Source organism: Hevea brasiliensis, chromosome 9 (genome assembly GCF_030052815.1).
Source record: "Hevea brasiliensis isolate MT/VB/25A 57/8 chromosome 9, ASM3005281v1, whole genome shotgun sequence".
Classification (NCBI taxonomy): Eukaryota; Viridiplantae; Streptophyta; class Magnoliopsida; order Malpighiales; family Euphorbiaceae; genus Hevea; species Hevea brasiliensis.
In genome coordinates, this window is record NC_079501.1 from 17,718,994 (window position 1) to 17,780,210 (window position 61,217).

Below are 61,217 nucleotides of genomic sequence, written 5' to 3' on the forward strand. Positions count from 1 at the left end.
TAATTCTGAGAATGGAGGAAAACCTAACAATATCAAAATTTGAAGGTCATTTAGTGTTACTATTGTTGGAGGCAAACAATAAAAAGAATGTGGCCTATAAAAACACCGAAAAAAATATGTTAGGTGATTCAGAGGCTGGGATTTTCATAGTTTTCAAAGTTAATGCTGTTATATGTTTGTTGCAGTGTGCTTTGTGAAAATGAGAAACAAGCAGTGGCAGTAAAAAGTCAGTTGCAGCAACTTGCAAGACCCATGTACAGCAATCCACCTGTTCATGGTGCACTTATAGTTTCAACTATCCTTGGAGATCCAGACTTGAAGAAGTTATGGCTGAAGGAAGTTAAGGTAGTTAATCATTAGTGGAATTTCCCCCTTTCCCACCCGAAAAAACAAAAGCAAAAACAAAAACAAAAACAAAAACCTGCAAATATTTTAGAGCAGTAGTATAGCTGGAGCGTCAATATTTTAATGTATAAAAATTTCAGAATGTATATATATATATATATATATATATATGGAGAGAGAGAGAGAGAGAGATATCTTCCCTTTCAAAAGATCACTTTATCTTCTCTTTTTGATTTCATATATATATATATATATATATATATATATATATATGGAGAGAGAGAGAGAGAGAGATATCTTCCCTTTCAAAAGATCACTTTATCTTCTCTTTTTGATTTCAATGATAATTTTATTTAAAATTGGAAGTTGACCATATGAAATATTATTCTCATTAGGTAATGGCTGATCGCATCATTTCCATGCGTGCATCTTTGCGAGAAAACCTTGAAAAGTTGGGGTCACCATTGTCATGGAAGCACATTACTAAGCAGGTATGCTAGAATTCGGCAAATGTGCCATTTTTGATATTGCTTCTGCATTTTGATTGCCATTTTTTAAGTAAAAAAATAAATGACTTGAAGAGCTGTCACTAAGGTTCTATTGTTTAAAATGCTACAGGTTAAGGCTGGGTTATTTTTATCCATCATTCCTCAACTTTGATGTTTGTTTCATTTCTGTTCCTTAAATTTAGAAAGTTCCATAAAAATCCCTAAACTTGAACTTTTTTTTTTGTAGGAAAAGTCTCTCACTTGCAATAGCCAGTTTATAGGTTGAAAAAAGGATAATTTTTATCCACCATTTTAACCTGTAAACCAGTTATTGTAGGTGAGAGAGACTTATATTGCAACATAATTGAAGTATTGGATTTTTATGGAATTTTTAAAAGTTAAGAGATGGAAATGAAACAAACCTCTTAGTTGAGGGATGGTGGTTACAAATTACCCATTTAAGGATTGGATAATTTAAAATTTCAATTCAACTCCAATTAAGTTTTTACTCCTTAAATCTGATTAATTTCCCATCAAAGCTTGCAATATTAAGTGTGTAAATGAAACATTCCTCAAGTAAAATGAGATTAGAAGTTCAATTTCTATAGACAACAATTATTATTATTATTATTATTATTATTATTATTATTATTATTATTATTATTATTATTATTCAGTGTTAAAATTAATACTTTTCTCTAAATTCTTACATAGTACTTTAACTTTTCTGTGCAAGTCATGTCAAATTAAACACTTGGGAAAATGCTAGCATCACTTTCTTTTGAACATTCCTTAAACATTCTCCCAATAAGTGGTCCATTTTTTCTCAGATTTGAAATTATAAACTTGAAACTTGTTTAAATTTGTGTATGCTAATTGTAGAGAGAGTGTCTAAGAAAAGTGTCCAAAAGAAATTGTTGCTAGCATTATATAGCTACTGAAAGTTGAAGCCCATTTTTCCAAATACAAAAAATTTAAAATTTCAATTTGGAACTGATTATTAGCTAATTCACATGGTAATAATTATCATCTATAAAATTTTAAGTTTTAAACTTATTCTACTTGATGAATATTTCATTTGAACACTTAAGATAGCTTAGGGGAAAAGGTTTAGTAGGACTGGAGAATTGAAAGTTTTAAATTGTTCAAGCCTTAAATTGTATGGTTTTTAATGAGAAGAACTTAACTGAAACTGGATTGAAAATTTGAATCCATACTTTGGGCCTTAAATTGTATTTTAAATGATATGACCCTAGTTGAAACTGATTCGATACTTCAGACCTTAACACTCTGTTTACGAGAAGGTAGAGTAAAGTTAGGTTTTTTAAAGTGATTCGATGGGTTGGGAAAAACTGCACTTTAAAAACCACCGGATCTCCCGAACACAAATTCAAGGTTTACAAATCTTGAAAAATCTCTCACTACCTTATAAAACTTTCTTACTAAACAGAGGGTAAATTGTATTTAAAACTTACTGTGCGTTTGAGTACTTATGAACATCTCCTTCTGTATAATTTTTATTTATTTACTGTTGTGATTTACCTGACTTGGAGGAAAGTAGTACAACATGACCTAGAAGCATTACAAATTTCTGATGATTTAACCCAAAATCGTTTAGAGTGGAGAAAACGAATCCATATAACTGACCCTAAATTTTTGGGATAAAGGCTTAGTTGAGTTGAGTTGTACTGTTGTGATTTACCAATCTTGTTATTTATTATGAACAGATTGGAATGTTTTGCTATAGCGGGATGACACCAGAACAAGTTGATCGTTTGACAAAAGAATATCATATCTATATGACCCGTAATGGTCGAATCAGGTAATGTTCTAAGTAATTTATTACTCCATTTCTGTTGTGAGGGCATGTTTATGTTGTATTTGAACTTAGAATTTTTGGTAATAATGCTGACACCATTTGCAGTATGGCCGGCATTACTACAGGCAATGTGGGATATTTGGCAAATGCTATTCATGAGGTCACAAAATCAGCTTAGGCACATTTGCAGAAATTATCAGTCTATAGGAAGTCATAGCATAGGCGCTTATTTAGACATGCGAAATAAATTTATTTTTTTTCCTCCTCTTTTCCTCTTTAGTTACTATGGAAGGGGCAACAAAATGGTTTATGATGATTCTCAAAATTTATGCTTTTATGGTGTTCATGAAGGAGAGCATAATTTTAGACCATACTTGTGTAATTTGAGCAAAGCAATTGAGGGGCGATAGGAATCTTTTACCCCTTTTGAAGTGTGAATGAGTCATATTCAAGTTTGTCTAGGAATAAATTGGCAGAACAATTTTGTTCTTACCCCCTAAGGAATACAAATTATGAATGTTTAAACTGCTATTTTAGCCCTCTCTTTTCTTTTGTTATCTTTGGAATCAGTCTGCAATTGTAATAGAACTCTTGATAAAATCCCATATAGGAGCAAAGATCTCTTGGTACATAACTAATTGGAATTAAGAATAAAGAAAACTAGGCCCGCTGATAGAGGCTTCATATACTTTCTTTCATTTTTTTTTTGTTTTATTTGCATGAGTTATGATTAAAATCCATATATTACATATGTTTTATAATTTTCTATGGTCCAAACAAAGATACACTGGTTGATATTAAGATTAAAAAATTCATAGAAAAAACAGAAGTTATAATTTAATTTCCATATTAAAATCATAATCGATAAGATCAAGAACAAAAAAAAAATAAAATTGGTGGTTGTGTAGCCACTAGCATTAAAAGAGAGAGAGAGAGAGAGAGAGAGAGAGAGAGAGATGGATGAGGAACCTGATAGAGAGATGGACTTCTAGCAATGGTTTTCTATCCCTAGTTTTCCAAATCACTAGTGTAGTTGCTCCTTAAACTTTTTCTTTGTTGTATTTCTTCTTCTCTACCTTTATGTGGTTAATAATTTATTACTATGGGATATATGTCTCCCTCTTTAGCTCTTAACTATATCTGAATACCAAATCTGGTGGTGCACTGCCTGTTTCTCCATTCATCTTTCCCTGTAGATATTAGACATTGTTGAAAAATGAAATCTTGATCCATCTTTAAAATAAATAAAAATCTCAAAATGATCCAAAGTAATTGAATATCAAATTTACAATTGTTGATGTAACATTCTTGAAGTGACAAAAAAAAAAAATGAAATGAAATAAAATGAGATGAATACTTAATTAATTAAAAGAAAAAAAAAAAACGACTCAGAGAGAAACCATCGAAATGTGCACAATCCTTATATTACATATTATTAACCCAATTTGTCCAATGTTAGGAATAGAAATAAAATCACTTTGCTTTCTCAAATTCTCAACAAGACTGATCAGTCGTGGATTCCTTGTGCTTATCTTGTGTAAAGGTCACCTGATGAAAGAGCGTTACAGATTCATTGCCCAAAATATATCCCTTTTCGTTATAAACAATTTGAGCTCGTAAATATCAACTGTAAATCTGTCATGATCCATTGTATTTACTTGCATCTCAAGAAATTACGAGATTAATAGAAAATTGGGATATCATCATTATGAGATAAAAAGTGGGCATCTACCTCTAATAAACAAATTTCTAAGCTTTTAGTGATTTCCTTCTGGGATTTGAGAATTTTCAGAATATGAGAAACTAAAAGCTGGTATCTAATGATAATAATATGGAATGTTAGACAATGTCAAGAAGAGGAAGATGCCCGGAGGAGAATTCCATGGAGCGTAATTCCAAATGCCAATTTAGGACTCAGACTGTTTTATTAATCGTTACCAAATACCAGTCAGCTTCAATTGCATATCTCCAACAATTATAAAACTTACAGAAAGGAAATTTTGACAGATAGAGAACAGTAACTTGAATAACTTGTGAACAAAAAAATTCCACTGCTTCTGCTTATGTGACTGCGTGTGGTTTTAAGATGCTCTGGAGAGGAGGAGACAAGAAGAAGAAGGGTTGAATAGATGGTGAAAGAAAGCAGTTTCTGCAGAGGTTGCATTCTTTTGCAGAGGAACAGCTCAAGACTTTCTGCAAATGCCTTTTCTTTTCTTATGCTACATTGACGCTACTGCATTGCATTATTGAAGTGCTTCAAAATTTCCTGCTTCTCTCTCTCTCTCTCTCTCTCTCTCTCTCTCTCTCTATCTCTCTCTCTCTTTCTGAAAGATTATCACAAGTTGTTTCCTTGATCTCTACTTGTCTGCCAGATACAAAAACGCCAACCCTTCGACAATTTCTGTTCCAAGAAACAGGAAGGTTTTTAGAAGGAGTAATGTTCAAAAGCTGAAGTTAATTATTTTTTATTTTGAGAAACTAAAGTAAGATCTTTTTAAAAAAAAAAAAAACAAATTACAGTGGAAGTTGCATGGAGTTTGATTCCACACTACAATACCATAATCTCAATTAAAATAGTAATTTATTGCAATGATCTAAACTATCAAAATTCTCATCGAGCGTTAATCTCATTGTCTCTCTGAATTTTTAGACTATTTTAAAATGTTTAAGGGGTGATTTATCTGATAGATGATTGAGTTAAAAAATGAGTTTGATCGGTTGGATGATTATTTGATTATGTCACTTTCTGTTAAATTGAATCTAATCACGCTCGCATATGATTTACTAATTAAGAATTAACATAATTTTTTATAAAATTCAAGGCAAATTGCTTTTAATTTTAATTTTATTTATTTTTAATTTTATTTTAAGTAATGTCAAAAAAAAAAAAGAGAGAGAGAGAGAGGAAAGTATCAAACCGCGCCAAATACAAACTACTATTCCACTGTTTCAATTTAGAGTGAAGTAACTTTCCCAATTCTCAAAATCGTAGTTAGAGCATTTGATTCATCAAGTAAAGTTCCGTTTTATCTCTCTATGCAATGGCGAACTTCTCCGTCGCGGCGGAGTGGCAGCTGCTCGGCAATCGCTTCTACCGGAAACTGGAGATATACCAAATGTTATGGAAACACGTGGACTTGAGCCGCAACAAAGTGGCCTGCTCTCCATTCGGCGGCCCAATCGCCATTATCCGTGACGACTCCAAGATCGTCCAGCTCTATTCGGAATCTGCCCGCCGCAAGCTTCGCATCTTCAACTCCGCTGGCATCCTCATCGCCGAAACCGTCTGGAAGCACGCCGGCGGCCGCCTAATCGGTATGTCATGGACCGATGATCAAACCCTAATCTGCATAGTCCAAGATGGTACGATTTATCGGTACAATATCAATGCCGAGTGTCTCGAACCCAATTATTCTATGGGGAAAGAGTGCTTTGAGCAGACTGCGTGTTTTGAGGGAACGGTGTGGTGTGCTTGACGGAGGCCGGGAAGTTATTTTGTGTGGCGGATTTTAAGGATATAAAACCGTATAAGCTGGCGGATCCCGCAATTGGGATGGAGGATGAGTTACCGCATTGTATGGCGGTGATTGAACCGCAGTATACACTATCGGGGAATGTGTTGGTGCTGTTGGGAGTGGCAGATGGGATTGTGACTGTGGAGGATGATGATGTGAGGCAGGTGGAAAGTGACGATTTGCGGGGGCCAGTGCATAAACTTGCAGTTCACATAATGGGAGGATTTTGGCGCGATTTACGCATGATGGTTATCTTGTGATGTCAAATATACAATTTGATACCATCTTTGAGTATCAATGTGAGGTAAATGTCCATGTGATAGTCAAGTTCCCGTGTGTGTTTGTGATTAATTGTTGGGCTCAATAGTATTGTGCATTAATTAATGCGGTATTGGACAAGTGAATGCTCTTAACGTAGGTTTGCAGCAGGCTAACTGTATATCTGATTAAATTCAATTTTATCCAACGAAATATTGTATAGGGAAACCAACTTGGTGCATTCTTTTTGCTGTTGTGTCTGAAGCTACAAACTTAGAATTTAAGTTGATGCCAATATAATAATCGTTTACTTATTCAGAAATGATCATAAAGAGCTTGAAATAGTGTTAAATGCTATCAACAGTATATCAAGCTTATTTCATCATGCATACTTGTAAGTTCTATCAGACATTTGGACTTTTAAAATCATGGGACATTCTTGTGGCCTAAAATTTTAACTTAGAACGTTATCTGTCTGTATGCTTGTTGTCAATTTATTTTTTGTTGATGAGTGATTCCTTTAATATATGCAGTCAGCCCTTCCTCCGGAGCAGATGGCTTGGTGTGAATTGGATAGTGTTCTGCTTTATCGAGATGATATGCTTTTGGTGGTGGGTCCTTCTGAATTTTGCATATCCTATATAGATGAACCTGTGATTCTTATACCTGACTGTGATGGAGTGAGGATTTTATCTAACACCACTATGGATTTTCTACAACGGGTACCTGATTCCACTGAATCTATCTTTAAGATAGGCAGCACATCACCTGCATCATTACTAGTTGATGCGCTAGATCATTTTGACAGGCGTAGTGCTAAGGTATGCCACTTTTGTCTTGTAAACTGAGATAATTTATATCATCTTATTTTCTTTCTGCATATTTACCCACATAAAACTATAAGTTACATACTCCCTTAAAACGTTTGCTTATTTTAAGTTCTTAAATATTTATCAATATGTGATGTCAAGTTACTAACAACACTTTACTGGTCTCTTAATTAGTTTAACGTGTGTTCAGACTAGTCATGTGACTATGAGTTAGTGTAATTTCTCATGAGGAAATTCCCATTTTCCTTTGTCTCCAGGCACAGGAAAATTTGAGATTGATTCGCACATCCTTGCCTGAGGCTGTTGAAGCATGTGTTGATGCTGCAGGTCATGAATTTGATGTTTACCGTCAACGGACACTACTAAGAGGAGCAAGCTATGGCCTAGTCTTTTGTAGGTGACTTCAATTTGTTTCTGCAGTTGACACCTTCTGAAGTTCTCAGTTACCATAAATGGAATTATTTCAAGGTTATCACATTGTAAGATGCCTTTGTTTGATTTGAAATTACGTAGGTTCTAACTTCTCTACACTATCATTAAAATCAAATTTTAATTGAATGGAAGTTTGGACAGAGATTTTGATGCATTTCTGTTTCCTATAGTAAGTGTTTGATTATTTTAAATCAGTGCATGAAGCCATTAGTAGGGTGAAATCTTTGTCTTGTCTCTGTTATGTAATTGCTAGGTGACCTAAGTAAATTTGACTAGCAGTCTGGGTCTTGTAATTGGTATGCTTATTAGATGCTTGTTTATCACAATGATCTTATGGATTCAGTTTTTGTTGGACAATCCAAGTTCCAAGAAGTGTTGGGGGAGAATTTGATCTAGCTTTTGATGGGCAGTATTTACATACTTTATGCACTTCAATGCAGAAATGTTATTGAAATTGTTGCATTTATTGTTACTATGTAATTCATTTATCTTTTGTGTAATTTAAGGATGTCACACAATTAGTTTTGTCCTTCATTTATTCTTTCATGCTTGAAACTAGAAGTTCTTTGCGAGGTGGTAAGATAGATTTTCTGGCTGGCTCTTATTGATATAGAATTCAAAAGTGCGCAAAGCTCTTTGCTAAATTACTATTAAAGCTTGTGTATGCGTCTTCCTGTTATGATCTTGAGAACACTCTATTCACTACCAATATTGCTACTTTAGATTAATGTTCTGGAAATTTCCATTTGCTATTTTGCCTTCAACAACATTAGATGTACTTTATATGTGAGTTGATAATGTATGTTCCTAGTTTGTAAGATGTCCAAGTGGTTCCTCTGTGTTTCTTAGTGGATATCATCAATGACCTTAAAAAGCTGGCCTTTATCTTCTTTTCTGATTTATATCCAGTTGGCTTTGGCAGCAACTTTCAATGTGACTGTATTCAAGAGATGTGCAAAACTTTGTGGGTCTTAAATGCTGTGTGTGACTCAGGGATTGGTATCCCTCTAATCATTCAGCAGTATAAGGTTTCAAAACATCCTGACTCATGTTGCTAATTTTGATGCTCATCTTGTATGTATTTCTTGGAATTATGCTGAATAAACTTCTTGCCTTCAGTCACTTACAGCACCTGTTCTGATTGGTCGTTTGATTAATGCTCACAAACACCTTCTTGCACTACGGATGTCAGAGTAACTTGGGATGAATCAAGTAAGTTTTGATACACAATCACTATTCCTTTTATGTCTATTCTTCTCCTTGACCAATTATTATTTAATTTAAGAATTTCAGTAGGTTATTCTATGGCCTAACTTGACCCATGCGATGATCAGAGCCCAGACTTGACTTTACTCATGTCTTACCCAACTTTTTATTTTCTTAAAGCAGCCTTACACACACACACACACACACACACACACACACACACGCACGCACACACATATACTTTTTGAGTAGTTATTAATTTCTGGAAACTTGATCCTAACATGTGATATCAAAATATTAGCTGCAGAAGTCTTTAGTTTGGCCTTTTCTCTTAGTCATGTAAACCCATTTTCAGTGTTTATAGTAAATTATTCAGATGTAAAATTCAAAGAAGGGGATTAATAGTAAAGTAAAATGGCTTGCATTATTAAATCAGGAAGCCATTTGATGTGGAACAAGAAGAACAAAGGGATAAAGAGAAACAAATTCTCTAGAACAAAGAGAAACTAGTTCTCAAAATTTATTAATTCTCAATTTTCCATAATATCATAATAATAAAATTTTGAATAGGTGTTGAGATATTATAGGTATTTATAAATACTATTAACATGTTGATCTCTTATTTTTTTTGGGGCAAGTTTGTTATTTTCGATAGCTGATGTGTTTATGAGATTAAGAACTGAAAATAATTATTCATAAGTACCTTATCTTGTTTTCCATGGTGGTGCATTGAAAAGATAATTTACTTGTTTTGTATATGCAGATCATTTGATTTTAATTGTGTAATGATTGGCTGCTTGTTACTTTCTGTTGTTTGGAAATGTAACCCAAGTATCAATGCTTCAACTCGAGACATTGTTAGGAACCCACTTTGTTATCGTATTCCAAATTGGTTATATGACCCTTATATAGTTGCTGTTTTCTATTGGTATTATAAAATCATTAATATGTAAATTCACTTTTCTCTCATTACCTTTCTATAGGAAGTGGTAATAATGCATTGGCCAAGTTCAAAGATAACAGCTTCATTAGGCATTCCTGATGCAACTCTTCTTGAAATCTTGCTTGATAAGGTTTGTGCTTCCTTTTATAGTTGTTTTTTGATGTCAAAAACTTTGGCCTATTCAAGAATGTCAGTGGGTTTTAGTTTTTTATTTCATAAATTAAAAATTGAATTAACCTTGTCAACCAAATCACCAAACGCTACACCAGTAAAAGATTACCCACACCCATGTTCATTAAAGCCAAGTTGGTGGCACTAAGTTTTGGTAGAAGAATTTTGCTGATGGTTCTTCCTTTTGATGAATAGAGAGAATGAGAGATAAGCACAAAAAGTCAATAAGGTTCAGACATTATTAGATTAGAAATTGGGTAGTAGAGCCTCTAATAAACAAGAGATTAACAATGCGAAAAAAGGAGGGAAAAGGAGAAAGATTTGCATATCAGAATGAGAAAGAGAAAGTGGGAGGAAGAGAAGGGAAGGCGTGCAAGAGATATAGAGAGAGGTAGGAAGAAAGGGATGTGCAGATCAGTGATATCAAGGCAAAAGGCAACACTAAGGTGACAGGGTACTTTATGGCCTTAGGCAAGCACTAAGAGGTGAAACGAAGGCCTTTTTGAAGTAAGGCACCATAGTCTTATATATATATATATATATAACATAAAAATTCTTATTTTTAACTACTTTGATAATTAAAAAAGCATAGTAAAAAGAAAAAAAAAATTATTTGCACTATGTCTATATGCAAAATAAGAGAAATTGAAAATAGTGCATACTTGCATTTTCGGCCTAAGTATAAGATACAAGTAAGACTGTCAAATTGAAATTTATAGCACAAGCAACAACACAAATAATAAGAAGAGATGTTAGAAAAAGAAATTGTTCATACCTGCATTTTTAACTTATGTATAAGATAAAAGTGGTGCTATAAAATTATACATAATAAATAGAAAATTAGAAATAAGTCATAAGTCATAGAATAGAAAATGTAAATTATAGAAGTTCAAAATTTAATAAATAGAAATAATTTATAAGTTATAACAAACAAAATGCAAGAAGTACATTAAAAACTTGCAACTAAAACTACTCATATCAAGCTTTCCAAAATCATTTTCATTTTCATTTTCATTTTCAACAGCAGCCATCACAAATTCTTCTTTCTCTTCATCATCATTAACTTGTGAAGAGGATGCACCTTTCATTGGACAAGGCCTTCGAAATGATAGAGTTTCAACTGGTGTTGATTTACAGCCGATCTCGATTCATAACAAGATTCAGTAATTCTAACTGCCCTACCAACATCACTCCAGGTCAACACGTCATCAATGAAAACAAGATCATCATCATCATCCCCATTGGCTATTTCTAGTTCACCAAGTAAGCAGTCATTAGTTTCATAAATATTTGCCAAATCAATAGGCGTTGTGATATCCCCAAAAGTGTGTTGGCGTAGCAACGCTTTATTGTACTTCACATATACCAAATTGTCCAAGCGTTCTTGACATAGCCGATTTCTTTTCTTATTATGAAGCTGTCATTAATTTTACAGTAACAAATAAGTTAAATTTCAAACTCAAAAGGTTCAAAATAAAATAACAAAGTAAGAATATATATATATATATATATATATATATATATATATATATATTACTTGCTCAAATACACTCCAATTTCTCTCACAACTACTTGCATTACATGTGAGACTCAGAATCTTTACGATAAACTTTTATAGGTTTGGAGTTGAAAAACCATATGTTTTCCACCAAGAAGCTATTAAAATATAGAATCAATGATTGTTAAATTCATAATATAAGTTAATAAATGAGTAAGATGAAAAATTAATAAGAATTTAAATTAATAACCTAGAGATTTGGTTGTTCTTCCTCTAACCGCAAAAGGAAAACCAAAGGTCCCCTAGCTGCCTTGAATCTCTCAATTTCATCAAGAATTATGTCAACTTTTGCTGAATCTTCTTCCATTTTATGAATGCCAAAGTAATCTTGCATTCACCTCTCCATCACACTCAATTCTCATTTTGTTTGGATAAAAAAATTTAGGATTTAGAGAGTATCCGGCAACATGCAAAGGACGATGCAATTGAATTGACCATATCACATCAATGATCTGAAAAATATTCTTGTATTTCTCTTCATTGCCATTGAGTGAATTGGCTATGGCTTCTTGAGCCCTATCTATGGCTTCATAAATATATTCCGTGGCTGGTTTTTTTTCATTATCAACCATTCGAAGCACAGAAACAAGAGGACTAGAAACTTTAAGAGTATAAACAACATGATTTCAGAAGGTAGGACTCAAAACCGTTCTTTTATACTTTTTGCCTTTCACCTCTTTAGCCCATTTACTAGTTGTCCAGCTTTTCGAAATAAACACTTTTCTAATGTTGGCCTTTTGAGGATGAATCCTTCCCAGTGTAATAAAAGCAGTAGCAAATCTAGTTTGCTCGACCTTAGCAATTCTACTCCATTAGTAAACTTTTGCAACATATTTAGAACTCCTGAAGAGCCGTATATGAAACCAGTAAGCTCAACAGCTTTGCGGAATGTTTCTTTAAAAACATTGATCTTATAAATATCCTTCAATATCAAATTTATACATTGGGCTGCGCATGGAGTCCAGCATAGATGAGGAAAATTTGCTTCCAACATTCTCTTTGTCATAAACAAGTAGATAATTAATTTCATTGATAATAAAAATAAAATGATATTTTTTTCCATTAATAGAAAGTATTAAACAAAAATTTTACTTGTTGCAATATTATTTGATGCATTATCTGCAACTATTTAAATCACTTTTTCAAGATCAATTTTCATCTATTCTTACTCAATCAAACTAGCGAACAACGCCACTGTCTTTGATTCATCACTTGCATCAACTGATTTAATAAATACGCTTTCCTTTGGACTTTTAACTAAGAAATTAATCAAGGTTCTTCCTTTTTTATCCGTCTATCTATCACACATCAATGAACATTCATAATTCTCCCATTCTTTTTTATGAGACTCAAGAAGATCATTTATAGTCTGTACTTCCTTGTTAAGTAACTGAACTCTAAGCTCATGAAAACTTGGAGGTTTCATTTCCCTCTTATAATTTTCAATTGCTCGAATTATTTCTCTGAAGCTATCATAATTCACAGCATCAAAAGCTATTCCCATATCATACATCCATTATGCTATGGCAACACAAGCATGCTCTCTTAACTCCTTCTTAGCAAGCCTATTTTCACCAATAGTAGTTAGTATCATATTTTTTCCCATAACAACCGGTTTAGGGGAAAAATAACTGTCAATAGGCCCTCTATTGCTTTGTGGTGTTAGAACTTTTCGTTTTCTTGAAGCACCAGTGCCATTGCCACTAACATTAATTGTTTGTCTTCGTTTTCCGCTGCCAATTTCTTGCATAAACTCTTCATCTTCCTCATTTTCATCAAATCCCAATACTTCAATATCATCAAATTCAGGTGGTATTTCCATATTTATAACTAATTTTTGCTGTCTTTTTTTAGTAATGAATTTCTGCTTTCTTTCCATATTTACATCTTTTGGACATTTTAGACACTAAACTATATTTTCGTAATCTTCAGCAAAGTGTTGCTTGATTTTATTAACTCTCCCATTATAAACTTTCATACAGTACATGCATTGACGATCATTGGTATTATTTTCACTAACTTGAATTACATGTGTCCATTCTAGGTTCGTTCTTCTACTACCAGTAGAAGATCCAATTGTATTACCCTTATCACCTATCTATAATCTAACAAAAAAATTAACAAGAATAAAAAGTAAATAAATTAACAACAAATTAACAATACCCAATATAAATTAAACAACTAATTAACAAGAATGACTAGTAAAAAGTAAACTAATTAACTACAAATTAACAATGCCCTTATAAATTAAACAATTAATTAACAAGAATAAAAGGTAAAGTAATCAAATTAACAATAAATTAATAATACCCATATAAAATAAACAACTAATTAACAACTAATATTTGATTAACAAGGAAAAAGTAAAACTAATCAAATTAACAACTAATTAACAAGAATAACAAGTAAAAAGTAAACTAATTAACAACAAATTAACAACTAATGTCTAATTAGTAATTAACGAGACAAAAAGTAAAACTAATCAAATTAATAAGAATAACAAGTAAAAAGTAAACTAATTACCAACAAATTAACTATATCTATATTAATTAATCAATTAATTAATAAGAATACAAAGTAAAATAATTAATTTAACAATACCCATAAAATTTAAACAATTAATTAACAAGAATAAAAAGTAAAATAATTAAATTAATAACAAATAAATAACTAATTAATAATACCCAAGAAAAGAGGAGAGAAAAAAAAAAAGACAATTGTTGTACCATGAGGAAAGAAGAAGAGGAGAGAGAGAGAGAGAGATATCTCTTAGAGAGGAAGATAGCTGCTGTGTAAGGAAGAGAGCTCAAGCTGCTGCCTTTTTTTCTCTTCTGTTTTTGGCGTGAGGTAAGTGGGCTGCTAGGGTTTTAGTTGTATTTGTTTTAAAAATATCAAAAAAGGTAAAAAAAAAATTACCGTTAGTTTAAAGAAGCACTGCCTCTCCCCTCGTTGGCTTGAGGCATCGCCTTTCGGAAGACAAGCTGGCGCACCTAGGCGAGGCGGCACAGGGGTGCCTCGCCTCACCTCACCTGGCACATTGCCCGGGCATCTCAGTCGCCTTTAATAACACTGGTGCAGATAAATGTGTATGGATGTGTGCATATTATAGGGAGAGAGAGAAAACATGGTTTGTGGGTTTTAATAAGTGATGTGTTTTAGAAGTATTTATGAAAACAAAAAAGGTGAAGAAAAAGGAAAACTGCAATAGCTTTTGTGAACAAGTTGTGTTTTTACCTCAAGAGAGGGAGGAAAAAAACAAAACTACAATCGCATTGTTGCTGAATATAGCCAAGTCATCCATTCATTTTTCTTCATACAAATGCAATGTCTGAAAAACTGGTCATTTGAGTTGCAGCTGAAAGTATGCAAGGGCATATCTTATGCAGCAGTTGCTGCCCATGCTGATAGGAGTGGCTGACGGAAGTTGGCTGCCATGCTCATTGAATATGAATCACACTCCTCCAAACAGGTTTATTTATTATATTATGTAGTGGCTTTTGTTGTTGTTATCGTTTTGAAGTGAAAAAAATTAGTACATTTTTCATAAAAATTTGACACGCTGACACACATTGATTGATTGTAATTCTTTCACTTCAGATTCCTCTTTTGTTAAGCATTGGGGAAGGAGATATGGCTTTGACAAAGGCAACTGAAAGCGGTGATCCTGACCTTGCTTACCTTGTTCTATTTCATATATGGCGAAAGGTATTGTTTTTCAAAATATTAATAGTCAGGTTTCGGTCTTTTATATGTTAATCAGGGTAATGTGCATGGGGCATAATGACGTAGGACAACTTGCAAGCTTGTTATTCGGCTTGTTGTTGGATTTATTAGATTGAGTAGAAAAGTAGGTAAACAACCACACTTTGTAACCAAGAGTAGCTATGCAGCAAAATATTTGAAGGAAAACAGGTTATAGGGGTTGTTTGCAGTGTAGTTGAGGCACTGCGAACGGTATCCATGAACTGCAAATAAAGGTAAATGGGTTGACACTTATATTCTTAGGCATCACATCTATAATTGGGTTTCATTATCAATCTAAGTGCAACAATTGCAGGAGATTTTATTGACCGAAAAATGAATCATAAGTGTTACAAGCATTGATATTCATATACTCAAATTAATTGTAATCCTTCAAGATACTTTACTGCCAAACTAGTCCCAACTCCTAAATCCTAATCCCCAATGATATGACAGATAAGTAAGGTATCCAAACTCAAGCAAGATTGACAGAGAACAATTAAATTGTACTGAGTTCAAGATGCAATACAGTAGAAGTAAGGAAAAAGGAAAATACAGTAGAAAGTTCCCACCAAGCAGAATGAGATTCCTACTCCCCAAGCGATTACTAGCTGGACCCAAAATATTAACTAATACCTGAATGCCCTCCTTCCTTCTCACTTTGTTCTTAAATAGCTTTTGCTGCCCTCATCACATGCTTCCTGAAATTCCCTCCAACTGATTGCTACCCTGTCCATCTAGAATGTTCCTCTGGCTACTAAAACTTCTGCTAGTGTATACCTTCAGCATCCCAGGTCTAGGCCCATCTTTCTTCAGTCTCCCTGTATCTGCATAATTCCTATCATCGACTCCCAAAGAAAGCTAAAAGGAATAATATTATCCTAAACCAATAGGCACTCAAATTAAGACTCTAAAAATGCAAACAAGGATTCCTAAAGGTATCCGGAAATTACTGAAATAACCTAACTTAAAATGCTAGGCAGCAGCTAATTTATTTGAATAGACTTGTAAATAAAACTATAAAAAGACTATTAAATCTGGATCATAATTCTAATTGTGCTTTAGTCTTTATTTTTTATTTTTCCTGGAGCTTCTTGTTGTCCGCATCAGATAGGCAAAATTTTCTTATTGTTTTATAGCTTGTTTGTCTTGTATATTTATACTTGATGCAGAGGCCAGCCTTAGAGTTTTTGGGAACGATACAAGCCAGATCTGTTGCACGTTATTTGTTTATAACCTTTGCACGGTAGGTGCAACATTGAAGCAGTTTAGTTTTTCTTGTCTTTTTCTTTTCTTTTTTTTTTTTGCTTTTTTTCAAATATTTTCTCCTTTATGCTAAGAACTCTTAACTGGAAATGAATATTAAAATGTAGTAATCAATTGCTCTTAGTGCATCTGAGGCATTTGGGTTTCTTGTAGCTTTAGTGCAGGTGAGGTAGGCATTGCAAGCTGGTAACAGATATTTTAGCTAAATAAGTATTCTTTTGGGAGTGAAGGACGAAAGGTATATGTGAATGGGGAAGGGGGAATGATCTTTAATTTTTCACATACAAGAGATCATAAAGCAGTAGAAGTTCAAGCCATGAGAAAAAAAAAAAAAAAAAAACACAAAGGCAATTGTGGGAGGGTGGGAGAGAGAGATGGCGCAGATGTCAATGATGAAACTAATATTTCATGGATAGTTAAGTACGGGTTGATTTGTACTGGATAATGGGTAGAATGATTCTATATTCTCTGATTCATTACTGCTATTCTAGAATCATAATCGTGCTAGCTTTACCAATCGATATGACTGTTAGAGTCCTATCCTATTCTGGTCAATGTGGTTCTATGTTATGTATCAGCTGATTTTGGCAGGCAGAGATGAAGCAGAAGTAGGAGGCAGATACTTTTGTCTTCAACACGCATGTGCCTTAAATGCCCTCCTCATCCCTTGTTTTGGATCCTCTTCTGTTCTTTCCCCTCTTTCCTTGCCATCCTGGTGGCTCTATTTTTGGGTTACCTATATTTCTTTCTTTGTTTTTCTTTTTCAATAACAAAAATATTGAAAGGGCTTTCTTGGCATCCATAAGTGTTGTTTCTAGGTAGACATGGGCCCGGTCCGGGTTTGGATGGGAACCACCCTAGTCAAAATTGGACTACACAAACCCATCTTGAAATGAACTGGATTGATTTTTACTTATTCGGTCCGGTTCTTGGGTCAAAGCTAGATTTTCATTTTTTTAAAAAATAATTTTCTTTTTTTAAAAAATTTGACTGTCGGATTTGATCAAACTGGATTGAACAAAACCAAAACCAAGCTGAATCAGGATTAGAATCTAGGGGAACCCTTAGGTTTGCTCCTGGGTCCCTATCCCTTAAGGCCAGAACCACTAGTCCGGTTTCAGCCTAGAACCGGACCGCGCCCATGCTTATTTCTAGGTTGGGGTTTTTTAAACAAGTTCTCAAAGTCATGTCTCAACTCTCAAAGAAAAAAATGTTATGGAAAGTCAATCACTATGTTATGGAAAGTCAATCACTATAGTATTTCTCTGTATATTTTGTATTCTGTATTCCTATTTAGGATTTCTTATTTAGGATTTCTTCCTAATTAGTAGAACACAATTATAGGAATCAATTGTATATATATACCCATGTACATATTAATTGAAATCAATGAGAATCATCTCTTTCTACATGGTATCAGAGCAGGTCATCAATCTAGGGTGACTATTTGTTCTCACTACCCAGCTCAGGAGAGACCTTGGCCGCCGACCGGCCGTTTCAACCCCGATCAACATCGCCGGCATTGTCTCAACCCCCTCATTCCACCACTGTGTGCTGTTGCCTGATCCAGTATAACCATTAAAGGACTTCTGAGGTTTGGCTCTCAGATCCTATTTTGGTATTTGCTTGATTTGTGATTTTGGGTTATTTTGCTGCTATAAGCACTTTGGATTAGCGTTTCGGTTAGTTTTCTTTGTCTCAACAAATGGCAGACAATAAGAATGTTATTTCTGATGTGATTCCGGTGATGACTAAGATCACGGAACACAAACTTAATGGTTCGAATTACAGGTGGAGTAAGACTGTTAGGGTCTATTTGCGTAGCATTGATAAGGATGATCACCTTACTAAAGATCCACCCACGATGATACACGACAAACTTGGCTAAGGGAGGATGCTCGGTTGTTTTGCGGCTTGAACTCGATTCATAGTGAGGTAATTAGTTTAATTAATCACTGTGAATTTGTTAAGGAATTGATGGATTACTTAGATTTTCTGTATTCTGGTAAATGGAATATCTCCCGTATTTATGATGTTTGTAAGGCATTCTACCGTGCTGAAAAAGAGGATAAGTCTCTCACGGCTTATTTTATGGATTTTAAACGGGTATATGAGGAACTTAATGTATTGTTGCCTTTTAGTCCTGATGTGAAAGTTCAACCTGCCCAACGGGAGCAACTGGCTGTTATGAGTTTTCTTGCAGGCCTTCCTTCAGAGTATGAGACTGCTAAATCTCAGATCCTCTCCAGTTCTGAGATTTCCTCTTTGCATGAAACGTTCACACGGGTCCTTCGTACAGAGAGTACTCAATCTTCACAGCCTGCCAGTAGTGCTCTTATTAGCCGTAATCCAAATGGACAACAGGGTAATAGAAGAGGAAGTAGAGGAGGAATTACAGGCAACAGAAATAATCAGCGTAATGGAGAGGCTAGTTCTAATCAGGACTCAAGAGGAGTCATTTGTTATTATTGCCATGAGCCTAGTCATACAAAATATAATTGTCCGCAACTTCAGAGAAAAAATCAGCGATCACAGATGGCAAATATGGCAGCAGAGAATTCTACAGTATCTTCCTCTGAGAAAACTATTTTGGTATCTGCAGAGGATTTTGCACAATTTTCCCAGTATCAGGCATCTCTAAAGCCTACCAGTTCCCCTGTCACTGCGATCGCTGAGTCAGGTAAATCCACTACATGCCTTGTGTCTTTTTCATCCAAATGGGTTATTGATTCTGGTGCGACAGATCACATGACAGGTAATTCTAGTCTTCTATCTGCTTTTCAGTCTAATCTCACTTCCTCTACTGTTACTTTAGCTGATGGTTCTACTTCTTGTGTCATGGGTTCTGGAACTGCGAACCCGACTTCGTCAATTTCTTTGTCTTCTGTTTTGTGTCTACCAAAATTCTCTTTTAATCTACTTTTGGTTAGTAAACTTACTCGTACCTTAAATTGTTCTGTTTCCTTTTTTTCCTGACTAGTGTTTGTTTCAGGATCTTACGATGAAGCAGATTATTGGTAGAGGACGCGAGTCAGGTGGTCTCTACATTCTGGAAAATCATGTACCGCGGTCGCTTGTTTGCTCCAGTACCTTAACACCTCTTGAAGCTCATTGTAGATTGGGTCATCCTTCTTTGTCTACCATGAAGAAGTCGTGTCCTCAATTTGATCTTTATCGATACTAGAATGTGAGTCGTGTCAGTTTGCAAAACATCATCGTTTGCCTTCTGTGTCTAGAGTCAATAAACGGGCTTCATCTCCTTTTGAGTTAGTTCATTCTAATGTTTGGGGTCCTTGTTCTGTTACATCTAAAACTGGATTTCGTTATTTTGTTACTTTTGTTGATGATTACTCTCGTGTTACCTGGTTATATTTAATGAAGAATCGTTCTGAGTTGTTTTCTATCTTTTGTGCTTTTTGTAATGAAATCAAAACTCAATTTAATATTTCTGTGCGCATATTAAGAAGTGACAATGCCAAAGAATACTTTTCAGCACAATTTCAGCCTTATATGACACAAAATGGCATTCTTCATCAGTCTTCCGGTGTGGATACCCCATCCCAAAATGGAGTGGCCGAAAGAAAAAATCGTCATCTTCTTGAGGTAATTCGTGCTCTTCTTTTTCAGATGAAAGTACCTAAATACTTTTGGGCGGATGCAGTTTCTACGGCATGTTTTTTGATCAATCGTATGCCGTCTTCTGTCTTTAATGGGGATATTCCTTATATTACTTTGTTTCCTACAAAATCTTTGTTCCCTATTGAACCCCGTATTTTTGGTTGTACCTGTTTTGTGGTGATGTTCGTCCACAGGTTACTAAATTGAATCCAAAATCTCTCAAATGTGTCTTCCTTGGGTACTCCCGACTCCAAAAAGGGTACCGTTGTTTCTCTCCTACTCTTAATCGTTATCTTGTTTCTGCAGATGTCACATTTTTTGAGTCCACTCCATTTTTTCCTCCATCATCTATGTATGAGAGTCAGGTGGAGGAGGATAATATCTTAATATATACTGTCCAACCAATGTCTAGTCCTCTCCCACAGCCTGTTCCTTCTATCTCTAGACCTACTCGACCTCCCGTTGTTCATGTTTATTCCAGGAGATTGGAGATTCCTGACTCAGATCCTCCACCTGCTACTTCGTTGGGAGATCCTGTACCTCATACTGATCATGATTCTGATCTAGACTTATCCATTGCTCTTCGTAAAGGTAAACGTTCATGTACTTACTCTATCTCTTCTTTTGTTTCTTATAATCAATTGTCTTCTTGTTCTCGGTGTTTTATTTCTTCTTTAGACTCTGTTCCTATTCCTAATACTGTTGATGAGGCACTGTCTCATCCTGGCTGGTGTGATGCTATGAAAGAGGAAATGAAGGCTTTAGATGCTAATGGTACATGGGAACTATTGCCTTTGCCCACTGGTAAGAAAGCTATTGGTTGCAAATGGTTATATCTGATGAGGTAAATCACGATGGTTCCGTGGCTAGGTTAAAAGCACGCCTTGTAGCAAAAGGATATGCTCAGACATATGGGGTTGATTACTCTGATACTTTTTCTCCTGTAGCTAAACTTACTTCTATTCGCTTGTTTATCTCTTTAGCAGCTACATATGATTGGCCCCTGCATCAATTGGATATCAAGAATGCTTTCCTTCATGGTTATCTTCAGGAGGAGGTGTATATGGAGCAACCACCTGGGTTTGTTGCTCAGGGGGAGTTGGGTAAAGTTTGTAGGCTTCGGAAGTCTCTTTATGGCTTGAAACAAAGTCCTAGGGCATGGTTTGGGAGATTCAGTGAAGCAGTACAGGAATTTGGTATGCAAAAGAGTAAGTGTGATCACTCAGTATTTTATAGGCAATCTGAGGCTGGTCTAATTCTCTTAGTAGTCTATGTGGATGACATTGTCATCACTGGGAGTGACTCTGCAGGTATTTCATCTCTTAAAACCTTCCTTCAAACTCAGTTTCAGACCAAAGACTTGGGATTGTTAAAGTATTTCTTGGGTATCGAAGTTATGAGAAGTAAGAAGGGTATTTTCTTGTCTCAAAGAAAATATGTCCTCGATCTATTGACAGAGACAGGAAAATAAGGTGCTAAGCCTTGTAGCGCACCAATGACTCCAACTTTACAATTGTTAACAGGGGATAGTGAGTTATTTGAATATCCAGAGAGATACAAGAGATTGGTAGGAAAATTGAACTACCTTACAGTCACTCGTCCTGACATTGCTTATGCCGTTAGTGTAGTAAGTCAGTTTATGTCTTTCCCAACTGTTGCTCATTGGGAAGCCTTGGAACAAATCTTGTGTTATTTGAAGGGCGCTCCAGGAAGAGGTTTGCTATATGGTAATCATGGGCATTTGAATGTTGAATGTTTTTCAGATGCCGACTGGGCTGGATCTAAGGTTGACAAGAGGTCAACTACTGGATATTGTGTTTTTATTGGAGGAAATTTGGTATCTTGGAGAAGCAAGAAGCAGAGTGTAGTTTCTCGATCTAATCGAATCGAATCTGAGCCATGGCACAATCAGTATGTGAGGTAATGTGGATACTTCAATTACTAGATGAGACAGGTTTTAAAATCTCCCTGCCTGCGAAATTGTGGTGTGATAATCAAGCTGCTCTTCATATTGCTTCTAATCCGGTGTTTCATGAGCGGACCAAACATATTGAGATTGATTGTCACTTTATTCGTGAAAAGATTCAACAACAGATCATCTCAACAGGACACATCAAAACTGGAGAGCAGTTAGGAGATATTTTCACAAAAGCTCTGAATGGAGCTAGAATTGACTACATTTGTAACAAGTTGGGCATGATTAACATCTATGCTCCAACTTGAGGGGGAGTGTTATGGAAAGTCAATCACTATGTTATGGAAAGTCAATCACTATATTATTTCTCTGTATATTTTGTATTCTGTATTCCTATTTAGGATTTCTTATTTAGGATTTCTTCTTAATTAGTAGAACATAATTATAGGAATCAATTGTATATATATACCCATGTACAGATTAATTGAAATCAATGAGAATCATCTCTTTCTACAATATTAATTGTGGAAGTCTATATTCATTTTGTGTATTTTCTTAGTGAACTTCTAATTGATGCTTGAGATTGACTTTGGCCAATTTGATTAAATATAGCAAATTTCTTTATCTTGTGAATATTTGATTGTATAGAAACATTCATTAAAAATGGAGTTTTCACTATTTGAATAAAAAATCACAATCGCATCATATGCAACCATTACACTTTTGACTATAGCATCCTGAAGCAGTCAAATTGTGACCATGATTTAAAACCTCAAGTCTTGTTGATGAATAAAATAGCTTCACATGAAGGGGGGTTAGCATAGTTTATCAAAACCTACAAGAATCTCGGAAACTTTTCATTGAGCCATGCTTATATATATATATATATATTAAAATTTTTTGGTGTGTAATACTGTAATGATATTTAGCATTTTCTGTTTCTAGTGAATAAGCTTGAATTCTAGAAATACTTACTTAAATGTATCTTATCCTTTGTTGTGATTTTGTCTCAGGAGTTATAAACATGAATTCTTGAAGGACTTTTTCCTATCAACTGGGCAGCTTCAAGTAGGTTAAAATTGTTTACTGATGGCTGATAATTTTTTTGCGCTTTTATGTTATCGACATCCTATAAGAGAGTAAAGATTAATAGGTTGATTTTCAAGTTTTGGTTTGTGCGATAAAGACATTTTTGGTTGTGATTAGGTATTTCCCTATATAAGATGCGTTGAGAATCACGGGCTTAGGATTGTAGATCAATAAATAGTCAGACCTCCATTCTGAACTGGGCTTGAAGTTAGACTCCTATCACCAAAATTTGCTGTGATTTGCCAGCACTTATATGCCCTTTATAATTCTCATGCACCGCTGATGTGGGATTTTGTTCCCACCTTCAATATTCTAATGCTCCCCCTCGAGTGCAATTGGGCTCAAGGTCACAGGCCCAGTTGTCACTTGCATTGCACAGGGTGGCCCATTTAACTTGGGTTTGACTCCTTTTTGGCTATGCCCTTAAGGTATAGCTACCCTTGACTAGCCATGGATCCACTGATGCTTGCCCATCTTGGCTGCTCAGCTCACAGGTCAGGCACCTGTTTGCGCAGTCCACCATACTTTTGGTCTTGGATCCACGGCTGTGCGGTCACACCACCCATGTTGAGAATCACAGGCCTAGGAGTGTGGATTAATAAACAAGCAGAGCTCCATACTCAATTGGGCTGGAAGCTGGACTCCCATCACTAAAATGGCCTTAAGCCATTTTGGTGTGGTTTGCCAACACTTATATGCCCTTTATAATTCTCATGCACTGCCGGCTGTTATTTTGTTCCGACCTTCAATATTCCCACAATATGCTCTAGTGAGGCAATACTTAAAATATATAATTTATTTTAGCATGGTAATTTGATCCCTCATGCTTTGAGCCTTTGAGTAATATAACAACATATGCACTATGTTATATATGATAAAGAAATTATAGAAGTACTCATGGCATTTCCCTATATTTTGGGATCAGAGTCCAGGGATTGTTGATGGAATATGAATACTTAATAAACCTCAATTTCTATGGTAAAATGGTCCTATTTTTTTGCATTTGCTTTAGACAGGTTCTATGAGCATATGAGTTGTGGAAATTTTTCATTAAGGGCGGGGAGGTTGTTGATATGATTCTCAGATAAAAGCAATTTTAACACAAATGACAAAAGTATTTTTAACATGTGTTCAAGAAACCAGAATGGTGTGGATCCAGAATTAGGTTGTTCTGTGTCCCTTAATGCATGATGCCAACAAATTGTGGTTTTGGTTTTGAGGCTGAATAACATATTAACTCAGTTACTTTGGAACTTGATTGTTTTAATATGGAAATTATTTCGGTTTTATAGGACGTGGCTTTTCTCTTATGGAAAGAATCATGAGAACTTGGTAAAAATCCAATTGCAAGTAAAGGATCTCCTCTTCATGGTCCACGCATAAAGCTTATTGAAAAGGCCCAAAACCATTTTTCAGAGACTAAGGAACATACCTTTGAGTCAAAAGCGCGGAAGAGCCTGCAAAATTGTTGAGGTAGTAGATGCTGACAATTGTTGGGTGTCACCACGACATCACATGATTAAACCAATTATTTTACTTTTCTGTTCTATAAAGTTAAATGAACTTCATGTTACCATAATTTTGCACATTTTTATATGTTAGGTAGGTGAAAATTAAATTGTGAAGCATTCATAGTCTGTCCTCTTCAAACCTGCCTTGTGGTTTGACACTTTTTCACATTGGGATTTGTGGACATATATATATATATATATTAGCAGTTTCTTGTAAATATGCAAGGTAGTTTTGTCTATTTTTAAATTCAGAATGTGTTATTTTAGTACATATGTAATGGTTTTGTTCCCCTCTTAATTACAAGTTTTTTGGATTGATTCTATTAATTTTTATTTTGTTGATAGTAATTGCAAGATAAATTCCTCATAAACTTTAAGATCACCCTGTTAATGGAAATCTTATTGCCAGACAGCTAGAGTATATTACTTTCATTTGTTCTGACATGCTCCATATTTTCCCACATTACGCTTCATTCTTTCTTTTCTTTTGGTCCTTCATACTTGCACTGCTAATTACTTGGAACTTTTGCAGAATTCAACACGAGTTAGAAGTCTCTACAAAGCAGGCTATTTTTGTTGATTCAAGTATCACTGATACTATTAGGACATGCATTGTATTAGGAAATCATCGTGCTGCAATGAAAGTGAAAATGGAGTTTAAGGTCGGTGAAGCTATTTCAAGTTACCTTAACAGGGGATAAAGAACACACAATAATCCATTCATAGTAACTATATTTATTTCATTTGCATTTTGCATCTTCATTTTATTGGTGTAAACTGTAAACTCCCTTCAGGTTTCTGAGAAGAGATGGTATTTGCTTGAAGTTTTTGCTTTGGCAACAATCAGAGATTGGGACGCACTGGAAAAGTTTTCCAAGGAGAAGAGGCCACCAATTGGTAAATTCTCTCATTTAATCTTAACAACGGATCCAGCAGAGAAGCAAATACAGCTACTACATCACTCTGTCAATTGAATACGGATAGTATATGACCATGTCAATTGATATCTGCCGCCTTTTTATTATTATTATAATTTTTTTTTTTTTATATTGAATAAAGTGATTGGATTGGGTAGGGTCACTGAACTTAGGAATTAATTTCACCTCGGTAACTATGATATTTTCCAATTGTCATTGGGCTTTGATGTCATCTGCAATTTAGTCATCGTTGCCAAAATCACTAAGACTCCAGTGAACAACTTCACCTGAAAAATCAGCATGGCAACCATGCATGCCCAACCATTTCAGGTGAGGTTACTCGCTGGAGCTGATTTTAAAGTGATGGTGTTCACCAGCCTCTTAGCAATGTTCATGATGGCTAAATCCATACAATACATAATTAAAGTTCATTGAAGAAATTGGATATCTACAAAGTTCAGTGATCCAATTACTCTACTTGCATTCACAGCAGCATGTATAAAATATGCGAATAACATGACTAGTTACTTTCGCAGTTAGAGAACATTTCTGTTTTATAACGAATAAGGTATCTTGGATATACTTTTGGCATCAAATAGGTTATAGGCCATTTGTGGAGGCATGCATTGATGCTGATGAGAAAGGTGAAGCTCTGAAATATATACCTAGACTTGCAGATCCGAGAGAAAGAGCTGAGGTAATAAGATTCTTTTTTCTTGGTCTGTTTCATGTTTATTTTATCCATAGTCACACAACTTTACTGGAATCCTTTCCCATTTTCTCAGGATTACACACGGATCGGCATGGCAAAGGAAGCTGCTGATGCTGCTTCTCAAGCAAAAGATGGGGATCTGCTTGGATGATTGAAATTGAGTTTTGCACAAAATACAGCAGCAGCATCAATTTTTGATAGTATCCGAGATCGGCTGTCCTTCCAAGGCGTTTCATAGTCTCTGTATCATTATTTTCTTCATATTTTTTCTCTCGGTGTTTTCTGTGTGCATATCATGTGCATAATTCTTGGGCTAATTTAAAAGATTGTTTCCTTGCGGCCATTTCGTTTGCGCGATCAATGCCTTCAGCTTCAATTGAGTTTTTGCTTGGAGATGTTCTTTCTGTTTGATGAATGGCTTTTGTGGTGCACAAATTCCATGTTAACATTATTTCCAGCAACTTTCGGACAAAGTGTAGGTTTAATGTTACGGAGTTGGTGCGCAGTGGCCGTGGGTTGAACGCAGTGTCTAGCTCACTCCTTCTAAGCTGTGGATGAGGGTTGAACGTAGCGCCAAACTATCTCTAGGTTGTCGAAGGCTCTGATATTGATTCCCGTCTACACTGTTCTTAAAATGAAAATTAAATTTAATTTTTGAAATAGAATTATATAGAGGGAATTTAGAATATATTTTCTGGTTTCAATTTTAGATGATTTTTTTAATTAACACACTGGGTATATCATGTGAATTCTATGTTAAGGTTAAGTGCAAAACAAATTAATAGGATTAGTTAATTACGAGCTGCTAACGTGGCATAGATTCTTTTATAGATTTCTTGAGTGTTTTTTTGTTTCCGCCTAATGATTGCCTTTAGCGATTGATTATTTGAATTTTATATTATATTTCTTTAGTAATTTTCCGCTTTCAAATTTTAGATAATTTTTTCCGTAATATTTTGATAATTGTATTGTTAATATTTAAGTGTTGAGCCAACAATATTGGGTTAGATTACGTGGCATTGATGTGGAATAAACTGTTAATTAAAAAAAAAAAAAAATATATATATATATATATATATATATATATATATATATATATATATATAACGGCCATTTAAGTACTTATTTTTACCATTTAAAAAAAATAATTTTAACATTAAAAATTGATTTTACAATTAACAGCAAAATCTTTGGGATAAATTTCTCAAATCTCCTCACATGTCGCCAACATTAAAAACAGAAAATGGAGTTAATGTATTTGCATTTTTTTTAATAAAAAAATGAAATATTTAATTGTTGAAGCAGTCTTTTATTAGATTTTAATAAAAATGCTGTTCATTTTATTTGTGTTTTCTACCGTTGCTCTGATTTTTTTTTTTTTTTAATTTTATACAACTGCGATACTTCATTAAGAAAACTGAGGACGCAAGTCTTTCAAAGTAAAATTAGAGAAATTATATAATATCTCGATTACATCAATCAGTATGTTAAGTTAGGGGTATGATATAATGAAATGGTAAAACTAACCTGTGAGTCCTTTAATAAAAACCTAGTTCAGTTTTTTTTTTCTTTTATTTTTTTTTTTAAATAAATTCACTTGTTAAGATTTGATTGACTTGTCATACCAATTAGGACATCATTAATGTAACCGGTTCTGTATATAGTTTTCCGTGAAATTGATCTTTTTAGCCCAATAGAATCATGAATCTCTGATGGCAATACTAACCTCTTCCATCCACAATAACTCTTCTGAAACAATAGAATAACTCTTCTGAAACAATAGACAGCCAATTTAGCTAATGAATGGGCCAACTCATTGGCCTCTCTGAAAACGTGGGAGCCACAAAAGGATCTGCAGAGCTAAGAAACCAACAAAGGCTGCTGAATTCTTGTTCCAAAATATAAATTAGGGACTGTTTTGTTCTGAACATGGTTAACCAAGATCAACCAATCTGACTCCAGCTGGATGTCTACGAAGCCTGCATCAAGAGCACGATGAACACCAAAAATTACAGCCTCAACTTCCGCTTCATCTGCAGGAATGGAACAGTTAATAACTCCAGCCCCAGACATCAAAACTTCCCCTCATGATCTCTGGCTACAATCAAAACTTTGATCTTTTAATCGCCCATATTTTATTTCATAAATATCTGATTGAAAGAATTATGCACTCCCAAGTAGCTTCAAACACGGGCCTTGGCAGGAAGTGACTCGTGAGGAACTTAGAGCTTGAATTAGCTGGTAATAATAGGTTTAGACATTAAAGGTATGTCTTCCCACAGGCGTCCATAAGAAGAAAATAGGCTCCTGAATTACGGCCACATGCTTTTAAGATCATTCCAATTATCTTGCCATGTCTGCTTCTGCCTTTCTAAGTGAGAGCACATACAAGGGTGAAGTAGTATAATCATACTCATCATAAATATCAAGATGAAATATCACGCCAAAGTCGTACATTTTGGTTGAGTCTGAGTAATATTATTACAAGAAGAAACATAAAGCAGCAGCAGTGGGCTGGTAGCTGCATATATGTTAAACCTAGGAGACCCAGTTTTGACTCCCCCACCCCCTACATGAGTAATTAAAAACATAGAGCAGAAATACAGGAGTAGACTGCCTGAAATGATCCACATTGTGATGCATATGTCCTCAGAGTTTAGAATTTATTTTGAGCAGGCATTTCAGATTCATTTTTTTCTGTCAACTTAACGCTGCGTATGGTGAATTCTCATATTTGCCACTCCACCTGTAATTTGGTTAAGATTAAGGCTCCGTTTGTTTCAATGATAATAAATTACTCAGTAATAGAATTAGAAGTTGCAAAGGAAATTTTTGAACTATAACTTTGAAAACACACTGACCTGCAGTCTTCTTTTCCAGGAATTTGGAGCTCCAAATCCTCTTTGAATGGCTGAAATACAAGGTCCACTTTTTCATCATCCACTTCGTTCCAAGTTGGTGGGTCCCACTGTACAATTAGTAGTTGAAAATTTAGATGACATTTACATAAAATGAACAAACAAGTGCCAACTTACTCCAAGAGAGAGAGAGAGAGTTTACCTTAGGAGCATTATCCTTGTCAATGGTGAGAGCCCTAATACCCTTGACAACAGAAATAAGAATAGTTCGTTTCAGAATCAAGAAGCAATTTTGATTTAAAATCGGTAATTTATTATGAACTTTTTTTTTTTGTCCTCGGTCGCTAATCAGACATCTCTAGCTAGTACCTCATAGACGTCTGCAGATATTGCAGTTCGAAGTATGTTCATTGTTATTCTGAATTCTTTCTTAAGACATTCAGCAATTGTTTGTTTCCGTCCTTCACGAATCTGGAGCAAAGAAGAAAAAGGGCCAACTTGTGCATGAAATCTAGAACCAACAGTAAGTAGGATAAAACCAAAAACATTAGCAATTCTAATGTTAAGTCAATATTCATGATTGTTCCCTCAGTTTAGAAAAGGATGAGATCGGATGGAACACCGTGCCCAATTAAAAGGCTCAGATGATAAATTAAATAAGATTTTTGAAGGGCTGAACATGGGAAAAAGCAAGGAACTTGTTCAAATCATAAAACCACTAGTAAAGAAAGTTGCGATGTTGACTTCTGCGAACAAATCCAATTCGGCAAAAGCAATTTAACAAAACAAGTGCATGAAATACCAGACACGGAAAAAATAGAAATAAAAAAAATATTAATCAGACTCTTTTCACTCATTGGATTCAAACAGAAAGCTTTGGAGAATTCCAGCTCAGACAATGGAATAAGCACCAGTCAGATATTTGAGATGATAAGTCTGCAATTTGAAACACAGCATCTACTCTCAATTTCGGTGGCAGAATGAGAATTTCATACAATTTCTACCAATTTATAAATGTTATAAAGGGCATTTCATGTCTTGAGATTTTGTTTTAAGATTATTGAGAGCCTTTCAGAGCAGAATGTGTTATTGAACATATAACATTAAAGGCATAGGCCTATTTGCCAACTTGAAGTGAGACCAGTTGTCAGGCATAATATCTGCCATGCATAATATATAAAGCCATTACCGATTTGAGTGTGATTTTCAATCCTGTAGGAGAAGATCTTTTCAACCCTTTCAGTATTGCTCCTATCCATCCATTTCCTTCTTTAGTTGCCTCAGCTTCCTGCATGGCACGATACAAATTCAATTACATGGGTGCAATTAAAAATTTGCTGGTGTATGTTGTAATCTTGTTGCAAGGAAAGAAAAATGAAACTTACAAATGATTTGATGATGTCTACCACAGTATCCTTGGAAAAACACTCGTCAATTATGGAAAGCCTAAAAGGTAAGAGCAATATCAGGTCCTCATAACATGGAAATATTTGGGTTAATTTAAAGGATCCATGTATAACAGTATCATATGCTTGAGAGGTTCATATTAATTACTTGTTTAAAACACTTTCTTCATCAAGCTGAACATCCATAGAGAATTCTTCAATCGCAGATTTGACTGCTTTCTCATCACCAGAGTTCAAGCTTATCAAATGCTTCTCTAGCTCAGGCAGTTTCTGATATATAGAAAACAAGACCTTATGTATCTTTGTCAAACATTTACTTGAACAAAATTACAATATTGCATCACTTTCATAGCATCGATACCAACGATTTAGAGAAAAAGAAGGGGAAAAAAAAAAGAAAAAGAAAAACCAGCAGAATGCAAATGCAGCATTACATTATTTTCTTCAATCTCAATATGCTTCAAGTTGGGATATTCATACAAATAGTATATATCAGTGGCATCAGCAGTTATTCATAAAATAAATGTGAATAGTGGAATCTTGGCAGACTAAACTGTAATAATCACTATAAGAAATGCCACTAAAGGAAAAATGGATAACGAATATGATAATATGTTACAATTCAAAAGAAATTTGGTCATTCAAATATAAATAACAAGGTTTTCAAACACGAACCTTGTTATGGGTTAAGGTTTTCAAAGAAATTTAATTATTTACATTTATCTTATAAATAACTGCTGAATGCAGTGTGTTAAGGTTTTAAAGTTGAATCAGGGTTTAACCAATATATTATTAAATAAATATTAACTATATATTATAATCTCTTAAAAACAATAATAGTGTATTAATATAATTAGTAGTTTTTTTATTTTCTACAAATAATTAATATGTAATATTTTTAAAAATTATTTTAAAATGTTCAATTGGAATTTTGAAATTTAAATAATGACATTTTATAATAAAAAAAATATTTCAAAGAGAAATTTTATATACTTTTTATGATATAAATGATTATAAAATATCTAATAATTCAATAATACATGTTAACGCAGAAATGAAATAAATTATTGGCACCATTAATCGTCAGTCACCTACAGCTTGAGAGAGGCAATTTTCACCAACTACTATCATTTTATTGGGTTAACCCAATCATTTTGCTCAGGGAGGCAAGTCTTTTACAGATAGTTAATGATTAATTTCCGTTAATTAGTTATAATAAATAAACAAATTGTACATTGGAAAAACTAGAAAAGAAGAAGCAGCTGCTAATACAAGACCCATGGTATACCCAGCTCGAATCAGTAATCACCAAAAGCACTGAGAAACTAAATTTGCACCCAATACTGTGCTTATAATGATGCCTTCATTAGCAAATATGAATTTCATTCACTTGCATATGAATTATTTGTTAGAAACAAATACTACAATTTTGTTTTCTCCTTCTAAAGGCCCATTTCGCCTAAGGCTACAAAATGGAATAAAATTTGAACTCACCTCAGAAGGGACAAAGTGAGTGGCTAGGCCAGCAACAACCAATTCCTTACCATTCAGCCTTGCTCCAGTTAAAGCTAAGTATTCCCCTGCATATAGTACCACATTATATCAATCCAAAGTTAAAAAAAAAAAAAAAAAAAAAAAAACCATTTCCCATTTGGTTCCTCTTTATTATGGAAATATGAATTTTCTAAAATTTTTAGGCTTCGTTTGCAATAAATTATTTGCAAAAAAATGAATTCAATTGAATTCTCATGCTTGATAAATGAAAATATTTTCAAGTTAAAAACAATTGAATTTTTTCATTCCAAACATGAGAATTGTCCAAAAAGAAGTCAATTGAATTGAATTGAATTCTTGTAAAACTATAGATTTCAAAAAGGGGATTATGCTTCTGTGATCATGACAAAGTATGTGTGATATCTTTCAACAGCTGCAAACTCACCCAAATGCCCAGGGAGATGGGAAAGAATGTATGAGAAACTGCAATCAGTATGAAATCCAATACTTGCTTCTGGAGTTGCAAAAACCTATGCATACATAACAGTCACCAGAAAGATTGGTCTGCCAATTCTGATTTAAATTCCAAACCTTTAAGACCAAAAAGACTACGCTAACTTATTTGTGACTAGAAATACCCAAACAGGCAGCCAATACCCACAGTTTTCTCTGTGACAACAGAAAATTTCATCGGGACCACAAAAGATGCGCCGCCTCCCATTGAAATTCCATGGACAAGAGCAACCTGTTAATAATATTGGCATTCATCAGTATGTTTCTACTTCAACAGCAATTTGGCAAAATCATAATGTGATAATAAATGCCTTAGAAGGCATACAAGCCACAGGATGGAATGGGGGGTCAGAGGAAGGTTTTCTATAGCTTGTAACCTTCCCCATGGTTTTAGCAGAGAGGCTGTTCTTGTGATCTGGAATCATGAAGTTCTGGTCACAAAGGAGCAACCTTACCATTGCACCAAGTCAGAGTATGAGAACGCAATTTGCCTGGAAATATTACCTGGGTTTTCATATATGTGTGGATGTGATAACAAAGCCAGTACATTCTGTAGACCACCTCAAGGCAAGAATCGTCTGCCAAAAAACAAATAATTAATGGATTCACTTTGTACGTGTAGGAAATAAATGATCTCATAGATTTAAGAAAACGAATAATATCTTCTAGCACATGTTCTTTGTGCGCAGTATGTGTAGACTGAGGATGGAAGAATCCTAATTGATGTCCCAAGCAAAATAAGAACTAATAGTTTATTTCAGGAAAGTATATTTACTTGACGTCCTCCCATCATAAAACATTTTTAGATCCCCACCAGCAGAAAATGCTCGACCGGCACCCTGAACAAAATACAGGATCACTATAAGCTTTTGACAACTTGAACAATCCGTAAGAGCAGCATTTAAGTTGCTTCCAACAGTTAGGATCATCCATGAACACCACAGAAGTATTCATATTATGGCATTTCAGTTTTTCATATCGTAAATTTAAGTAAGAGATTTCAAGAAGAAGAAGAACTTGCCTTGATTAATATAAGTTCTGCATTTTCGTCTTTCTCCCATTTCTCCAAGAAATCTGCTAGCAGAGAAACCTGAATTCAGCAAATGAAACGTTTGATTCAGTTACACAAGAGAAGAATCGAGAACCATAGAATAAGATGGTATGGAATTTATCAAACATACCACTTTGGATGAAATAACATTTAGCTGACGCGGCCTATTCAATGTGATCAACCTCACTTTACCTATTTCTTCTCCAAGAACAACCTAAAGAGCAGATAAAAAGAAATCCATTAGTAATCAAGAACAGCACTTTGTTCCTCTAGTATCAACAGACAAATTACCCAACTATAGACTTTGATTTAAAGAACAGCGGAAGGAACAGGCCAACTAAATTTACAGACCTGCTCCTCTGGGTTTACCACTTCTTGAGCCATTTTCCTAAATGATTCAGCGAAGTCAGTTGATTCCAAAGCAAGAAATTGGGCAAAGACAAATGGGAGTAGCTTAAAATAAGAAAAAGATTAAGGTTTTAGATGGATGACAAAGAAGAATGGATATGGAGCATTAGGCGGTGGAGAGGAGTTGATGGTTCTTGGTCTTAAAGAAAGAAAGCAGTAGAGATGTCGAAGATGGAGCTTCCACATTTACAGAGTGGGGTTTTATCTGCTACTACTCATTACCTACCACCGCTCAACAGTACACATGTTAGTTAGAGTAGCTTTGGGCTTGCTCTTTGATAATCTGTCAACTCTCAGGTCTCACCAACCTCTCTACTCGTCTTCCCGTCTTATGGTCAACAGAAGTGCCATCTAGACAAGGGAAGCAGAATTGGGAAACAAGGGCAAAATTAATTTTGCTTTAATGTTTCCGCAATTATGCGTCCTACTTTTATTTTTAACTTAATTTTAAAGATTAATTATAAATTTATTTAATTACCAAAATTAAAATTTAAAATATTTATGGGGTAATTAATTAAAAGTAAAATATTATCTTTTTTTTTGTAAATTCTGAGTTCATATACTTATAATTAAATTTAATTATTTAATAGTTCAAATATGATTAAACAATATTTAACAAATTTATTTTAGTAAAAATAAATTGTGCAAGGTGTAGACATACGTCTAACCACAATTGAATTCCAATCACGCCTTAAGCTAAATGGAATTGGAGGCCGCATTGAAAAACATCTAATCTTCAATTGATTTTAAGTGTTAGCTAGAGGGCAAAAAAGGGGAAAAAAAGAAAGTGCGTTATGGATAAAGATAAATGAGTGAATAGAGGAGGAAACATTTGTTGATTATGAATACGAACGAGGCCAGAAAAAGCCAATCTTTCCAAAGAACGAACATGAATTCTCTTTCTCAAATTTGTAGCAAATACAAATTACCAACACCAGAAAGGTAGTATGAATGAATGTATCAGGATTGAAATGAATGAATGTAAGGCACCACCAACCAGTGTCATTGTGGCACATGTGTTGGTTGAGGAGCTGGGAGGTTATACAAGGATTTCAGCTGCCTGCTTATCAGCTTGCTGTTGTGGAGGGCCATTTGAAGTTGCACGTCATCAGACCACCATTGTTCTAAGCCGTGAGCCTCAAGGAACTTCTGTTTTCCCTTTGACATGACAAACAACTTTGCTGCAACTTGTCCATTTGTAAAATTTGTGCAACCCAGATTCTCCTTATTAGCATTTTTATCTTCAGGTCCATCAGCGTCAGTGTAATAGCAACAAATGTAATCACTATTATTCACATATAAATGTGGTACCCATTTTTTCAATCCTATAGAAGTTTTATCCATGAAATTCGGCACCCAATTCCTGAATCCTATTGTAGAACTTTTGTCCCCCATATTGGTGGCCTGAGATTCACTACTTGAAGGAAGCATCGATTTAAGTTTCTTCCAAGCAAATCCAGCTTTTTCCCCAATATTCCTCAAGCTCATGGCTATAGAAATTGAGGGAGGATTAAATAAATGGGCTTCCACATATATACCATCTTTAGCTAATGCTTTTCCCACTTGGAGAGCAAAGCCAGCACCCAAAGAATGACCTGCAATGCATACATTGCAGCTTCCATAGTTTTCAGCAACCGATTTTAATGCGTCAAGTGCTACCTTGAATCTAACAGAACCCTTCAAGCTTTCCCAAGCAAGAAAACGGAGGTCATCCTCAATATCCCTTCGGATTGTTGGGCTCTTGAGTAGTGTTCCTCGGAGTGCTAAAACAGCTTTAGGTGCTCCACTAGGTCTGATGAGTATCATATCAGCAAATGCTGCAGTTCTGTCCCATTCTAAAACTGCGCCAAATATTGATCCATCTCTTTCATCAACTAAAGTTTGGGTCAGTTTGTACTTGAAGCGCATCCACCACATTGGAGCAAGGGCATTCTCTTCTGTTCTGTTCTCTTGTCTGTCAAGCTCAAGCAAGTAGACTGCTTGAATGAAGCAGGCAATTACAGTTCTCTTGTAATTCTCATTCTTCCTGTATGAATGAATAATATATATTTTAAGGTTATCAGCCAAACATCTGATATTGCCACAAACATATAGTTACCATCTGCATAGGTATGCATAGACAAATCTGCATGGTTATGGATGCATTTTCTCATTCATATAAGCAAATCTGTGTAGGTATAATGAATCTTCTTATTGAAAAAAACCGTGTTGCTTTCCTACATAGTTTAAGTGAAAAAATAACATGAAACAAGAAACGTAAACAAAAATGAAACAAGAAACGTAAACAAACTTTCCATAAGAAAAGTAATCTAGTAGTGTCGATGAATAATTTCTACAAACCAACTGTCAGTATCAACCACGTCTTCTCTTCTTCTTACATCAAGGACAATAGCTAGGAATTATTAGTAGATTTATATACAAAGTACTATGAAGTAAAACAAATGCAAACAAATTTACTGCCCAAAAGAAACAAGGGCTGCTAAATAACCATAACAATATATCAGAGAGATATCCAATTTAAATTATCATGGATACCCCATACCATAAAGATCTAACATTTTTCCCTAATTCAAAATCAGCAGAACTAGCAAAGGGTTGACTCTTTTCTGATTCCTACTGGGCATCAAAAAATTCTGGTAGTACCAAATCAAGATGCAAGGATAACAAAATCAAGTTACTGAAAATCTTTTGAAAGATATGATTCCATGTGTTAGTAAAGGCAAACTATGAATGATTATATATAACTTCAGAAATCAGAATGTTACTCCCTAGTCATCAACTGTTGAATATTCATGCAGCAAATTTCTGCACAAGCACATTTCAAACCCAGATCGATGGCAAGAAATGATCCATCACCTGGAAATTATTGACTTCAGACCAGTAGAAAGACAATTATATTAGATAAACATGATGATTGCATTATTAAATCAAAAAAGGAAAATTCCAAACGTTTGTGTATGTCTTGAATTCTGAAAATAAACAAAGAAAACACAGCATTTTACAAGCCCTGATTATCTTAGCTAGAACCCAAATTATATTTTTTAGTATTCTGAATTCACATACTAAATTTAAACAAATCCTCTCTTCATATACACACTAAGATACTCGACGCGAAAAAACCCACTAGATTTTTCTACTTAAAATCACTTACTTTTAAGTGAAATGTTCTTAAGTAGCTAATGGGTAAACCAATTGGGAAATTTGAAACAAAAGCGAGACGGGAAAGAGCATGCTAACCAACTGGAATTGATAAGGTCTCTCCAATTAGGAGAAGCCACATTTCGAGGCCCAGAAACGTGAAATGCATATGGGTGTGCTTCCTCTTCCGCCATAGCCTCATCTGTCCCTTGATTTTCCATACTGCAATCTTCTCTTCCTCTCTTCTTTGTTAGTAATTGATTTCTTTCCATTTGATAGGCTTGTCAACGAAGAAAGGATTTTCTTTTGGCTTTTTGGGATTTTGATTCTTTGTTCTCTATAAATTGCCTTCCAACGGTCATATTTGCTAGTTGTCGCTTTATTAATAGTGAAAGCCAGTTATACATAATTTTTTTGAATAAAAAAATAATTTCCCATCAGGCCATTTTTAAACGGCTAAGATCTTATTTTAACCCCTCCCAAAAATGTCTCTCACAGAAAAAAAAAAAAATTAATTAATTATTCTTTAAAATAAAAAAAAAGTAATAATTAATTTTTTATTAATCAACAACAGATATTTTTTTTATTTCTTTCAATTTTGATAAATTTTTTTTTTTATTTTTTTTAGAGTGGAGTTAATTTCTCAGTAAAATTGCCTTATTCTCTTTCATGAACTTTATTTTTATATTTTCTATGAAAAAGCGTTTGCTGGTTTATTAATTTTATTTTTTTTGGATTAAAAGATAATAAGATGTTGAAACAATTTAAAATCGTGCAGAAGAGATACTACATGGTAAATTATCGAAGCTCCAATGTTTTTACAAGCGCACGACCCTTTCAATACAAAAAGTTCTAGTGTTCCTGACTTCATCACAAGGATGTTAATAGTTCAATCAAGAAAAACAAAAATGAGCCATAAAGCTTCCTCATGGCCGGCCTATACACATACTACACAGGTGAAATTCCTCGGGCAAGGGTTTGAAGATAAGGGACTTACAATACAAGTAGTGGAAATTACGGCTTTTGGGACACCGGAGAATGCCCTGTCAACGAGGATCCTAACTGAAGCATAAGTGGGTATACAGGGCTAAATTCCTTATCTCCTCTAGATCTAACCTTCACAGCATAATCATCTAGTGTGGTTTTAATACCTTTCCAAATCTGATCCTCTCCTTGAGAATCTAGCCACAATGAATACTGCAGAGGTGTAAGTTTGTTTCTTTGCAATGGAGACTGCAATTCATCAGGTCCTCGGGAGTAAAGGTGGTGCAGTATGACACTTGGTGGCAGATCTTGAAGAACAGGAGAAGCTTCGAGTTGAGATGTCTCCAAGAAAATAAGAGGCCGAAATGCTCGGAGAGCCCGGTAGGGCAGACCAAGTTGTTCAACTGGGTACAAATTTTGACCCACAGCTAATTCAAGCTCAGCCATGTCTCTAGCCATTCTGAGTTTACCTGATTCTGACAGTGGTCGTACAAGCGAAGCATGTCTAATAAAAAATGTCAAAACCCTAGACGCCATGCTTCTTACAAGCTGGGTGCAAATTGTTTCAGCCCCTGCAGCTGCAGCATTTGTTGAAGAAGGTAACAACCTAGACAAGAACTCAGTACGAAAGTGAAGGATAGACTTCTGCAACTCCTCCATGTAAGGTGAAGTGTTGTTGTCCATTGCAGCATCCATGCCAAGAACACCAAAGTTCTGTTCATGAATGTGCAAGATGCACGATTCTAGACGGTCAACCATTGCTTTGAACAAAGGTGTAACTGAATCACGGGCAACCCCATATATTGCACCCAGTGAGGGAGATAACACTTCTGCAGCAATAGTGGGCAGTCCAATAATCATAGATGATATGGAAGTGTGAACTTCTTGTAGATGCTGACATAAAGCGAAGTTCTTGATTTGTGCTGGAGTTGCAGGACCCATAATTTGGCGAGCCTCATGACCAGCGGATATCTGCCATTCAGATGCAATTTGTGATCTTTCAAATGACAATGCCAACTTGTTAATCATGAGAAATCAAAATGCCTAGGTTGTAGAACCCTAAAAATAATAGAATCGCATTGTTTAAGTTTCAGCATTTTCTTTATATAGTTAATAAGACTTTGCCAATGAATGTTGTATTGCTGAATGATCATCAAATAACAAATAGAGTGAACGGTCTACCAGTGTTTATCCTATTTGATCCATAACCTCCAACTTTTAATACTAAGACATCAACAAATTGTAGAAATGAATGCACAGGGAATGCCATAAAAATATATAAGAAACTAGTCCACCAATGTCATTTTAGTGTACACCAAGTAAGCATTATGACAAAAAGAAAGAAGCAGAGTTGCTCGACACTGGAATTCCAAGAATCCATCAACATTGCATCAGAAGGTGGCCATTCTTCATTTCTTTGGATTATGGTTACAATTGCAGCATGTACTGATATGATAGAACATGTAACATAAATAATTACAAGATAATAATTTTACTAGAGAAGTGTAATGCAGCAATATCACCAATAAAAAGACCAACGAAAAGGACACAGAAAGAACAAATTATGGAATTGTGGTAATGCTCTGACTCTGAGTAGGATATACAAGTGGATTATCATTATGTGTCATATGAGGAACAACTCCACATACATAGCCCAAGATATGCCTCCAAATGACAACAGACCATAGAGAGAGAAGGGGGAAAAGAAAAGAAAATAAAAATCAATAGCATATTTTTCTGTCAAAATACCTGGTATTCTGCTCGTTCTGCAAGCAGAAGCAAGGCCTTGCCAATTTCATGCAGCACAAGAAGAGTCAATCGTCCATCCAACTGAACACCTTCAATTTCTTCCTGGATGCGTGATATAATCCGAGAGATTTGTTCTTTGGAGGGAATGCTTCCACGACTGGACACAGGGAAAACAGTATTTACAATGTCTGAAAGGCGACTTAAACACAAAGCCAAGAAAGCTGTCTGGAAAATCTCAATAGCTTGAACCATCTGTTCTTTCCCTTCCAAGCTAATGGCTGGTAAAACCCCTTTGATATCCGTATCCTGTGAAATCCTTTCTAGTAGGTTATCTATCATTGAGAAGAGTTTAGGATATCCCACAGTAAATATCTCCTTAACAAAACTTGATGCAGTGAAAGCAGACTTCATTTGGCTTGCAAAAGCCTTCACTAGTGCCTCCCAAACTCGATCAGTTAACATGGAATCACCTTCCTAATTGAATAAAAGCTGGTGTAAGCCGAAAGAGAGTGAAATAGTGGAAAATCAAGATGGCAATTACAAGTGCCCAAAACATCAGCTTTGTCATACAGAACTAAGGAGGGACAGGTCAACTGGCCAAGAATCCTAAGATGTTCTCAATTCATCAATTGGATCTGAAAATTACTAAGCATAGAGCATAATAATCATTTTGTGCCAAGGAAACTAGTTAGAGTACAAATCAAGACTATTCAAAAGGAAATAAGAGTCGGGGTGTTCACTAATCGGTTCCCACCAACACAATTGATCGAACTGACCAGTTTAACAAATTCGATTTTATTTTTGGTAACTCAGTTCTGTTTACGGAAATAACCTAACCAAACCAAATTGATCTCTATAAATTAAAAAAATAAAAAGTATATGGGCCCACTGTTTCAAAACTCTGCGTTTCAACCAAAGGCCTACTGGCACAGCCTTTTTCCCCAAAAAGCCAAAACACGACAAGACCCCCTCTCTGTGCCCTAGCCCCTTCTCCTCTATGGTCACTGCTCTCTGAGTCTTCACTCCTTCACACAAATTAATAGTATGATAACAAGGTAAGGATTTCCTAGAAACCCACAAAGTGAGCTAATATTTCAGTCGCTTCTGCTTAAATATTCTTCAATTCCACTCCTACCCTCAACAAATAAATGGTTACGGTTATATGCACATCTGAGCTAATTACATATCTTTTTTCTTCTTTTCTGATATATTCCAGTTTACTTAGTTTATCTAGAGTAACCACGCCATTGTATCATTCTTAGCTGCACACACTCACAGTTCTTAGGCCTCAACTTTTAAATTCAGTCTCTCATTTCCAAGATTTTCTCAGCAAACAAACATTAATTTTAATTAGGCAGAAACAAAAAAATAATAATAATAAAGAAAATTATAGTCTTTCACTCTTTCTCACCTTGATAACCTCATCAAGCAGCAAAACATGCGTAAATGGATCTCTCTTCTTGGACAAGACCCTCTGCAAATGCCAAACGGCAACCACTACGGAATGCAATTTATCGATACATGTTCCCATTCTCTGCCATAGCGCTTCTCTGGCTCTCGCCCCCCCTCCAATTTGAGGTGTTCCACTCCCTCTAACCCCTCCCGGCCCATACCCACCGCCGCCGCCTCCGGCGGAAATGGCCTTCATATCCAACGCTACACTCACACTCTTCACCCCAATCCCCTTGTATTTATTCACCAGTTGCTCCACTGTAACCTTTAACTCTCCCAAATTATAGAACACTTGCAATCCTGTACCAACTTCAGCCTGATTCAATCCCCCCATTCCCCTCTCCAGAACTTTCATTGCCTCGTCTCGCAGTCTTTCGCCAATTTCTTTAATCCAATTGAGCTCTTCATCAATGCAATCGATTCCCATCAAGTCATATTCATTGCACATATTCAAGATCTCACAATGGAGCTGGGCTGCCTTGGCCAGATCCAGCTTCTCAGGCTCTGTCTCCGATGCCGAGATCAGATCGCGCAGCTTCTTGGACAATCGGAGAGCACGGATCGTGTGTTGCAAAAGCTCTGTAGAGCAATGGAGATTGGAGAGCTGTAGTGTTTTGGACTGAATGGATTTGTGGGGTTCGGAGAGCTCCGATCGTACGCGGCGTACAGAGGACTGGAGAGAGGAGACGGCGGATCGGACGGTGGAGAGAGCATGTTCAGCATGCTTGAGAGATGATAACTGGTTGAGGAGTTCGGTGTGGCGAGATAAGACTTCAGTGCGGAGTTGGGATTCGAGGAGGCGGATGGCATGGTGGAGGTGTTCGGCAGTGGAGGCGGGGGAGCCGGAAGAGAGGGCGGCGGAGGAGAAGGAAGTGGAGGAGAAGGATGAGGAGAGAAAAGGGGAGAGGATAGGGTCTTTGGCAAAGGAATCTAAAGGGGAAGCAGCTGCGGAGGATGGGGCGGTGGTGGAAGGAAGGGAAGAAGAGGAGGAGGAATTTTTTAGGGTAGAGAGGCGCTGCAGAGGGGATGCAGAAGGCGAGAGTGCAGATCTCTGCAGTGCAGGTGAAGCCATCTTCTTTTTTCGGTTCTTGTTATTTTTGGCCAATCAACTTGAACCACAATTTTTAGTTTTGATGCATAGTTGTGAAATCCGGACCGACTCGCCGGAGTTTAACATCAAATTTTAATGTTGAATGAATTTTTATTTTTTATTTTAAGCTAAAGGGTGAGTAAGTCGAAGGTTCTATTTTAAATTAAATTAAGTTATTATGTAAATAATGTAATACCCCAAAATTTTAAATTTTATTATTTTATGAGTATTTTTGATATTTTAATTTTATTTAAATTTTAGAAATTTTTTTGAGGTTTTTCGGATTTTAAAAATCAGATTCGATTTTTCGAAAATATAAACTTTGATGATTTTTAAAAATTAATTTAAAGACCACGTGGTAAAACTAAAAATATATTTGGAATCTACGAATTTTTCTGAGTTTTCTGAAATTTTTTTCGGAATTTTTGGACCTCGTTTTCAGTCCCGAGGCAAAGTAAAAAATTTAAAATTTTGTATCATGAATCAAACCGGCTGAATCGAACCGGACCGGATCGGACCGGTCGAATCGGACCGACCTTTTCTTTTTCTTCCTTCTTCCTCGCGCGCGCGTCCGACCTCCTCCCCTTCTCTCTCTCTTTTCTCTCTCCTCCCTCCTCCCTTTGCCGCGCCGCCACTTCCCCTGCCTCCCAACCTCGCTGGCGCGCCGCCTCTCCCCACCGCCACGGCATTGCATGGAACGCCGAAACGGCCTCAGTGACGCAGCGCGCGACTCCTCGACTTCCCGGCCAAAATCCGGCCGATCCGGCCACCAATTGAACCGGGTCTTGTGTCTAAAATCATCTACTCGTCGAGGACTTTCCATAGACACCAAGAACACCGAAATCCATCGAGCGGTTTGTCCAATTTTTGCCCGATAAGTTTTAGCCCATTTTGACTTTCAGGCTAGATTTCTCGCAAACCGTGAATCCCACGAGAAAACCGAGAGTACCAGAGCACTCAACTCGTCAAGAGCTTCGCGGCGACATAAATTTAGAATTTTTCCGACACCGTTTTTCGGTGGGTCCCACGGAACTTCGCAGTGTCTTTTCGAGCATTAAATGAGCTTAGAAAATTCTGAAAAATTTATGTACTAACCCCCGTGTTGTGGGCTTCGTGTATTTATCCTCAATTCGTGGAAATTCGACAGTTGACCGGGTCTACAAATTTCGGGCCAGACAGACCCTTTACCGAAAAAGTCTCCGAATTGGACCGAGGTTTTGGCTACCCCCCCATTGTTAGACATCTCGAGCGCGTTCCCGAAGTCGGAATAGGCAAAGGTAAACCCGAACCTTGCTTTTTCTTAATTTTCTAGTGCTTAAATAGGATTAAAAATTCATAAAATATTAGTGGTAGCTCAGAAAATTATGATTCTTTTTGCAATAGCCTAGTAATATTGTTAAGGACCGCGGGGCAAAGTTTTAGAATTTTTAGAGTTTGTTTGAGTAGTTTTTGCAAAAATGATCAATTATAAGGACTAAATTGAAATTTTACATATTGTGATGGATGACTGATTTGATGGGCCCAGGAGGGGCTGTGTGATGTGATTGAGTTGTGGATATATAGATTGTGAATATAGAAGTGTGCTTTGAGCCATTTTGCAGGTTGGGTAGGTCCTAGGTATAGGAGAGACTCTGCCGGATTTTCAGCACGACTTATAACGTATTTGGTCTTTTCTTGATTGTATTGAGTCATTTGTATTAAATAATTGTAATGTAATTGTCAGGTGAGCCGATGACTTTCTTCCTCCGCCAAATTACCACAAGAATCTTGTCAAGTCTGTGAGTAAAATATTAATTTTAATTATAATTTCACTATTATTATATGTTCAAACATGCCCATGCATCACTTATATGCATATATCTATATAGATAAACTTTAGGCACGATTTATGTTGCATTCATAACTGTGAAAGTGCCATGTATGTTGCTGTGGTAATTTGGAGCAGTGTGCGTGCGTTGGCGTGCGTGTGATGTGGTGTGGACTATGGATAGGACGGGTAGTCACGGCTTGAGATCTTCATTGACCCGATCCTTCTGGGGTAGTCACGGCTTGAGTTCTTCACTGGGACCCCGATTTGGTTTATTAAGCGAAAGTCCGCTTGAGTTCTTCACGGCACTGTGTTGGATTTAAGAGAGTCAGATAGGGATCAGCTCCCATATATTATGATTGATATTACTGGGTGTGTGAGTGCTCCAAATTACCTTTATGATGTTATGATGTAAAAATGTTGTTGATGTTGCATTTCACTCTACAGGGTGCATTAGTTTTAAATAGTTATAGAGATTATAATTAAAATTGATATTTTACTCTTTGAGTCGAACGCTCACTCCTGTTCAATATTTTTTCAGGCCACAGGAGGATATTTTTGAGATTAACCTGCTTTCTTCCTCGCAGGTCGATTATTAACGTTTGTATAAACTTGTTAAATCTTAGAATTTCCGCATGTGTTAGAAATGTTTATTTGATATGGGTCTGTAAACTAAATTATTATTTTGGACCTGTAAACTTAATATTTTATGCATGTTTGATGGATTGGATGAGGGAGCTGAGCTCCCATTTATTTTTATGTTGATGAGTATGTGGAGGGTGAGCTGAGCTCCCCAATTGAGTATTTATTGTGTTTACAGGTCGGGTGAGTCAAAAACTCCCCGTTGAAATGTCCATTTTAAGGCCGGACTCTGTCCGGTTGATTTCTTGAAATTGGGCCCAAATGGGCCTTAGAGTTGGGTTAAGTGAATAGTTAGGCTTACTACGGGCCTCGGGGGCTTTAGGCTGGCCCAGGTCCTAGTGCCGGTCCGGCCCATAGGTTGGGTCATGACAAATAAGAGATAAAATTAAGGTTGTACTTGGTATGAGCTTGAACTAGATATGTCTTACGTAGAATATTAGAATAAAAAAAGATATCTATTAAGTACATATAAGTGTTAAAATATATGTATGAAGGGGTAATTATTATTATGCGCACAGTTCCTATCCCAATTAGATTACACTGAGGTTCAATCGTGAACCATTGCCTTTTTATATTAGTTCTAGATGAATTGACAAAATATATACAAGAAAATATCTCTTAATGCATAATGTTTGCGGTTGATATAGTTTTGATAGATGAGATGCGAGAATGAGTACTTTGGAGAAGTACTCTATAATTAAAGGGTTTTAAGTTAAGTAAAACAAAAACAGATACATGCATTGCAAGTTCAGTGAAAATACCGAACTGGTGATAGAGAATGAGTTAGTTTAGATAAAATGTTATTATCCTAAAGTAATCATTTTAAATATCTTGGCTCAATCCTGCAAATAGGCGGGGGATGTGAGGAGTAGGGGTGAGCAAATAGTCGGTTTGGTTCCGAACTGAACTGATAAAATCGAAAATCGAAAATAAAAAATTTTAAAAACCAAATCAAACTGATTATTAAGAGAAAGGTTCAATTCGATTTTAAACCGATCAAACCGAATTTTATAAAATTTCATATTTGCAACATTAAATATCAATAATAAAAACATAAAAAACTTAGAAATCAAAACTCAAAAATCTTAGGATTTCCTTGATATATATATATATATATATATATATATATATATATATATATATATTAGTAATTTCTGTTCGATTCGATTTTTTTTATTTTTTTCAAAATAACCGAACCGAACCGATTGAATTTTAAAACCGGACTGATTGAACCGAATTGACTCAGTTCAATTCTATTTTTCTGTTTAAACCGAAATATGCTCTCCCTTTGTGAGGAGGATATTAGTCATACGATTAAAGCCGGATGCGTGTTATCTGAGTTTTATTCGATCACAAGATTCCCAATAAGTTAAAAGGAAAATTTTATCGTAGTGCGTGTTGGATAGTGAATGAGCCACATGTGTCTAAGATGAGAGTTGCGGAAATTATAATATTAAGGTGGACAAATGACTATACTAGACTAAATAAAGTCCGTAATGAAAGTATTAGAAAAATATAGGAGTGGTGCCAATCGAGGATAAGTTGAGAGAAGAGAAATTGTGGTGGTTTGGTCATATGAAGCATAGGCTCCAGTTAGACAAGTAGAGTACATTGAGTTAGAGTATATAAAGAAAATAAGGGGTAGACCTAAACTGATTTGGAGGAGAGTAGTATAATATGACTTAAAAGCATTACACATTTCCAAGAATTTAACCCAAAATCATTTAGAGTGAAGAAAGAGAATCCATATAACCAACCCCAATAAATTTGTAGGATAATGACATAGTTGAGTTGAGTTGAATATATATATAAAATGTATAAATTTATATATAAAAATTTAATTTAATGGTTAATGAATTCTAAAGCTTCCTAAAATTAATAGTTGCCATATTGAGAATCGAAAGATTTTACATTAAAAATTGTTAAAGAAAAGAGTTCCTTTTTACTATATAATTATTCATTATTATTTGGATCTAAAAATAAGCTGCATTTATTTATAATAATTTTTCAATTTGTAAGTTAACTTTATAAGATAAAAAATAAGTTCGTAAGATCATTTTTTTTATTTTGGCGTTTATAAACTATATACTTATAAGTTAGTTTGACTAAATATTTTACTATATTATTCTTATTTAATTTTTAAAATTTCATTATATTCTTATTTAATATTTTTTTAGTTATTTTAAAAATAAATGTATTTATAAACTATTTTTTATCAAACACGAAATTGCTTAAAATTTAAAATATTTATAAACTCAAATAAACTTACAAGTAAGCTGGTTTTCATAAGTTAAACTAAATATCTGATTGAACTTTTTTTAATTAAAACAAAAAACATTTTTAATGTGTAACTATTTTTAATTAGAAAAAAACATTTTATCACTGTCTTAAAAATATTACTTTTCTAGTTGATTGGTAATTAGAAATTATGAAAATTATTTTATTAGTTGAAAATAAAAATTGAATGATATAAAGAATGAAGAAATTTTAAGTTTAAATTTCTTTTAATTATTAATCGTGAAGTTATCATTATTATAATAAAAATTACTTGCCTGTGCAGGAGCCCACCTTCATGGTAGGGTGATCAAAGTCGAACTTGAAAATGATCTCTGCATACGTAACACGATCTTGTATGTATATGCGAATTGTGGGTTCATGAGTGAAGAATGAAAGTTGTTTGATCAAGGAATAGATTTTGATGTTACTGCCTGGAATACAATGATGAATAAAAGCAACAGTATAGGTTCTGAAACTGATAAGCAACAACAGTACAACTACTTTCTGCGGAGCAACTATCTTGATGATTGTAAAAATAAAAATATGCTTCCATGGATTTCCATGCTAAAAGCTACAAAGATTAATAGATAATGTTCCTCAGTGACGTCCAACAATGCTAGTGAAAATGGCACAACATTGAGCCACCCTGAGACCTGTTATGAGATGCTTATACTGTTGATTTGCAGATAAATAGGTTAGGATTTTGTCATGGTTCGTCCCGGTGCCCACGAGTACATCTCTGGGGGTGCCGTGCCATTAGTGAGCAAGTTTTGTGGCACTCCATACAGATCTGAAATGTCCAGGTGGTGGAGGTGGTGACGGCCATTTTGGTAATGCTGATTCTGCATAGCTGTAGTAATTTCATCCTCATCCAATGGCAAGCGATCGAAAGTAGCATTCATGAAAGATGCAGCCATGATCACAACAGGGCCAGATGCAATGAGCGCACCAACCACTTCCCCACCCACAACCTGTCCTTGAGCCCCTGCTAAGTAAATAGTTAGCCCTGTAATCCCTGGTGGAGCAGGCGGTGGCAATATTGATCCAAGCAATGAGAGTATCTCGAACCGGCCATGAAGGGTCACAATGGCCCCTGATGAGGCCGGTTGCCGTAAGGTGACATTGGTTACGCAGCCATTCCCACTAAGTACACATATTCCACGCTGTTTCCTCCTTGCAAAGTTAGCCAAGCTCTCACTCACATCACAGCCTGAGCTAACCTCCATTGCATGAGCCCTTAGTGCATTTGCACTATCTCGAGTCACAATAATGGGTGGTTTTGGCTTATTTTTGGAGCCTGCAGGCCTGCCGCGAGGCCGCCTGATAGTCTCCCCCTCAGGTACTGACGAATCCGGTGGCACTGCCTTTGGCAATTTAGGAGCCACAAGGATTGCCTCAATGCTCGACCGGTGGTAATTACCCTTGTTTGATTCCTGGCTTGGATCCATTGCACCTTTGGAACCAACAGAAGGGACTGTCAAATCCGCACCTCCAGCCATACATTAATGACTAAACTCACAGGAGCTGCACTAGGCATTAGAGCTTAAGTACTAGATTTTCTGCTAATAATTTTATTGCAAGAAACCAAAAGAATGATCGGGATTAGGAGAAGGTTAAGTGGTACCAACCTTGTTAATTACTGTAGTTTACGCATTATTCCCACTGCCTACTTTCCAACTGACATTTCTCTCATATGTTAATTGCCTTCCCGGCAGTTACCATTTCCATTTAAATATATTCTGCTAGGGCAAAACTGTACTTCAAATTGGATGTCAACTACTTTCTCTCACAAATATAATACAATAATAATAATCATAAATAATCAAAGTATTGACCTATTCATGGCTGCATTGCTCAGATCAGGGTACAGCCATGGATATCATATGATTCGAGTTGGGACACTAAAAAGCACCAAGATTGTGTAAAGTAGACGCTGCTCTATTTTTTTTTTTTTATTTAAATCAAAATGATTTTTTGAACGAAGGAAATTCACATTAACAAGCCACCCATCTAAATCATGCCCCAATATGAAATCAGGTAAAATACAATATTGAGGCATGGGCCAGAGCCAGTCTCATCTTTTTTAGGTATGTACAATCGACAACCCCAAAATCATTAGGCATTTCTAATTAAACTGTAAACAGACATAATTTGACTCTTTTGACTTACTACTGAAAAGAGAAAAAAGAAAACTATCAGTAGCTGTGCAGCCAAAGTTGAAGAAATGGATTAGATGATGACCTACAACCACTAGTAGATATGCTGCCTAAATGGGTGCAACTGTGTAGATGGACCTTGAGAACTTCTAAAAGCCAAATCACCAAGCTTTTGCTGTTCATCTCGTGAGATTCTTTGCCGATAATGATCAACATTTGTGCAACCTAGAGCACCATAATTCTGTGAGAGCTGTTGACCTTGTTGATATGTAGAGAACAGCTGGCCTTGTCCACGTGAGTTGTAGTATCCATTGTCTGGAACGGTAGATAATGTTCTTGAACCAGGTCCATCCTACAGAGAAAAGCCATCATTCGGGTTTTTTATTTCTTCATAAATGGATCAAGCAAAGCAGAAAATAAAAATCATAAGAATAATCAGAAGATAAAATCCCTTCTGCTAATGAAAACAGCAAAACCAAGTCATAAATGCACCAAGTTAAAGAGTTTCCACAAGAATTGGCATGCAACAGCATATAATGAACATTAATGCAAAATCAGAGGCAACCCTACAACCTATACCTTTTGAGGCATAGTGAAATTATTTCCCTCCTCGTACTGAGCATGTAAGAAATCATTACAGCCAGCTGCAGAACCATTAGTAGTAGTCGACAAATCATTGAGAAAGTTCACAGAAAAGTTGGTAGGATTCCCCAAACCTACATTAGGTGTAGTCGATAAATCATTCAGAAACCTCCCACACAAGTTGGTAGGATTTCCCAAACCTCCATAACCAGAAATATTTGCACTAGACAGGGGCAAGCTACTCCTAGGTGAAACACCTTCTAACTGTTGAAGGTGGTACTTCATGCCTGCCAGGGGATCATGGAGTACAGAGATATTTGCACTGCTATCTTGATATGCTCGCTGCAAAGCAGTTGGAGTGCACGGATAAGTTTGAGGAACAGCAGAGTAGCCAGACAAACTGATCAATTCTTCCAAGGAAAGGGTAGACTGAGGGTGTGCCATGAGATGCTGGGGAAGCACATGACCTGCACCAAAGGCCACACCAGGCAGAGTTGATGAGTGTGACTTGGGTATAGAAAAGGAACCAGAACAAATCTGCAAAATTGCCAAAATAAATAAATAAATAAAAACAATCAGCTTTGTTGTGCTCAAAATGAATGGGATCAGAAATCTATTATTTGGTCAGTACAATACTGTAACATGACACATCAACATTAGGATTACATTACATGTATAGCTGATCACAGATACCTAAAGTTTCAATTTACCAGATCATACTGCAAAGCAAAGCAAAATATCAATGGCCTAAAATGAAATAGAAAGGTTTATAGAAATCAAATAACATTATAATGAGCATCTTGAGGTTCAAGGTTTAGGCATAAAACAATTTTTAGAAATCTTTGTGATGAACTTTTTTGTGTTGTACCTACTTTTTTTCCCTCTTGCAAATGAGGAACAGCTTTAAAATGTATATGATAAGTCACCAAAGTTCAATAAACTTATTACATACCTCTGCCATGGGAACAGTTGGACTGACCGCAGATGATACAATATCAATGAATTTTGAGGTCAATGACAGTGTTCCAGGGAAAGATGAATATGCCCAATCAGAATCTCTCACAGATTGGACAGCTGATGCCAACAAATCAACTGGAACGGGTGTTGAACTTGCTTGCTGCAATAGAATGCCCAATATGATGATTTAGCAATCCATGCTCGACAAATATAACATTTTAAAGTTTACTATGAGCAAATCAACCAGTTGGAATACTAAACCAGCAGCAAGAACAGCAAATACCAGTCACAACATTGATACCACAAATGCATAATGTTCATCAGCTAGCAATAGGACGACTACAAATACAGACCAACAAAGGACCAATAAAATCAAAGACATGGTGAACAAGGACATGTAACAATTTGAAGTTCAAGAGAAATAACAACAAAAATAACAAATAGAAAGTGAAAACATTAAAAATAAAATTAGAACATTCAAAATGTTCATGTTCTTCATCAGTGCATGTTGTCATTCAAGAGCAAGTACCTAAAAATTAAAAAAAAAAAATCCCATAAACTTTATAACAAATGAAGGAAAGTGATCTGAAAGCTAAAATGGAATTAATACTTCAACGTAAATAACAGGCAAGCCAAGAATTTTAATTTGGTATACTATTTAGAAAAGTTGGCAATGCAATCCTGGAAAAGCAAATTAGGAACTATTTTGATTTAATTCGTAATTATGCAAACTCAGATTTTTCTTGTAAATTTTCATATCTAGGGCTTGCTATTTAAAAATAAGGTTCATTATTTTTTACGAATTAGCTTATTTAGAAAGGTGTTTGCTTAATGTTTAGTATTAGTTTAGAATTTCCTAGTTCAGAACTACTAACCCAAATAGGAGTTGAATTACTTAGTCATTGGGTCTCTATAGATGTTGTAATATGTAACTGGTTATATTCATGTCTTTCAATAATCAAATTATGAGTATTTGAATTAATTTGTAGGCTGTGTGCATTGAGTGAAATTAGCTCTCTCTCTCTCTCTCTCTCTCTTCTCTACTTCTCACAACCCTTTTAATTTCTTCTTCTACTGCTGAAATACTTTGGCACTTTTCACAATCCTCAATTCTTTTCTATCCTTATTTCAATGCTGAACTCGTTCTCCTGCGAAATTAAAAATCTGAATTCCCGTATTATCGTTCCAATCATCAAATGAGTATTTCATGACTTCTGCTCCAGATCCTAATTTCTCTCCTCTCTAGATTTCCAGAAATCTGTCCTTCCAGTTCCAACCCTACTTTTATATTCAAACCCAATTAAATTAAGCCCAATCAATTTATAAACCCCAATTATATGTCAGAAATTTTGTCCTCTCTCTCCCCCTCCTTCTCAATCTCTTCTTCTTTGCCCCCATATTTAATTTCTTCTTAAGCTACTATTGAACTGAAATACCTTGGCACCGTTCATAATCCTTAATTACAACTTCTTTTCTAGCCATGTTTCAATTCAAACTCTACATCATTACAACTCTGAATTATCCTTGCACAAATCTGTCCTTCCAGTTCCAACCTTTCTATATGTTTATAAATCTCACTTCCGCTTTCTTTATTAAAACTAAATCCTAAAATCTATCAACTATTCGAGTATTGTCCACCTCAGTCAGACATGAATCTGCACTATATAAGTTGACAAAAACCCCAAAACAGACACCAATTACAAGATACAGACCAGAAAATTTGGAAGGCAAGAAATGAAAGGCCAATATTCTCTTTTTCTATATTCATTTTTTGGCATTTAGCAAGTAAACTCAGTCTAACATTAGAGAATCATTGATAAATGAGAGAATCACTGATAAATTCAAGTTCAGGCAATACCAACAATCAACAAAATAATGTATTCACAGATAATTCCTTCTCCTTAAAAGGAGTTCACTAGTACAGTTAATATTATTACCAGTTCCCTATGAAGAGGAGGAAGATTCCTCGCATGAGGGTTTATGACAACCGACCAGGGAGAACTAGGCCCTTGGATATTCTTGAAACAAGAGTCGGGTACAGATTCGGGAGATGTATAATCATGCCCATTATTAACTTTATGATTATTTTGTCTCATTAACTCCAGCTGTGAAGATACAGACAAGTTATGATTCTTAACATTTGCATTTAATTGATGTGCATCAGAAAGGCATCCAACCTGCTCACTGCATAGGGACTCACCAAAGTACCCTGAATTTCTGCACAGAAGAAATCCAAATATTTTGAGCCATAATAAAAAGATGCATAATATAGACAGGAACTACACTGAAATATTCATGCCTAGTCTCTGAAGTCCGAACAAATAGAAGATGACCTATCAATCACTGAAGATGCCTCCTTCATGTTACTTTTTGAGGGGTTAGATGCCAATGGCCCAGAACTTGCGGCATGCACACCAGTGTTATATGTACCAAAGCTCAAATGTGAGCAGTCAGCACCTAAGGTTCGCATATCATTTGGAAACACCACTGCACAGTCATCCTCTGATGTCAGCACTAATTTTGCCTCTTTCTCCAGACTCAGCTGCTGCAAGCTTGCAGCAGTTGATGACACTTCGTCATTCAAATGTGCAGAGCCATTTGCAAAATATAAATGAGAGCAGCTTTCTCTTCCTAAAATTGGGGATAAGAAAATAAGAATGAACAGTAAGGACCACACTGTAGACAAAACAGAAATCTCTTGCTGGGAAATAACAATAACATATTTTTAGGTGGGTGTGTGTGTGTGTGTGTGTGTGTGTGTGTGTGTGTGTGTGTGTGTGCGTGTGTGTGTACAGAAAGAGAGAAGGGGTGGGGGGGAGCAAAAAGAAAAGAATCTCCTACTACTTTAATAAGGCTAGCAATATTATTTTTAAGAATCAATAATCATGCTTGAAGTAAACAAACTATGCTTTTAAAGATGAAATTAAAATACAACAACTACCCAAAAAAAATATTTTCGTCCCTAATAATAATAATAATAATAATAATAATAATAATAATTGTTATGGAAAGTCAATCATTATATTATTTCTGTGTACATTCTGTATTCTGTATTCCTATTTAGGATTTCTTATTTAGGATTTCTTCCTAATTAGTATAACACAATTATAGGAATCAATTGTATATAAATACCCATGTACAGATTAATTGAAATATATGAGAATCATCTCTTTCTACATGGTATCAGAGCAGGTCATCTATCTAGGGTGATTATTTGTTCTCACTACCCAGCTCAGGAGAGACCTTGGCCGCCGACCGGCCGTTTCGACTCCGATCAACATTGCCAGCGTCGCCTCAATCCCCTCATTCCACTTCCTAAATAGGAATACAGAATACAGAATATACACAGAAATAATATAATGATTGACTTTCCATAACACTCCCCCTCAAGTTGGAGCATAGATGTTGTTAATCATGCCCAACTTGTTACAAATGTAGTCAATCCTAGCTCCATTCAGAGTTTTTGTGAAAATATCTCCTAATCGCTTCCGCTTTGATATGTCCTGAGATGATGATCATTGTTGAATCTTTTCACGAACAAAGTGACAATCAATCTCAATATGTTTGGTCCGCTCATGAAATACAGTATTTTATAAGCAATCTGAGGCTGGTCTAATTCTCCTGGTAGTCTATGTGGATGACATTATCATCACTGGGAGTGACTCTGCAAGTATTTCATCTCTTAAAACCTTCCTCCAAACCCAGTTTCAGACCAAAGACTTGGGATTATTAAAGTATTTTTTGGGTATTGAAGTTATGAGAAGTAAGAAGGGTATTTTCTTGTCTCAAAGAAAATATGTCCTTGATCTATTGACAGAGACAGGAAAATTAGGTGCTAAGCCTTGTAGTGCACCAATGACTCCAAATTTACAACTGTTAGCAGGGGATAGTGAGTTGTTTGAAGATCCAGAGAGATCAGGAGATTGGTAGGAAAATTGAACTACCTTCTGTCACTCGTCCCGACATTGCTTATGCCGTTAGTATGGTAAGTCGGTTTATGTCTTCCCCAATGTTGCTCATTGGGAAGCCTTGGGACAAATCTTGTGCTATCTGAAGGAGCTCGGAAGAGGTTTGTTATATGGTAATCATGGGCATTTAAATGTTGAATGTTTTTCGATGCCGACTGGCCTGGATCTAAGGTTCATAGGAGGTCAACTCTTTGGATATTGTGCTTTTTGTTGGAGGAAATTTGGTGTCTTGGAAAAGCAAGAAGCGAGTGTAGTTTCTCGATCTAGTCTGAATCCGAATACAGAGCCATGGCACAATCAAGATGTGAGGTAATGTGGATATTTCAATTACTAGATGAGACAGTTTTAAGACCCCTGCTGCGAAATTGTGGTGTGATAATCAAGTCGCTCTCCATATTGCTTCTAATCCGGTATTTCATGAGCGGACCAAACATATTGAGATTGATTGTCACTTTGTTCGTGAAAAGATTCAACAATGATCATCTCAACAGACATATCAAAGCGGAGAGCGATTAGGAGATATTTTCACAAAAGCTCTGAATGGAGCTAGGATTGACTACATTTGTAACAAGTTGGGCATGATTAACATCTATGCTCCAACTTGAGGGGGAGTGTTATGGAAAGTCAATCATTATATTATTTCTGTGTATATTCTGTATTCTGTATTCCTATTTAGGATTTCTTATTTAGGATTTCTTCCTAATTAGTATAACACAATTATAGGAATCAATTGTATATAAATACCCATGTACAGATTAATTGAAATATATGAGAATCATCTCTTTCTACAATAATAATAATAATAACTGAACCCAAAACATAATAAAGGCTCGTTAAACTCTCTCATAGATCACTTTCTAATATTTTTACCGTGAATATGGATTTGGGGGGATATGATATGAATTCAATCCATCAGAGTATCATGAACACAATCTAAGGAGATAAGTCAAACAGAACAAAATCAGTTTCTTATTAAATAACTGACCTGATGAAACATGTTTTTTTATTACCACTATACCAAATATACACATGACATTCAAATTTTTTAAGCCCACAACTCTTTTGGAGTTTATAATTAATGATACCCATTCGCATGGATATACTTGCAAACATCAAATTAAACAAAGCCTAACTACAGCTTCCTAAAAGCAAGCTACTATATAAGGATTGTTGACTGACAAGCTTGATCTCAATTGAGTTTGAGGTTTGTTGACTCCGGGTTAAATGTGAAACCGAGTGTTCACGCCAATTCTGCAATTTGCTTTGGAGTGACTCAAACTCCCAACAGAAAACAAATGAAAATAAATGAATATATAACAGGAAGGCAATGACTTTCTACTTGTATCATACATACCCAGTTGCCTCAAGGAACCATCATTGCAGAGAGATGCGCCTCCAACACTATTTATTTTTTCCTGTCCACTAGATGGAGAATCAAATTTGACACAATTCACAGCAGGAATTTTGCAAGAAACATTCCTGTCTGATACTTGGACCTCTGGTTGGCAGTTTTTAGACAATTTGATCCCATCATCAAGCAAGTGAGATTGATTAGGAAGCATCCCAATGCTAGAGGTAGTTGAACTATTTAAGATAGACGACCTACTCACAGATGCCTGCTGCTCAATCACAGGCAATTCATCATCAAAATCATGCTGGTTCAAAATGGTGCCAGATTGATGAAGAGTTTTTGACACGTTAGCAGGATGTGGACATTGCAGATCTTGGTGAATTTCTAAAGGAGCTGGAGAGGGTGAAGAATTATGTAAAGCTTTAAGACAACAATGCAATGAGCCTCGTGCATCTGTATCTTGAAATGCATAAGATGTCTCAGCTGCCGAATATGAACCCGGCACATCTGACCAGCCCATCTTGATAATGTCAGCCATAGAAACATGCCCAGAAGGACCCCTAACCAAAGCAGCTTGAGAACCTCTGGAACTTTGTTCAGATGAAGAGATGGCACCACCAGTTCCAACAGTTTTCCTTGAATTCCGTCCATTATCATAACTGGAAGAATCGTTATAGTAGAAACTCCAGATCAATCAAAATGAAATAATGGATTCAATCAAATAATAACAAACACAAAAGAGTTAACAAGACTAAACACATCTGTGTGATCAATTACTTGCAAAGATTGAACATTAACTAAACAAACAAATACCAAGAGAAAATTCTATTCTCCTCCAAAGTTACAAGCAGACCAATTTCTCTCAATATGCTATTTAGCAGAAGGAGCACAGTGCTCATTTCAGTATGCTGAAAGGCAAGTAATGGGCAAATAACACAAAGCATCATCATATATCAACTAAGGTGGCATGCTCCTTCCTCCAGCACATGACTTAAAGCCAAATGAAATTCCCATAGAAATTTTTGCTCATGGTAAAAGATAGAAATTTTTACATCTCCACTAACTGAAAATCTCAAAACCCTGGTATAAGATAGGCATGCTGAAATATGCACAGCTAAAAGAGAGATGAAAAAAGAAGAGAGGACATAATCAGAAGTTACTATTAAAGGATTATTATTGCAATTTCCCCTCTCTCTCCATTTTTTCAAATGCTTGTATCACTCGTATATACATTGATATCTCAATAACATGATCAAAGTAGCAGAGACCTAGATATTTGAAGGCCTACATCACTAATCAGTTTTTTTAACTCAAATGAGATTAGAAGAAAAGAGGATCAAAGACATTTACAGAGTCCATTTGGCTTTCAACTGGCATTGAGAAAGCACCATCTTGAATGTGCTAATTAGAGGCCATAAAACTTTATTCCCTAAATAAATTAATATCATTACAATTTGTTCAGCCTTTTTTCTCATATGAATGATAATATATATATATATATATATATATATCTTTTTCAAATATGTTCCTTTAACATCACTTAGGAGTGCATAGGCACTTTGTGGCTTACACCTAGGCTTGATGGACTTTTGGTGCCTTTAACAGCATTGGAACAAGAAATTAAAATTGAAAACTGTCAAGCATGCATACATTTTAACCAAGTTGAAAATATCCAGTCTTCCTTAGGTTTATTCTATAAATTTTAACTAAAGACATAATGTTAGACATATGGAGGACAAAAACTGACAAGGATTTCCTATTAGAACTAACCTATGAAATGAAGGATGCTCATTCATAGTTCTCACACGATAAGTCAAAGGTGACGAAGAAGTTATTGAAGAAGCAATGTACGGATTCTCTCTCATGTATGAAGCTTTATCAAGGTCTGCCAGGAGGACAAAAGTTCACGTAGTAAGAATATGCAAATATTGATATCCAGCTCAATAGCCAATATCACCAGTCACCAACTAATCGACAAGACAAGTGTTTCACATTTTACGGTCAGATAAACACACCATTATAGCTGATTTGAGATGATGCATGTCCAACAGTATATTCAGCACCAACTTTAACTCCGCGATGACCATTATTACTACCCCGGGCCTTTGATTCTTGCGTCTCTTTCATCTATAGAAATCAAATTTATATTATTTAATAAAAAAAGGAACAGAAGAAAGAAATGAACAGAAATATGTAGTACAGAAAATATAGCAAGAATGCTAATCTCAACAGCGAGGTCTACTAGAACAATAAATCCCTTAACACAAAAAGGCTTCAGATACATCAAAAGGCACTTAATTAAAAATAAATAATAAAAAAAAATTAAATCAGAAAAAGGAGGGAGGGGAGAAGAAGTAGGCAGTTGTTTTCATAAGAGTACCTCTTTTCTTCTTTCACGTTTGCTCTTCACTTCATGAAAAACATCTACACGATTTAAAAAATAATACTTTAGCTGTTACTATTGAGATTCAGCATAGAGACAAAACTGAACAGAGCCAACCAACTAAAGAAAAAATGGCAAAATAATTTAAACTGCAGTAGAAAATATTAAAAGAACAATTTAATTAGCAACCGACAAGGTACCTTTAGCAATAACTAAAATTAGTGGTTAGACGATAGCATCTTTAAAGAGTTAAATTTTTCAATCCTTAAAGTTTGGCAGAGTTGGCTGCACAAATGTGAAATAACAAATCATAAAAGTTTTCCTCCATTTGTTTCTTCAATCTTTCTAGGCAATCAATCAGAAAACTGCGCTACGAGTGTACCACAGCCAAAATTAAAAAAAAAAAAAAAACTTCTTTTGGCAAAACAAAATTCTAACGGAAAATGTTAGATTATGCTGTTCCGCGTTTTTTTCTAGGAAACCAAACTTAATGTAAGAAAGGAGAGAACATTTTTTATCTCGGAAAATAATTCCAAACAGCAAAATGAGATCTCAGCAACGGGGAAAAAAAATCTCGTTTTTTAACAAAAACAAAATGTACAACGGAAGAGGACGAAGGGACCTTGAGAAAGGAGTCTCTGAACGGCGTCGTTAGGGTCCATATCACAGTCACAAAGGACAGAGTAGATCTCATAATCCGAACAGTTATTGTTAACAATTTCTCTCAAAGTGTGCACCATCTTCTTCATCCCGGGAGGTATCTGGGATCCATTGGCATTACTACCTTCGGTTTCGCTGCCCATCCTTTGGTTGTCCTCTTAGCTCAAAACAAGCTAGGATTTTTGCTCTGATGCTCTCGCTGCGCTGCGCCTCCTTCCTTTTGGATTACGATTACCACTACCACATACAACAAAGCCAAAAACCTATTCTTTTCTCTTTCCTTCTTTGCTTTTCGGCCTTTATTTATATGCATATATTGCTTGCCAGTTGCCACTTCTTCTCTCCCAGAATCAGTATCAGTATTTGCCAAGTCATTGAGTCCTGCTATTCTTACGCCACTGTCACTTATATTTCCCTACTGTTTGTGTGAGCCAATCTGCGTAGGTCCCACGCCATATTCTTTTAGATTTTTTATGACGGTGAGGATGCTTTGCCTTATCCGGATGTAGCTGTCAGATTAGAAAAACTCCCAGGCTCTGGATTTAGAAGTTTTCCTGCGTTAAATATGAGGCAATTGTTAGTTTAAAACTATTAAAACTAAGGGAAAAAGCTTAAGGCATCAAGTAGATTAATATTTATTGTAAATTATTTATGTAATTTTATTCATTGAAAATCTATATTTTTACATTATTGCCTTTATAAAGATTTTTCTAAAATAATATGTATAATTTAAATTTTAAATTATAAGTTCTCTCTCATCCATAAAGTATTATAAGTTTTAAAGTATAAATTCTCTCTCATTCGTTAAGTATCAAGAGCAAATTATTACTTTTCATGCATATATCAATTAATTTATTTCTGTCACTTTAATTTTTTTCCTATCTTTCTATAATTTCTCCTTCTTCTACATTTACATAATTTCTCATTCTTTATTTCATCTCTTTCTTCATATTTTATACGCCCCATTGTTCTATTTACCACATTTCTCTCAATTTTTTTCATTATTTGTTATTGAAGGACATCTTTATTCTTCATTCCTTCAAAACGTCGACCCTCTCTTTCTGTATGCCCCCCTCTCTCCATTAAAAATATATTCATCTTCTTATTCTTTTTTATCAGAAAGCTCCCTCTATTTTAATCTTCAATTTTTCACTTTCTTCATCTTCATCTTCATCTTCATCTTCATCTTCCCACTCCCTTCTTTTTTCATTAGATTCATCTTTGGAGTTGCTTTCATCTTCAAACAAGATAACATCATTCTTTTGAATCCGTTTTTTCTATTATTTTTTTATTTTTCAACTTACTATGGTTAAAGGAAATAAAACACAAGAGTATTATGTTATTTTTTAAGATGCTAATCCTGGAATTTACATTTCATGGCATGAATGTGCAACTAATATTATTGGAATTAGCAAGAGTTTATACAAATCTTTGATCTGATAAAAAATTGACTATATATACTATACATAATATATGAGACTTAATCATTGATCTATGTTACATGCCACAAAATCACTTATAAATTGACTCTATGTACTATAAACTATATAAACCTTAACTTATGATTTATGTGACATGCTACATAATCAATTGTAAATTGACTCTATGTACTATACACTATATGATACTTAACTTATGATCTATGTTACATGCTACAGATTAAAATATAAATTGACTCTATGTGCTATAAACTATTTGAGACTTAACATGTGATCTATGATACATGCTACAGATTAAATTACAAATTGACTCTATATACTATACACTATATGAGGTTTAACCTATGATCTATGTGACATGTCTTATAGTCAATTATTAAATTGATCAATTTGAAATTAACTATATGAGTTTTAACCCATGATCTATGTGACATGCTACATAATCAATTATAAATTGATTTTATATATTATACACTATATGAGAAAATAACTTATGATACATGTTACGTGTTACATAA

General features: G+C 35.3%; 6 protein-coding genes and 1 pseudogene across 9 annotated transcripts in view; 2 read left to right on the forward strand and 5 right to left on the reverse strand.

Moving 5' to 3' along the window:
* Positions 1-3,183, forward strand: part of LOC110671398 (aspartate aminotransferase, mitochondrial) — a 7,070-nt gene extending 3,887 nt beyond the window's left edge. For both annotated transcript variants that reach the window (XM_021833857.2, XM_021833856.2), the window contains exons 7-10: positions 186-345; positions 741-836; positions 2,561-2,655; positions 2,758-3,183. In XM_021833857.2, coding sequence (XP_021689549.2) covers positions 186-345; positions 741-836; positions 2,561-2,655; positions 2,758-2,830 — 424 coding nt within the window. In that variant the 3' untranslated portion in view covers positions 2,831-3,183. The remainder of the gene's footprint in view (positions 1-185; positions 346-740; positions 837-2,560; positions 2,656-2,757) is intronic.
* Positions 3,184-5,531: 2,348 nt separating this feature from the next.
* Positions 5,532-26,677, forward strand: LOC110671397 (protein VACUOLELESS1-like; annotated as a pseudogene).
* A 2,056-nt stretch (positions 26,678-28,733) lies between these two features.
* LOC110671396 (3-hydroxyisobutyryl-CoA hydrolase-like protein 5) lies at positions 28,734-34,453 on the reverse strand. Its single transcript, XM_021833855.2, has 15 exons — positions 34,008-34,453; positions 33,787-33,870; positions 33,627-33,695; positions 33,381-33,444; positions 33,110-33,183; positions 32,754-32,837; positions 32,538-32,622; positions 32,093-32,178; positions 30,747-30,868; positions 30,578-30,638; positions 30,382-30,480; positions 29,562-29,663; positions 29,395-29,436; positions 29,196-29,302; positions 28,734-29,080 (listed from the first exon to the last, which is right to left on the reverse strand). Exons 1-15 carry the CDS (start codon positions 34,038-34,040, stop codon positions 29,035-29,037), a joined length of 1,158 nt encoding a protein of 385 aa, XP_021689547.2. The 5' UTR covers positions 34,041-34,453; the 3' UTR covers positions 28,734-29,034.
* A 428-nt stretch (positions 34,454-34,881) lies between these two features.
* Positions 34,882-37,575, reverse strand: LOC110671393 (GDSL esterase/lipase At4g10955). The gene is made up of 2 exons (XM_021833852.2): positions 37,302-37,575; positions 34,882-36,090 (listed from the first exon to the last, which is right to left on the reverse strand). The coding sequence occupies exons 1-2, from the start codon at positions 37,472-37,474 to the stop codon at positions 35,067-35,069; spliced, it is 1,197 nt and encodes a 398-aa protein (XP_021689544.1). The 5' UTR covers positions 37,475-37,575; the 3' UTR covers positions 34,882-35,066.
* A 397-nt stretch (positions 37,576-37,972) lies between these two features.
* On the reverse strand, positions 37,973-42,553 carry LOC110671391 (conserved oligomeric Golgi complex subunit 5). Its single transcript, XM_021833843.2, has 3 exons — positions 41,347-42,553; positions 39,936-40,409; positions 37,973-39,158 (listed from the first exon to the last, which is right to left on the reverse strand). Exons 1-3 carry the CDS (start codon positions 42,457-42,459, stop codon positions 38,217-38,219), a joined length of 2,529 nt encoding a protein of 842 aa, XP_021689535.2. The 5' UTR covers positions 42,460-42,553; the 3' UTR covers positions 37,973-38,216.
* Positions 42,554-47,648: 5,095 nt separating this feature from the next.
* On the reverse strand, positions 47,649-48,750 carry LOC110671395 (AT-hook motif nuclear-localized protein 16-like). Its single transcript, XM_021833854.2, has one exon. The coding sequence runs from the start codon at positions 48,700-48,702 to the stop codon at positions 47,899-47,901; it is 804 nt and encodes a 267-aa protein (XP_021689546.1). The 5' UTR covers positions 48,703-48,750; the 3' UTR covers positions 47,649-47,898.
* Positions 48,751-49,120: 370 nt separating this feature from the next.
* On the reverse strand, positions 49,121-59,615 carry LOC110671390 (uncharacterized). Of its 3 annotated transcripts, XM_021833841.2 has the most exons (11): positions 59,223-59,614; positions 58,598-58,641; positions 58,233-58,344; positions 57,988-58,102; positions 56,221-56,876; positions 53,232-53,529; positions 53,076-53,115; positions 52,836-53,003; positions 50,894-51,058; positions 49,939-50,478; positions 49,121-49,711 (listed from the first exon to the last, which is right to left on the reverse strand). In XM_021833841.2, exons 1-11 carry the CDS (start codon positions 59,401-59,403, stop codon positions 49,454-49,456), a joined length of 2,577 nt encoding a protein of 858 aa, XP_021689533.1. In that variant the 5' UTR covers positions 59,404-59,614; the 3' UTR covers positions 49,121-49,453. The 3 variants fall into 3 exon arrangements, with proteins under 3 accessions (XP_021689533.1, XP_021689532.1, XP_058009221.1); XM_021833840.2 differs by having other exon boundaries at positions 52,836-53,115; positions 59,223-59,615; XM_058153238.1 differs by lacking the exons at positions 57,988-58,102; positions 59,223-59,614 and having other exon boundaries at positions 49,171-49,711; positions 52,836-53,115; positions 58,598-58,614.
* Positions 59,616-61,217: the final 1,602 nt, after the last annotated feature.

What these genes read in the sequence shown, in the direction of transcription:
- LOC110671395 (XM_021833854.2), bottom strand. Translation starts at nt 48,702, where the DNA reads ATGGCTGGAGGTGCGGATTTGACAGTCCCTTCTGTTGGTTCCAAAGGT.
- LOC110671390 (XM_021833840.2), bottom strand. Translation starts at nt 59,403, where the DNA reads ATGGGCAGCGAAACCGAAGGTAGTAATGCCAATGGATCCCAGATACCT. An exon ending in GAGCATCCTTCATTTCATAG is followed by an intron (nt 56,877 to 57,987) that starts GTTAGTTCTAAT and finishes CGATTCTTCCAG; the next exon opens with TTATGATAATGGACGGAATT. An exon ending in ATTTCACTATGCCTCAAAAG is followed by an intron (nt 49,712 to 49,938) that starts GTATAGGTTGTA and finishes TTTTCTCTGTAG; the next exon opens with GATGGACCTGGTTCAAGAAC.
- LOC110671391 (XM_021833843.2), bottom strand. Translation starts at nt 42,459, where the DNA reads ATGGCTTCACCTGCACTGCAGAGATCTGCACTCTCGCCTTCTGCATCC. An exon ending in TGCTTGATGAGGTTATCAAG is followed by an intron (nt 40,410 to 41,346) that starts GTGAGAAAGAGT and finishes TTATTCAATTAG; the next exon opens with GAAGGTGATTCCATGTTAAC. An exon ending in CAGAACGAGCAGAATACCAG is followed by an intron (nt 39,159 to 39,935) that starts GTATTTTGACAG and finishes TCTGAATGGCAG; the next exon opens with ATATCCGCTGGTCATGAGGC.
- LOC110671393 (XM_021833852.2), bottom strand. Translation starts at nt 37,474, where the DNA reads ATGGAAAGAAATCAATTACTAACAAAGAAGAGAGGAAGAGAAGATTGC. An exon ending in GACCTTATCAATTCCAGTTG is followed by an intron (nt 36,091 to 37,301) that starts GTTAGCATGCTC and finishes TCATTCATACAG; the next exon opens with GAAGAATGAGAATTACAAGA.
- LOC110671396 (XM_021833855.2), bottom strand. Translation starts at nt 34,040, where the DNA reads ATGGCTCAAGAAGTGGTAAACCCAGAGGAGCAG. An exon ending in CCATCTCCCTGGGCATTTGG is followed by an intron (nt 32,179 to 32,537) that starts GTGAGTTTGCAG and finishes TACTATATGCAG; the next exon opens with GGGAATACTTAGCTTTAACT. An exon ending in CTCACTTTGTCCCTTCTGAG is followed by an intron (nt 30,869 to 32,092) that starts GTGAGTTCAAAT and finishes TCTATATATCAG; the next exon opens with AAACTGCCTGAGCTAGAGAA.